General features: G+C 52.0%; 2 protein-coding genes across 7 annotated transcripts; both read right to left on the bottom strand.

The window, feature by feature from the left end:
• Positions 1–19,821: 19,821 nt before the first annotated feature.
• Positions 19,822–27,992, bottom strand: PI16 (peptidase inhibitor 16). 2 transcript variants are annotated; one of them, XM_051639173.1, is made up of 6 exons: positions 27,250–27,992; positions 24,750–24,968; positions 23,712–23,821; positions 22,851–22,939; positions 20,482–22,416; positions 19,822–20,130 (listed from the first exon to the last, which is right to left on the bottom strand). In XM_051639173.1, the coding sequence occupies exons 1-6, from the start codon at positions 27,400–27,402 to the stop codon at positions 19,988–19,990; spliced, it is 2,649 nt and encodes an 882-aa protein (XP_051495133.1). In that variant the 5' UTR covers positions 27,403–27,992; the 3' UTR covers positions 19,822–19,987. The 2 variants fall into 2 exon arrangements, with proteins under 2 accessions (XP_051495133.1, XP_051495134.1); XM_051639174.1 differs by having other exon boundaries at positions 19,822–20,127.
• A 4,510-nt stretch (positions 27,993–32,502) lies between these two features.
• C23H6orf89 (chromosome 23 C6orf89 homolog) lies at positions 32,503–55,436 on the bottom strand. 5 transcript variants are annotated; one of them, XM_051639267.1, is made up of 8 exons: positions 55,411–55,436; positions 50,146–50,353; positions 48,462–48,627; positions 37,735–37,889; positions 37,329–37,450; positions 35,683–35,809; positions 34,638–34,761; positions 32,503–34,273 (listed from the first exon to the last, which is right to left on the bottom strand). In XM_051639267.1, exons 1-8 carry the CDS (start codon positions 55,419–55,421, stop codon positions 34,188–34,190), a joined length of 999 nt encoding a protein of 332 aa, XP_051495227.1. In that variant the 5' UTR covers positions 55,422–55,436; the 3' UTR covers positions 32,503–34,187. The 5 variants fall into 5 exon arrangements, with proteins under 5 accessions (XP_051495227.1, XP_051495229.1, XP_051495226.1 ...); XM_051639269.1 differs by lacking the exon at positions 55,411–55,436 and adding an exon at positions 53,443–53,497; XM_051639266.1 differs by lacking the exon at positions 55,411–55,436 and adding an exon at positions 52,347–52,919.
• Positions 55,437–55,857: the final 421 nt, after the last annotated feature.

The following is a 55,857-nucleotide window of genomic DNA, read 5'->3' as shown; positions in this document are numbered from 1 at the left end:
CTGAAGAGAGCTGGGATGGACCCAGAGGAACATGGATAAAGGGATCTAGGAGGGTTTTGCTCCTTTCTCCAAGCTGGCACTGCAGAAGAGTTCAGCAGGTGATAAAACCCAACACTCCCAGGAATAGGAATACAGATAAGGTCTCCAACATTGCCTCCCAGTCCAGCCTGGCCAGTTGTCCCACAGCCTGCTGGGAACATGCCTCTGCTGCTTTAAATCTGCAAAAGCTCATTCACTTCCCAGCTCCACCAGCCTCCTGCTGTTCAACACCCACTGGACGCAGCCCAGAAGCAGCTGCATCTCAGCAGAGAGGTGGAGACACACGACGTGTCGAACCCCAACGCAGTCTTTGTTGCACAACTTGCTCTTGTTAGTCCTGAAATCTTCCCAGCCCTTCAGAGAGGCAGCAGCAAAAGAAGAGTCCAGCAATGAGCTCCCAAAGTTGGGAAACGTGAGGCAGTGGAGTCCAAGGAGGAGCTGGTGTGTGGATCAAGGCATTTTTTGTAGCTCAGTGGCTCAAGCTTGCACGGTCCTTTAGGGTTTTCTGAAAGGTCAAGCGTGGTGACAGAGGCAGGACAAAAATCTCCTGGCTGTGCTGGAGGACAAGGGCCCTGACTTGGGGCTGGATCCAGCCATGCCTGAGCGCTGTGGGAATTCCCATCTGGATCTCAGCTTTGCAGTCGGGGCTCTCCCAGGCCCAGGGGATTAGCAGAGATGTTGGTTCCCAGGGTGGGGGAAGGGGCTAATGACCAGAGCCAGGATAACAAAGCAGGTAAAGGGCTTCCTGTCCTTTAGGGCTCAGGAGGAAATCCTGCAGCTGGTGAATCTGGATACGATTAGTGTCCATTTCTCCCTGTGTAATCAACCCATCTGTTCACCCTTGTGCATCAGCAGCACATGCAGTAGCTGCCTCCTGGGCACTGGTTTTACCCCAGTCTGCCACGGCCACTCCAGGCAGGCTGAGCACAAACCTTGCTGAGCTCTGGATGCCTCTCCCTGCCAGGTTCAGCAGCCTGGGCCAGGCCAGAGGGAGCACCTGGAGAGCTGCAGCCAACAAACCTGCTCCAAACAGCAGGACCAAGCCCAGGAAAAGCTTCTTCCAAAGGGCTTTGAACACAAGTTCAAAGGGATCTTTGTAACCTACTGATAAGCTCAGCTTTCCAGACTGCTCATCTGAGCTCGGCTTTCCCACAAGCAGGTCAAGGTGGATTGTTTTGGTTTCCAGGCTTGTAAAGTCTTGTTCATCACGTGGAATTCCCAGTTACACGGTCCCACGTGGCTGTGGAAGGCACTGGGATTTCTGGAGGAATGCTGCTTAAAGTCCAGAGATGCTGGTGCAGGTTCCTGAGGATTCATTCCACCTTCTTTTCCTTGGCAATCTCATCCAACTATGCAAAAAGCAGGAGGTAGCCCTGCCTTGGCTTGCAGATGCCAGGCCAACGTGTCAGCTCAGGCTGAAATGAAGTCCAAGGAGGAGCCAGTGTGTGGATCAAGGCTTTTTTTTTTTTTTTTTGCCATTCAGTGGCTCAAGCTCGCATGGTCCTTTAAGGCTTTCTGAAAGTCTTGGTGCCAGAGGTAGGACAAAATCTGAGTGTCTGAGAGGAAAATTAGCTCTATCCCAGCAGAAACCAGTACAAAGGGTTACAGTTCCCAGTCCTGTTGTCCTCCAAACTCAAACTGTGTAAACTTGCAGTTATATTAGCTCCTACTTCTGTCACATTTGGTCGTTGGAGTGTTTTGAGGGATCCCTTGGACTAAGTGCTGGCCTCAAGGGGAAGATAAAGACAGTTCCTACCTGGAGCAGCTTCTTACATGCTCAGCCCAGGTGTCTCCTGTGTGTAGTTTGAGGTGATCCAGGCACTTGAGCTTCTGCCCAGAGTGCCAGAACATCCCTGCCAGCCAGAAACTATTTGAGATATGCATCACAAATTAAACATTTCACTTGCTTCCAAGGGGTACTTACTGCTTAACTTCTAGATGCAACCTGTCTCCAGCCCCTGTCCTGTTGTTCTGGACTGCCCTTTGGGTCTTAAATCTTCTGATTTTTGTTGGGTTTGGAATGCACTGATTTACCAGTAAGGGATAAATGAAAAGTAAAAGCAAAACAGTTCTTGTTTACATAGGCCTGACATTGTTCTGTGTTCTGCTGCTACTGAAACAGAGGCAATAAATCCTACTCCCTGGACAGAGAGAGGTTTTTGGGTGGTGCAAACAAGGCCAGGGAAGATAAACAAGCAGAAAAACATTGGGTTTCAGAAATGACAGTTGAGGATGGCCAATCAAGCCATGGGTTGAAGCCAGCACACCACCACCAATTAGCAAAGACATATTGATATTATTTTTCCAAGGCATTTCTTCATCAAAGAGGGAAGAGAGAGATGGATCCATGTTATGGTATCTGTGGTCAAACTTGGCTGTCAGCAGGAATAGTTTCTGTGTTGGGGAAAAAAAAAAATAATAAAAAGGAGTTTTGTAAAGAAATCTGCCTGTAGAAAATATGGCCACAGTTCCAGGAGGGCTCAGCCAAAAGGGGCTGATGAAAATCTGTCTGTTGGTGTCATTGTCAGAAGTGCTGGAGGTGGGAAACATTTGCTAAGCTTGCTTGTTTTAAGGGCTGGTGTTCAGCAGGAATTGACTCCTGAAAATGCAGCTCTGAAAAAAATCAGCCCTTGAATCTCTAATACAATATGTGCCTCAGACTAGACTGGAAACAGGGATGCATTTTTCAGACTGTAGATTCTTGCCTGACTAATTATGTTCAGCTTCTAAAGATTAGGCCTTTGCATTGTGTGAATGTGACACAGAAGTGGCCGTGACATTGCCTTGTGTTTTCTTTTCCAGCTGGGGGGGAACCCAGCTCAACCTGCTGAGCTTCAGAGCTCACAAAACTGATGTGGAAGGAGAATTTGGTTTCACATTTGGAAAACAAACTCAGTCTCAGTTCCCTGAGCAAAACTGGCAGGATTTCTCTTCTGTCCAGCCCACACAGGACAGCCTGGGGACAGTGTCACTGTGAAGGGGGAACTTTTGGCACCCTGAGGGAGTGCAGGGCTGAGATGGATTGATGTATTGAGTAAGGCAAACAACCTCCCTCAGCTCTGGGGGTTACACCTTGCTTAGAACCTTTCAGAAGTAGGTTACAGCCTCCACTGTGGAGCTTGACTCACTCTTCAGTTATCTCCATAGACACAGAAGTTGCTTGAAGTGGCCTTGGGATGAGCTCAGGACTGGCCAAGTCTAAGATGTCTTGGCTTGTGGGATTCATTGCAGCTGCAGCTCCAAATCCAGTCTGGGATGGGTCCCAGTGATGTGGAAAGTGAAGCTGCCTCTCAGATGGTGGCAGAGAGCACTTTGCCTGCTGAAAAATCTGAAAAAGGGAGGAGGAACTGCCTTGGGTGTGTGCAGTCCTCCAGAGCAAGGTGGGATTTGGGTCCCAGATGGCTGGGCATACACCAGAAAGCCCAGCAACCTTGTCAAAAACCCCACTTTGGATTCCTCCATCTGGTCTGGAGCCCCAGAGCTGTGTCTGTGAGAAGAAAGTCAGCTGGATCTTCAGCCTTGGTGGGAGAAGCAGGCAGGAAAGAGCTTGGATGGACTCTGGCCATTTGTGCTTCAGAGGTGCTGTGGCAACAGTATAAATAATGCAGATAAGGTCAATTCTTTTCTCTCTGGCTGAGGGAAAGTTGTCCCAGCTGATAAGAACTTGGAGCCCAACCTTGTTCAAGCCAGTGTTAGACATAGACCTTCTAAGATCTACTGCCTCAAGCAATTCCATCACTCAAAGCACATTTGGTTAATTAGTATATGAGCTAATTAACATCCTCAGCATCCCAGGTGGGGAGGATCTGTCTCCCAAAGGAGGAAATAGAGGCAAAGTGACTGAGACCGGATGCAGGAGCTCAGCAAGGCAGCTGTTAAACCCAGATTTTCCTTCCCAAATGATTCTGCTGTGGTGGCTGCTGCCTTGTGCACACAGTTCCCCTGAGACAGGAACAGGAGTCCTAAAGACTCCTGAGGGAGTGCTGATGCCCAGTGAGGAAAGGTACTGCTGCACAAACCTGGAGAAGAATCCATCCAAAGACCCAGAAAGGGCCATTTGGTTCCCCCACATGCTCACGCCAACCGAGGAAAAGCAGCTAATACCATTTCTCCTGGCTCACAAGGAAAGATTTTTCTCACCAGCAAATCCATAACCCTCCTTTGTTTCTTACTTACATTTTCATCCACTCTTTGTTTAATGAACCAGCAGCAAAAAGGCCGGTGGGGAGAGGAGAGAGGGTGTGAGAGGTGATGGTGGGGCTGTGTTTGTCCAGGCTTGCTGAAATGTGAAGAGATCAGGAGGATGAGACCCAAAGAGACTCCAGCACACGCCCAGAGGGGAAGCTTTGATGTTGAGGAAGACTGAACACATGATGATGATATGAGAGGGGGGAAAAAAAACCAACAGAGCTAAAGCACAAGGAGAGAGTTCTTTGGCTTGCAAGCCCCATGATGGCATCACAGCCCCTTTCTCACGAGTCCTGATCTCAAACAGAAACAGAGCCTTGTTCTCCTCACCCAGCTCTGACCTGAAGTCAGCACACTTTGCTACTCCTGCTACCCAACAACCCTTGTAGCAAAGACAGTGTGTAGAAGAATGAGAACCAGCTCCTGCATTCAGTGATTCATCCCTGAGGAAAGGAATCTCCTGGGACTTAAGTAGGGGCCCACGTGCCTTACCAGTCCTTTGCTCCTGGCTTTCAACTGGCTTTCTTCCCAGGCAGTGAGCCCTTCCCACCACTGGAAGCTGGGGCAGCAATGCCAAGGGTGTGCCTTGAATCAGAGCTCTGGTGAGGCCACAGCAGCATCTGAAAGCAGAAAGCAGCAAGAACAAGTGGCCTGTCCTGTAGAAGGGACTCCTTTCACAACCACATCCTAACCTGCCACCCATCAACTCTGCCCACAACAGCCCAGATTAGAGGCTGCAAAAACATGCCCCTGCTCAGCAGCTCCTCCCTTGTCCTTTGTAAAGCCCCAGCATTTTCACTGTGCTCACACCTCCCTCTCCTGACACAAACCTTCCCAGCTCTCAGGCCCACAAAACCTGTCCATTTGTGACCTCCTTCCCTTACCCAGCAGACACCTTCTCCTCCATGCTAACAACCCTCCCTGGTGCACACACCCTCTTCTTTACTCCACATTCTTTTTCCCATCTGCAAACACCCCCCTGAGATACACTGAATAAGCAACTAGTGCTGAGGGGATATATACAATCTGCTGTGGGCTATTAATGCCTTCTGAGATCCCAGGTCCTTAATTTCTTCCCTCCATCTCAGGACCCACCAGGAAACTGCTGCCCAGATGATCTAGGGGCCCCATTATCTGCCTTATAAATGGATCTTACCCTGCCCAGAAGTTTTCACTTAAAATAAGGATAAAAACATTTAAGTTCCTCAGGGTTTCAGGGTTTTCTAGAAGAAAGCACTGGTGCCAGTGCAGCAGGAATTGTTTCTTACCCTGAGCTTCCAACTGCCATGCTGCATGTGGCCATTTCTTGATCTATTGCTAGAGACATCTAGAACCTTTTGGTCTTCATTCTTTCTCCTGGAAGAGCATTGCACAAGAAATGCAATGTTCTGTCAGCACCAGGGTTTTAAAGGGAGCCTCCCCTTCCCAAATCCTATGAAAACAGGCCTGAGTTTTCTCAAATACCTTCAAAATTCCCCAACCACGAGGTTAACATAAATGCACAAACACACCTCTGAGGCAGCACGGCTGCCCACAAGAGAGAGGTGAGGATGGGCAGGCACTTGATAAGAGTTTGCTCCAGGTGATGCTGATGTTCAGGGACATTCTAATGAGATTAATCAATCACAGCAAATGACCAGGCAATAAATCCGTAACAACTTTCACCTGGAAATTTTCATCTTAGGCTGCTTTGCAGGAAGTTGTTGAGGACCAGAGAGCAAGGACTAGTGAAGAAAAAAAAAAAAAAATCTTAAGATTTTAGGTTTCTTCACAGGATCATTCAAAGTGTTGGCATTATGTTTCTGCTCTGAATTACTCTGCAAAGAACTTGTCCTCCCCACTGACCAGATACAGCTCAGCAGGTCCAGCCTCCGGAGCTTAAATTTATCCTGCATCAATATGACTTCTCCAGTTAGCAACCTTCATGACAGGATTTCCCTACAAGATCTGTCAGAGCTTCAAAACCAAGCTAGGTTTTGGCATTTCCAGTTCCCTGCATCCTTAGGGGGTAACTAGGAACTCTTACACATCCTAAAGCCTGGGAATGGCAGCGATTCTTACTGCTCGTCTCGCCTACAGAAGCAGAAGGGCCAGGAGGTGTTTGCTTGGTGTGCTCTGAAGGGTCTTCCCACACTGGTTACTCTCCCCTAAGGTTGTGAGGTGCTTGCCCTGCTCTAACAACCCCTTGTCTGGTTTCTTGAAGGCACTTCACCTTTGTGGTGGAGCGTGGGCTTCATCTAAGCGCCTTGTTGGCTTTTCCCGGTGAGGCTGCTAACCAGGAGCTCTGCCCTGTGCCTTAGGGAGGAAAAGGCTGAGGAGGTTTCACTCTGGTCTTCTCTGGTCCCTCAAGCCGTGGGCTGGGTGGGCAGTTTGGTGTGTGGAAGGGCAGAGAGGCAGGTCGATGCCGTGGAGCTCGAGGTGTGAGGCAGGCAGGGCTGCCTGTGCCAGGTGCAGCTCGGAGGGACGTGGCCAGCCCTGCACCCCTGGCCCAGGGAGCTGCCCACGCTGTCCCCTGGGTGCTCGGGAACGGGCAGACGTCGTGTCAGGCTGCCCGGACCCCGCGTGGACCTTGGCCGCGCTCCTCCATCCCTGAGGCAGGCTGTCCTGGCATGGCTCCTCCCCGGGGGCCATGCTGAGCCGCCCTCCCCGAGGCCTCCTCGCCTGCTCCGGGTTCCTCTCCCTTCCCCGCGGGTGTTATTGACGCCGTTTCCTGCCCGGGGAAGTTGAGGAGTTTGACGTTCGGGGCTGGTTTCCGCTCTCCCGCCTGGCTCCCACCGGGAGCTCTGGCACGGCCGCGGTGCCGGCAGGGCCAGCGGGCAGGACGGAGGTGCCAGCCAGGCCTGGGGAAGGAAACATCAGCCCTGTCAGGCCGGGCAGCTGGAGCTCAACCAGCCCGGGAGGGCTGGAAAACCAACCCCACGTCTGTCCCGGACGGGGCCGCTCAGCCCTGGTGGGAGGAAGGGAGGACGAGGCATCGCTGCCGAGCTTTTGGGTTCCTGCTGTGCTGCCTCCCTCCCCTCTCCCCCCCTCCATCCTTCCCTCCTGGCCTGCGTCTCCCCTCCCTTCCCTTCTCCCTCCCATCCCGCAGCAAACAAAATGGCTGCTGCATGGCCATTTTGTTTTCCGTCTGGAAGGGGGAAGCCAGGACGCTGGGACTTGGCTCTTTCTTTGGAGGCTGCGGCCACGTCCGAGCCCAACTCTCCCGTCTCTACGTGGCACCGGCTGTAGGGAGAGAGAGAGAGCAAAGAGAGGGGAAAAAAAAAGAAAAAAAAAAAAGGACCTTTTGGAACGAGACCAAAGTCAGAGAGTGGGTAGTTTTGGCGTATGTTGAACACTGAAAATGCCTGGAATTGCCAAACTGAGCTTTTGTGTTAGCAGCGTCAGGCTACTTGGGGCACGCAGAGGCGCGGGGCTGCTCGGTGTGGCTGGACAGAAAGGTTTGTTGGCTACGTTCAATAAACCAGCCCTCCTTTCTTCTGCATTTGTAAAGTACCAGAGAGCACTGTTGTCTAATTTGTTTTTTTGGACGGGTTTTACACATCGGCTTGGTACGGTTAGAGCCGGTCATTGCTGGACGGTAGCATTTTAACCTGTTGTGTGTCCTCTTGTTTTTGGTGACTATGAGATCCGACCTTCCCACGGTGCCTGGATTTCTGATGTGATCCGGAGGAGCTCATTTTTCTATCTTTTGGGGTTTTTTTTAGGGATTTTTTTCGGTTGTTGTTGTTTATTGCCTCCTTGCCTTGAAAAGTTTTCATCTCGGGACTACAAAAATCTTCATTTCAACATTCAAAGAACTGTCCCTGGGCTTTTTAAGCCTGGGATTTTCTCATGAGGATGGAGAGCTGTGAGAACAAGCTGTTTACTGCAGCAAATCCTGCACCCGTCAAGGTGTGATACGTGACAGAGACACCATCAACAATAACACGCCTTGAAAGTTTAAGGGAACTTGGTGGTGCTACCATATGATTTTGCGCAGGAGCACGGCAAAAAGACCAGAACATGCGCCAAATAAAGGCAATATTTTTTTTATTATTTATTTTTTTTTTAAGTGCTTCTGCATTTCCTTCAGTAGCCTGGATGTCTTGGAGTTAGTAGTCACGTCTCTTCGTTCACGGCCGATCGCAGGAACAGATCTTTGTCCAGTGATATGAGGGGGGTGATCAGGCTTTCGTTAAGGCTTCGGTGTTGGGGTGATCCTCCTACCTTTCCTTGAGGGGCTGCTTGGACATCTGGAAAAACGGAGACGCTTCCAGAGAGGAGCTGGGAAGGAGAGGAGAAAGAGGGGAAATCGTTGTTCTTGCAAAGAAAGGTATTTGCCTCCATATCTGCTTGACTTGCTTACAAACAGATCATGTAGGGAACTGCACGGGCAATGGTGGTCCTGGAGCTGGGGCTGCGTGTGTGGGCACTGGGCGGCTGCAAATTTGCTCTGTCAATTAAATGTTTTGGTCCAAATCTACGTTACCTGCACAGCTTTTGTGAGCAGCTTCTGGACTGAACATCAAGAAGGAAAACAGTATTAATGGAAGAGCTTTAGAGAGTATTACAGGGAAGAATCTTCTTTCTTTACATTGGGTTAACCTATGGAATCAAGTGCGGAGCAGGTAACGATAAACCAAAAAGATTTTCGTTTTTCACTTCTCTCTCTTGATTTTTTTAGTCTTTTGGAGAAAATATGAAGTATCAATCGTGCCTGTTTCATGACTAAAATTCTGGGATATTTCTTTTTTTTTTTCCCCTTCAGGATGGTTGTGAATTCTATGCTAATTTACAGGGAAAACACGTGAACATTTAGGAAAAGCCGTTACCTTTTGTGCCTACCTTGAATAACGGGTTTATGGGGTGTTCATAAAAGAGAATTCTTGTAACAAACAGGTTATAAATGCATCTATAACGTACATATAATAGATATACATGTCATAAGATACCAAATTAATGAACAGTGATCCAGATGTTCATAAACATCTAAAAGGACTCGAGACAACCCCTGACAGACGAGTAGCTCTTTATTAAGATACCTGCCAACTGATCAATAATAAATGCTACAACAACACTGATATGAAAGAGCATGGAGAACAGCATTGCTGAGACACGGGGGCTGTTGCAGGCATCAACTTTTAACTATTTTGACTTCCATTTCCCTTTCCCCATTTGCAGCACCTTTAATTAAACTCTTTCAAAGCGTGATATTTTAATAGCGACTCCAGGACGGGGTGTCTGGGCAGACGATCGGCCTTGCTTGTCCGAGAGGTTCGCCCGGCTTGTGAGAGGTTAAAAACAACTTGTCCTTGCGGCTAGTTTGGCAAATATCTTTATTTTTTTTTTTTGCTTTCCGAAGGAACAGGATGGGTGGAAGATGGGTTTTTTTTTGGGGCTGTCTGCTGCTTTTTGAGCTCCTCGCTGCCGGTCGGTGGAGTCGCGCGGCTCGGGCCGGCGCCGCGCGCGGCTGCGCCTCTCATCCGACATTGGGAGGTGTTGGAAACCTCCCTCACCTCGTCTGGGTTTCACTCATTTGGGGCTGGCTTCTTGTTTTTGGTGCCCGTTGGCTTTTCCCTTTGCCCTCTCCAGCCGCGCGGCGAGGAGGCGAAGGCGCCGGCGACAAAATGGCCGCCGTCAGCCATTTCGTGCCGAGGCCGCCTGGTCACGGCGCTCGGGGCCGGTTCCTTTCTCCAGGAGGCTGAAAAGCCCCTCGGAGACGTAGGGTCTTGGTTTCCCACTGAGAAACCCTGCCCGTCCCCGGCACGTTTTGGCACCGACCGGCGGGACCGCGGCCGCACAAAGGCTGAAAGCAGCGCCTGCTTCTAAAGGAGAGACTTTGTTGTTTTATGGCTTCCTCCCTCCTCCTTCTCCTCCCCCCTCGTCCATTTCATTCAGTGCTTCTTAATAAACCAGATCAGCTCCTCAAAGCTTCGGAGCTTTTCCAGCTACTCTCAATGCCTCCCCATTTTAAAGGCAAAGACTTGGCCGTGCTTGGGCATCTTTGGTCTGTGAATGCTTTGAAATCTGGGGGGGCATCACCTGGGGTTGTCAGCTGGGGGTCCAACTGGTCATCATGAGCCCTCTTACCTGGAGAGCAGTTGTAGGTCACTTCAACTCTAGAAGCTGGGCTGGAAGTGCCAGGTTTGTGGGTTTTTTTTTTACCAGGCTGGAGGATCTTGCAGTGAAAACAACAATAAAATCCGTTACCTGCCAGTTTCCCTCACCCCTGCAGGCACCTCCAGCCAGCAGGATGGTGCTGGGGAACACTCTGAGCACAGGGACCTTCCTGCAAAAAGCTCCTGCCCAAGCCTTTTGGACAAAAAAAATCAAATTTGGCTGATTTTGAAGCATTCATATCAATCTGGAAGGGGAAGATTGCAGTGCCACCAACTTAAGGACCGCACAGAAAATGATGTTTTTCAAAGACGTCCAAGTCCTTAGCAGTCAGGTATCCAAAAAATCTTCAAAAACTGGGTTTAAACAACTTCCAAGGCAGTGAGAGGCTTGGGGGGTTCCTGACTCCTGCAGGCCCTGTTGGCTGTTTCATCCAGAATTTTTCAAGGCAAGATCACATTGAGGCACTTGGAAATCTAGTCTTTCAGCAACGACATGCTAGGAGGGAAGGCATGATGTCTGGAAAGCAGGGCAGAGCTGGAACACACCTCACTTTGGTGATTGCCCTGGGATTTTAGCTGAAAATCTCCGTAGATGTGGAGTTTAGAGCAAGCTCATGGCTGGGTGCATCTCTGAATAACTCCTAAAGCCTCTGTGGGAAACCCCTGCAGGGTTTTACCATCGAGCTGTGACCCAGTGTGCCTGGGATCTTCTCTCTCCCAGGATCTAGGATTCTTCTGCAAATATTCATGAGTCCCAGACTGGTTTGGGTTGGAAGGGACCTTCAGGATCATCCAGTCCCAACCCCCAGCATGGGCAGGGACACCTCCCACCAGCCCAGGCTGCTCCAAGCCCCATCCAACCTGCCCTTCAACACTGCCAGGGATGGGGCAGCCACAGCTTCCCTGGGCAACCTGGGCCAGGCTCTCACCACCCTCACACCAAAGAATTTCTTCCTAATATCCCCTCCAAATCTCCTTCTTCGTTTTAATCCCTTCCCCCTCATCCCATCCCTCCCTGCCCTTGTCCCAAGCCCCTCCCCAGCTTTCCTGGAGCCCCTTCAGGCACTGGAAGGTGCTCTAAGGTCTCCCTGGAGCCTTCTCTTCTCCAGGCTGAACACCTCAACTCTCCCAGCCTGGCTCCAGAGCAGAGCTGCTCCAGCCCTCCCATCATCTCCATGGAACATCACTTTTCCCCCCCTCTCTATCAAGGACAGGGGGACATTGTCCTGTCCTAACCTTAGCCTGGCCCAGGGAGGCTGTTGCCCTGGCAGTGTGACCAGAGCAGGCTGGTTCCAACTTCACCATGGACTTGCTGTGTGATCTTTGGCAAATCTGGCCACCTCTCTGCTTCTCCTTCTTTCCCCATCCTGATGGTTTAGACCACAAGTCAGCCAGGAGAGGAGCTTGCTGCCTGTGAAACACCTTCCACAAACAACATGTGACAGTGTTCCCGAGGACAGGGTGGTCCTGGTGATCCCTACCAGCATTTCCCAGTCCTCCTGTTTGCCTCCATTCTTCACCCAGCCTGGCAAGACCAGGATTGCAGAGTCAGCAGCTGGGTATTCCCAAAACCTACAGTCATTAAGACAATTATAATAATTAAATTTCCTGTTTTCAGGATTACTTATATAGAAGTCAGAAGGGACTTTTTTTTCCTCCTCTCTCTCTCTCTCCATGTATAATTAGATCTAATCTGAACTAGGAGTTCTTTAATGCAGTTTCCCCACCCACAGTTTGGGATGGGCCCCCACCACGTGTTCCCTGCGACGCTACCAGGAATGACCTTTTAAATGCCTGGCCTGTACATCTGGCTGAGATGCTTAAAAATAAAACCAGCCACCAGACTGGGAATCAGGGAAGACTGTTCCTCCAGGTCCGTGTCTCTTTGGAGAAGATGCCATCCTGATGAGATCATCTGGGCCACCCACCTCCCCAGTCCTCTCCCTGTGCTGCAGCTTCTGGCTTTCCTGCCCTCATCATCCCTTCTGCTTGATGCCTGTGGAACAAGCTTCATCTCTGGGAAGCTGGAACACTTCATTCCAAACCACCACTTCTGTCCCTGAGGGGGCAGAGTGGCCAGGGACAGCCTGATGGTCACCTTGAAGCTCTTGCACGTGCTCAGGAGGGATGTGTGACCCCTGTGCCTCATTTTCTGTGCCAATAAAAGAGCCTTCTGATGGGAAATGTTCTTCTTCCCCTTTGGGATGCAAGGTGCTTGGCACTGAGAGCAGGCTGGGAGCTTTCATGCTCTAGGAACCAGGCCTGTAAGGCTGATTTTTTTTGACATTGTCACACCAGGCCTAGGCCAGATGGTTTGGCACCAGGAGTCATCCCCTGTGGGGACTGAGTTTATCAAAGGAAATTAAGAGAATTACCTGGAGTGTGTACAGGTTGCCCAGGGAAGCTGTGGCTGCCCCATCCCTGGCAGTGTTGAAGGGCAGGTTGGATGGGGCTTGGAGCAACCTGGGCTGGTGGGAAGTGTCCCTGCCCATGCAGGGGGTTGGGACTGGATGATCTTTAAGGTCCCTTCCAACCCAAACCATTCCTTCATTCTATGAATGGGCTCTGCAAAGGAACAGGGGCACTTCCCAAACCTCACTGCAAAGAATTCCATGCAGTCCATCCTAAACTTTCACCTGGTTCCAGCTCCAGTAGCTCACCAGACTTTCAGGAATCTCCCACCTTCAAGCTGCTGCCTGTCAGCTGTGGAAGCTCAAAGCCCCCCTGGGGACTTCTGCCTTAGCCCCTGCCCACCCCAGCAGATGTTTGGGGAGGCTGGGGACCCCTCATGGGGAGTCCTCCTTTGGGTCTCTGCTCTGCTGCTGGTGGCTCCCTGCTCCTTAGGGATTTCTTTAATCTCCAAGGGGGATCCTTTCTCATTGCAAAAGAACCTCACAGGTTGCTTTTTAACTGCCACCTTTGTACCTTGCACCTGAATTTGGGTGTGCAGGGAATGAGGGAGTCTCAGCAGGAGAGCCAAGGGCTGGGGGGAAGCCAGTCTGGCTCAGATCCACGCTGGTGCTGCCTGGCTGTGCTGGGGCACTGAGGGGACACCAGGGCTGCCTGTTGCACTCGTGTGTCTGGGAACTGACCTGCCTGGACCTTCTTGGTACCATCACATTTGCAGCCTAAAATCCCTTGTGCTCAGGGATTTCTGATCTGCTCCATTCCCTGGAGGGCCCAGCAGCTGGATGGATGGATTCTCTTATCTGGGCTGGCAGGGTTTGTTCTAGATAGGCTGGTGTGCCCTGGTGTGCCCGGGAGCTGAGGTCAGCCTGGCTGGATGTCTCCTGCTGCTGCTGTTGCAGGAGGGACGTGAGCTCTGCAGGCACAGCCCGGGGTCCCAAGGGGTGGGAGCTGCTCTTTCCCAAGCCCTCGGGTGCAGGAGGTTTCCAGGCTGAGATTTGCTGAGGATAAAGCCTGGTTCAAGTGGACTGGAGGAGGTTTAAAGAAGGAAAGGGCAGCTCCAGGACAAGGCTGGGTAGAGACTCCTTTTCCCTACCGTTGTGAAGGCTGATGGAATTTTTATGCCCTTCTCTTCACAGGAGCTGCAGAGCAGCCAGTGCCTGGATGAGGATCCTCTTGTCACCTCAGGCTGCCACAGTCCCAAAGCTGTCCTTGAGGCTGAGGTAGTAGATTGAATAGTTGTGGAGTCCTATCCTCCCTTTGAGCTAACTATACAATCTACTGTCTTTCCTAAGGAGACAGTCAGGTCTTCAGTTCTCCTCAGCTACTTCTCCTCCGGGCAGGGAGGCAAGTGAACCAGGCAAGACCTCTGCACTGCTCTGTGGAGGTGAGGTAGTAGGTTGTATAGTTTGGTGGGAGGGATTTGATCCCATTTCAGGTGATAACTATACAGTCTATTGCCTTCCTTAAAGAGCAGCAAAACCCCTGGAGGACTGGCTCAGCCACAGAGCTCCCAAGGCATCACTTCTTTCTGTCCAGCATCCCAAAGCTTTGCTGGACAACTCAGTGGGGCTTCTCTTACAGCACCAATGCTCCCTGCCTCTACTTCATGAACATAAGAGCCACCAGCTCACAGAAAAATCTCTTTCTCTGTTTAATGGGTGCAAGAGAATCAGTGAAAGGAGTTGATGCATCAGTCCTGGTGGTCCCTTCTTGTTTTTGCAGGAGATGGGCCCAAGTTGTCAAGGGTTTAAGTAACCTGTTGTTTTCTGACCTGTCCTCAAGCCTGGAGGGGTGTGGATCCTTTGAGCCTGTGATTTAAGTTTGTTGCATCCAGTTCTGAAGTTTGGATTAAGAACTAGATCCGAGAGGAAGCTGAGCCCGGGGGCTCAAAGCCCTGGGAGCTGATCAGACTTGGCAGGTTTGGCCCCTGCTCAGGAAGTGCATTCTGGTTTGGACAAGTTCCCAGCTCGAGTTAAAGGGTGGTTCTTTCTGAGCTGATAACCATATCAGCCTAACTCATACACAAACCCTGGTGAGGAGATTAGGGCTCCTTTGTATTTACACAGAATAAGCCACCAATCCAGACTAACACCCTGTCCTAGAGCAGGGACAGGTGAGGAGGAGCTGGGAGTCAGAGGCAGCAAGTCCTGATCCTTCTGGGATCTCCCAGGCAGGTCCTCTGACAGCAGCCACGAGAAGACAACGTGCTCCAGAGCTCTAGCACTAACAAGGGTCAGGGAATTGTTATTTCCCCTCTGTTTTAGAAGCAGGTGGGACTCTCCCCCTGCCATATTTCAAATTAGGATCAAGACTGGGAGTGGAGCTGTAAGATGATCAGGGCTGCATCAGCTCTTCAGGACATCTCAGGCCATTATCATCCCTGCCATCTCACTGCCAGGGAAAACTGAGACCTGAGACATCAGGGAGGGAGGGCAAGCAGAGGACACCTTGGGTGAAGTGGGAGGAAGAGAACTGCAGAGAGAAATGCTCAAATTTCACCCTGAGCAAACACACAGGGAGCCCAAGACCTGCCTGCTTGGGCCATGGGACTCACCAGAAGGAAGCAGGTTCTTGAAGGCTCCTCTGCTTCTTGGGTTGGGGTGTAGCTGCAGCAAGGACATGACTTGCCCAGGCTGGGCAGCAGCTGGTGGGTGGGGATGTCACAGCATCCAGCAGTGAAGGAGTGCAGTCCTGTCTCCATAAATCCAGCTCTTCAGCAGTCCTGGCCACCTGCTGTGTCACAACTACAGCTTGGTCCTCTTAGCTGCATTACCCCCTTCTAGCTGCTTGCTGAGGGGCAGGGCTCCTGGCCACAGGTGGCTTGGAAGGTACCAAAATAGCACCACATCATGGGAACAGAGCTGCATATCCACTCGGGACTGAGGAGGTGTCCCCCAGCTAAGAACTCATCCTGCATGTCCCAAATGGCTCCAGTTCAGTCCCTCTCCATGATGCTAATGCAGAGAATCTCAAGCAGTGAAAGGATGTGAAAAGCCATGAATAAAATATTACTGGAGAGATCCTCTTGGGAAAATAAACTCGTTTTGACTTGTAAAAAACCAAACCCCACAGAGTCTTTTTACTGCCTTGAAACAACCTTGGCTGGTGAGTGGGGGTGGCCAGTGCTCCTGTGTCACTGAGCAAGTCCTCCCCTTGACCAAAACCCTGAGCATGGAAGGGAAGCCAGGCCAGGAGGAGGATGTGGGGCAGACTGGGCTGGCCCAGCTCAGACTGCCTTGACTGTCAGAAGTTCATTTTCTGGGCCAACCTGAATCCCCAACCTGCTTCCTCAGCCTTGCTCTGCTCAAGGGCTGCAGGTTGGGTTCCTCTCTGCCTGGGGAACTCCTTGAAACAAGCATGTTTGCAGCTCTGGTACCACAGGAGAACACAGGGACTTCCAAGCTCCACTAACCCATGATCTTATCTCCAATAAATCACAACTAGAGCTCAGACACCAACCAAACCATTTGCTCCCTCCAAAGCCTCCTGATGTGTGGGAGGAGCAGCCTCTGCCCAGCAGGAGGGTCAGCAGGATGTCCAAGCTTACACCCATGGACATCTGGGACACCAGGTGACTTTCTGGCCAGGATGCCCAGGCACATCTCAGGGGGGGCAGCCACACTTCATTTAAACAAAAAGCAGCCAGGAAGGAAGAGGGAGAAAAGTGGGTCCCCATTGGCTCCCCAGGACACTGCAGGGTGAGGGCACTTTGAGCCCAAATCCTCAGAGGGAATATTGGGCAGCTGGCTGGACCTACCAGCATGGGAACCCCACCTGCAGACCCCCTGATGGTGAACATGCTCCCCCCAACCCTTCAGACTCACCATTTTCTGGGGAGCTTCAGGAGCTGGAGCCAAGCAACCTCCTGTCTCTCAACTTCCAACCAGCACATCCCTCTCCCTGCTAGGAAAGAGACCCCAGGGCTTTGAGGAACCAAGGAGGTGGGGCTGATGCAGCAACCAGGCCTTATAAACACCCCAAATCCCAGGATTTTACCCTAACTGAGCACAGCTGATGGTGAAATGCCTCCTCCTCCTCCCACCACACCTGGTCAAGGGGCTGCATCAGGACCCAGCAGCATCTTTCCCAGGCTCTTGGCTCCTTTCCCTTCAGGAATCAGATCAGAGCATCCTTCCTGCCAACCCCAGAAAGGAAGTGGAAATGATGCAAGAGTCTCCCCTGGATGTTGTGTGTCCTCCCCTGTGCATCATACCCTGCCATGTGGACACCTTCCCTCCTTCCTTAACCCCCCTCAAATCCCAAATTTAGGATTAATCCAAACACCCCCACCCAATGCAGGTGCTGGCAGGGGCTCAGCCCTGCTCTCCCAGGGCACAAGGGGGAGAGGGAAGGGGATTTCCCCTCTGGTTTGGAATTTTCTGTCACAAGGAACTCTATAAATAGGCACAGCTGCCTCTCGACAGAAGCCCAAACCTTCAGGAAAACACAACTCGACACGTTTTACAAGGATCACAAGCCCAAAATCCTGAGAAAATATTTCAATCCTAGAATGAGTTGGATGAGCTTCTGCTGAGGCTGTTCCCAGCAGCCCCAGTTGCTCCTGGTGGTTCTCAGCAGGGTGGGGGGATCTAGCACTGCAAAAAAAAGCAACATCAGGTGTCAACCAAATGCCCTGATTTTGCTGGGAGAAGAGATGTTTTTCTCCTCTTTGTGTTGTTTATGAGGACTTGATGCTACCTTCTCCTTCGCCCAAGTGGGAAACCAGTCATGGACCTGAAATGCCTTCCCAGCTCCATCCCTGCCTCAACCCTCACAGCTGGCAAAGGGCAGCCACTCCAGCTACATTTCTGTCACCTACCAGAGAAGGGTTTGGGTTGGAAGGGACCTTCAAGATCATCCAGATCCATCCACGTGGGCAGGGACACCTCCCACCAGCCCAGGTTGCTCCAAGCCCCATCCAACCTGCCCTTCAACACTGCCAGGGATGGGGCAGCCACAGCTTCCCTGGGCAACCTGGGCCAGGCTCTCACCACCCTCACACCCAAGAATTCCCTCCTCATCTCCAACCTCCATCTCCCTCTCCCACTTTTACTCCGTTCCACCACTATCCTTAACCCAAGGCTGGATATTCCCAACCCCCCCAAAAGCAGCAGGAGCTCAACCTGCACCTTCAGCAGCCGCATCACCCGGGTAGGAGGTTATTTTTTAAGCTGATTCTTGACTACATCGGAGCTTTGTGATGAGGAATAAAGCCCCGAGCTGTTCCGGGAGGTTCTGCTGCTCAGCCCAGCCGGGTCGGTCCCATCGCCATCTGCTGGTCACCCTGACTGTGACCTCAGATCACCCCGCGGGCTCCTGCTTTCCTGCTGGGGCAGGATTGCAGGGAGAAGGGAAATGCCCCAGCAGGGAAAAGGGAGGGGGGGGGGTGTGTGGGGAGAGGAGGACAGAAAAAGGATGGGAAAGAGGGAAAAGCAAAACTCTGAGCCCAGCATCGCTCCCGTGCTGCTCATTTTACTCCTCCTGAGACCTTTTCCTGACGTTCTGCAGGGAAAACGCTGCAGAAAACACAGGGTCTGGGGACAAACACTTGTGTTTCACTGGGGGTTTTTTTGGCTGCAAAGATGAAGAATTGTGTGTCTGGGGGCAGGAAGGGGCTGGTTGCTGGGCCTCTCCAGCAGGGACCCAGAAATGCTCCAGCATTTTGATCTTTCATCTTTTATTTTTGGCTCTGGGTTCTCACCCCCTCGCTTGCCTTGCTCCCCAAAATGTTCCTGGTGGGGCCCCAGGTTTTTTTTGCTGGGTGCTCAGGGAATATTCCCCACATCATCCTCAACCTCCTGCTGCTGCTTTTCCATGGCCTTAAAAACATCCAGTTGCAACCTGGCAAAAACCAGCACTTGGATCAAGCCAAAAAAACCCCAACAACCCCTTGAAGGACCCCAGGAGCCACGATGTCTTTTAGCTGTTCAACCTGAGCAGAAGATCAGGAGCATTTGAGGGATATTGAGCAGGTTCCCAGTGGTTCCCAGTCTCCAGACCCCCCAGTCAGACACTGCACACCCCACAGGAGGCTTTCAGAACAGGATTTATTCAGTGCATGCTCTGGGGATGCACAGGACACAGAGGGGAGGAGGCAAATATTGACCTTCAGGTCATTCCCCACCTCATCTGCTTGAGACGCAACACCCAGAGGAAGGGGCTGTATCTCCTAGTCCTTCCCACCAGCCTGCAAAGCTTGTCACTTATTTAACACACCTTCCTGGGAATCCTCATGTGAAGGGAGCAGAGACCCAGGGGAATAAAACACACAGTGTCCCAGACAACAAAAGCTGTTCTCCAACAAGTCCTGGAACCACCAGGAACATGGTTCTCCTGGCTCTCCGGAGCTCAAGTTGTCCCACCCCACGGGATGACTTGTTTCTCCTGGCCCAGGTTCCACCACACACACAAGAGGTGTCAGCTGGGATCTGTACTGAAATCCAATGACACTGAAGTTACAGCGAGGAGGAAGCCATGCAGGGGGGAAGCTGAGGGGGAGGAGCTGGGAACCCCTCTTTGGGGTGAAGGTTTTTCTTCTGTGCGTGCAGAGGGGTCAGGCACAGGCGTTGAGTGAAGTGGTGGCAAAGGACTAACTGAGGGAGCAGGGAGGGGACAAGGGCTGCAGAGGGGTGAGCAGGAGGAAGGGGTAGTTCTGGCTGTAGCTACACCTGAACCAGGAGGGAAACAGAAATACTCTCTGGGGGGGTGAGGGGGGAAATACAAACCACAGTTTCTGGGCAAGAAGACGAAACTTGTCAAAATGGAGACAGACACGTCAGGAGGGGAGAGAGAGCACTTGTGTTGGAAACCTGTCCTGCCCAAGACCAACCCAACCACATCTCCTCTACAGACAAACCCCAGACCATGGCTCGTTGCCCCTCGGGTTTCCAGGTGATTCTGCTTTCCCTGGGGACACGGTGTGGCAGGACCCGCCAGCCACACGGCGGGGTGGGGTAGCTCACCCCTTCCAGTTTGGAAACAGACCAGAAGTCCAGGCTGCCTGGGAAGAAAGGAGAAGCATCCAAGGTCACCAGCATTCTGGCAGACACCTTCCTGCCCTTGGGTCTCCTCAGGAAGGGGACCAGGTTCCCATGGGACTGCCAGCTGCCCTTGGCTCCTCAGGGCTGGAGCAGAAGAAGAGAGTGTGACAACCTGAATTGTCCGTGGTGTCTCCCAAGCCTACCAGGGTTGTGGAACAACCAGTGTTGAAGGAAGTCTTGGTGACTGGTGCAGGGACAGCTGAGAAAGACCATTCAAAGTAGAAGACCCACCAGGATGACACTGGGCAGGAGGAAGAGTGAAAGCCCCAAGCAGGTACAGGGGGCTCCAGCCACGGGCTGATCCATGCTTGTCTGGGCTGAGTTTGTCTCCAGTTCTTCAGTGTCCAGGGCACCTGCTGGGAGAAGATGGAGTTAGAGGAGAAATCTGGGCAAAAGAGGAACTCCCACTCATGCAGGTCCATCAGGGATGGGCAGCAAAGCACGGAGAGGTGCAGGGGAGCTGTGCAGGGACCAGTGAAGGTGGTGGCTGGTGGGTTAGTGAGGAGCAGGCTGCAGGCAGGACATGCTTCAGACATCTCACCTGGCTGAGTTAGAGGGAGGAGTGAGGAGCAGGGCTGGTGCCACACACCAGAGGAGGATCCAGAGGACCAGTCTGATACTGGTTCCTCCCAAGCACTCCCCGTGCTGCTTGGGGATCACAGAATGTCCCAGTGTCCATGCCAGGACAGCATCCACAACCAGCTTACCTGAGAGGGAGGTCTGGAAAGCAGGACTCTGCCCTTTCCTTTCTTTGGAGGACGATGTTAAGCGCAAGAAGGTGGGTTCTTCAGGGCTGAAGACCACTGACTTGGAGGGGGTCATGAGCTCAGCTTTATTGAAACCTAACTTGATCTCTGGAACATTTTGGCTGAGGGATGGGGATGGGCTGGAAAGGGCTGATGTCTCTTTCCCATCCTCTTTGACACCTCTAATGGTCTCTGGGGCTGACCTGGGGCTGAAGGCCATGGCCATGCTCTCTGCTAAGGTGGGATCCTCTGTAGTTAAGGGGCTAAGAGGCTCTCCAGTGTCTACTTCTGGAGATGCTGTATAATCCAGGTCTAATGTGGGCTCCAAGGAAAGAGTCAGCCCAGTTGCCTCAGTAGGACTGGGTGGTGCTGGTTCAGTGGGCTCTGGCTTCGTGGTTGTGGCAGGTTTTGGTTGTGTCTTTGCTGTTGTGGTAGGTGCTGGTGGTGTCGTGGTGGGTTTTGGCTTTGCTGATGTAGCAGCAGGTGTTGGCTTGGCTGTAGTGGTGGTAGGTGCTGGTGTGGTGGGTGTTGGCTTGGCTGTACCTATGGCAGGCTTTGGCTTAGCCACAGTTGTGGGGTTTGGTGTGGTGGGTGTTGGTTTGGCTGTTGTGGTGGGTTTTGGTGTGGTGGGTGTTGCTTTGGCTGTTGTGGTTGTGGTGGGGTTTGGTGTGGAGGGTGTTGGTTTGGCTGTTGTGGTGGGTTTTGGTGTGGTGGGTGTTGGTTGGGCTGTTGTGGTTGTGGTGGGGTTTGGTGTGGAGGGTGTTGGTTTGGCTGTTGTGGTGGGTTTTGGTGTGGTGGGTGTTGGTTGGGCTGTTGTTGTGGTGGGTTTTGGTGTGGTAGGTGTTGGTTTGGCTGTTGTGGTTGTGGTGGGGTTTGGTGTAGAGGGTGTTGGTTTGGCTGTTGTGGTGGGTTTTGGTGTGGAGGGTGTTGGTTTGGCTGTTGTGGCAGGTTTTGGCTTAGCCACAGTTGTGGGTTTTGGTGTGGTGGGTGTTGGCTTGGTGGTAGTGGTGGTTGTGATGGGTTTTGATGGGATGGATGTTGGTTTGGCCATAGGGGTGGTGGGTTTTGGTGTGGTGGGTGTTGGTTTGGCTGTTGTTGTGGTGGGCTTTGGTGTGGTGGGTGTTGGTTTGGCTGTAGTGGTGGTTGTGATGGGTTTTGATGGGATGGATGTTGGTTTGGCCATAGTGGTGGTGGGTTTTGGTGTGGTGGGTGTTGGCTTGGCTGTAGTGGTGGTTGTGGTGGGTTTTGGTGTGGTGGCTGTGGTGGGCTTTGGTGCAGTGGGTGTTGGCTTAGTGGCAGCAGTTGCTGTGGTGGGTTTTGGTGTGGTGGTTGCCAGCATGGTGGGCTTTGGCTTGGCCATGGCTGGGGTGGCTGCTGGTGTGGTGGGTTTTGGCTTGGCTGTGGTGGGCACCATAGTTGTGAGTGGTGGCTTGGCTGTAGTTGGGAATGTGGTTGGGGTTCTTGTCTTGGTTGTGGTGGGTTCTGGTGTTGAGGGTTCTGGTTTGGCTGGGGTTGTGGTGGGCACTGGCTTGGCTGTGGTGGGCACTGGCTTGGCTGTGGTGGGCTCTGGTTTGGCTGTGGTGGGCTCTGGTTTGGCTGTGGTGGGCTCTGGCTTGGCTGTGGTGGGTTCTGGCTTGGCTGTGGTGGGTTCTGGCTTGGCTGTGGTGGGCTCTGGCTTGGCTGTGGTGGGCACTGGTTTGGCTGTGGTGGGTTCTGGCTTGGCTGTGGTGGGCTCTGGTTTGGCTGTGGTGGGCTCTGGTTTGGCTGTGGTGGGCTCTGGTTTGGCTGTGGTGGGCTCTGGTTTGGCTGTGGTGGGTTCTGGTTTGGCTGTGGTTGGGGTGGATGGGCTTGCCTTTGCTGTCACAGAGGCTGGAGTGGTCTCTTCTACAAGGGGTTCTGGTAAGAGATGAAAAGTGCCATGGGTTAGAGCTGGGGTCAGCTCACCTCAAGGGATCCCCTGCCAGCAGAGATCAGTGGGGGGGCCTGAAACAGCAGCAAACCCCTTTGAGGTACCTCCCCAATCTAGAGACATCTCATCTCCCTCACACCACCTCAGGCCCCTCAAGGAGCATCCTCATGGGGCAACAATTGCTGGCTAAGGGGGTACAAGGTCTTGGTCTGATCCTCCTCAGCTGGAGGCAGCTGACCTGTCCTTAGGGACTGCCACCACACCTGATGCCATGGACATGGGTTTTGGACATGGGTATGGACGTGGACACCATGGTCCAGCCCTGGAACTGCTTCCTGGTAGCTCCAGGAGGGTGATTCAGAGCTTGGCCCCCAACCCAGGGATCTGAGTCCCTGTCAAGGGACAACTTTGCTTCACTTACCACACAAGGAGTTGACACAGACTCTGTCCTCAGGGCACTGAGAGCATGAAGGTCCCTCCTTGTAGGGCTTTCGGCCCTTCATGTTGCCCCTGGAACAGAAGATGCCAAGAAGAAGAAAGCATGAGGAGAAGGAGGAACCCCCATCCCAAAGAGGGGGCTGCTTCAACTGGAATATCCCAGCCAGGACAGAACTCAGGATCAATGTGAAAAACAGGTCCTGGTCTCCTGGCACAGGCCACCAGTGCCATCTACTCAACAGTCTGACCCCAAGGCTGCTAAAGCCAGAGGAGACAAGCCCATGGACCAGGTCCTTCCCCACCCTGCAGAGCAGTCAATGGGCATTTGGGCAGGTAAGCTCATCTCCCTTCAGTTCAAGACCCCAGAGAAGGTCTGCAGTGACCAGCTGCTATTGCTGGTCTCAGCAGCTCCAAGCAAGTGGTCCCCAAGGGGAGTCCCAGGGCTTTGGAAGTGGGCACCTGCCTCTCCTCCCACGTCCAACCCTTCCTGCTGGGACAAATGGACTTCTCCATCCCAGGTGGGGAAGAACCAGGCACAGAGCAGGGACCTGCTGGTTGTGCCCTCAGCTTCTGCAGCACCAGCCTTGGGCACATCTTGGTGGCTGGAATTCCCTGCCCAGGCCCTGCCACCAGCTGAACCAGACCCCAGGGATCACACTCAGGGGGGAGGATCACCAGACACCCCTTCCTTCCTTTGTGACCAGCCCAAGAGAACAAAGACCTTCTCTGGCTTTTCTTTGTGACCAAGGCCAGATCCTGCTCTGCTGTGGGGGCTGAAGGAAGGACATTTCCAGCACAGAAGCCCCACCCAGAAGCACCAAACCACGTCAGATGTGGGACTTACGGGGGGTAATAGTTGCAGACAAGCAGGTACATGTCCTCTGTGTCCAGCCCATCAATCTTCTCACAGAACTTGGACCCACAGCCAATCTGATGTGTGCTTGCCCAGACCACCTAAGGCAAAGACCAGGGAGTGGTGACTGGGGGTCTGCAGATGCCCTGATGTCTCCTGGCCTTGAAGGCTGCTCTGGCATCACACCAGTGTCCCCCTCATCTCTTGGTGTGTCCCCCAGATCCCACAACCCCACTTGGCTTTAGAATTCATAGAATCCCAGAGTGGTTTGGGTTGGAAGGGACCTTCAAGATCACCCAGTCCCACCCCCCTACATGGGCAGGGACACCTCCCACCAGCCCAGGCTGCTCCAAGCCTCATCCAACCTGCCCTTCAACACTGCCAGGGATGGGGCAGCCACAGCTTCCCTGGGCAACCTGGGCCAGGGTCTCACCACCCTCACACCAAAGAATTTCCTCCTCATGTCCAACCTCAATCTGTCTCTTCCAGTTTTACTCCATTCCCCCTTGTCCTCTCACCACAAGCCCTTATCCCAAGTCCCTCCCCAGCTTTCCTGTAGGTCGCCTTCTATTCATGCCCCTTGTCCATCTCTGGACCACCTTCCCATCCACATATCCACATGCTGCAGCTTTCCTAGTCCACCCAAGAAGAGCATCACCATCTGCTTTGCTCCTGGAACCCCCTATCCCTCCCTCCCTCCCTCCATCCATCCATCCATCCATCCATCCATCCATCCATCCATCCATCCATCCTCATATTTACCCACCACCATCTCTGCTCCTCCTCACTCCCACCCAAGCTTGTACCTCTACCCAAGGCAAGCTGGCACCCCCCCAAAATGGGCTGCAGAGCTTGTTTAAAAAGAAAAGGTCTTCTCCAAAAGGCTGGTCATGGCTGGCACCATGCCCAGGTCTCCCTGTGTCACTGTAATCCCCACCTGGTTCCCCATCCCTTTGGAAGGACTCTGGGAGGAGCTGGGGCTCTGGTACAGCTCCTTTCCCACCAACCCCAGCCCTCCACCCCTGGTACCTGGGTGTAGTGGCCACACATCTGCCCAGGGACACAGGTGGAAGTTGACAGGTTGTAGTATTTCTCCTCAGCATTCCAATCTTCCACAGCAAACTCCAGGTCCAGGGTTGGAGCCATTGCAAAGAGGTTTTCCCCCCGTCGGCCCCTCTCCTTGTTGTGGTCCCAGATGCACTTCTCTGCATAGGCTTGGGCAAAGGCCTCCAGCTCCACGTCCCAGGTCTGGAAGGAGCTCAGTGTCAGCACCCAGGGAGGGACACCGGGCTCTCCAACAGGCACAAGGACACGTGTCATGGACCCCTGGGCTCTCTGGCCACATTTCCCAGTTCAAATCCCTACCCAACATGGTCCTCAGGAGAGGGAAACTCCTCAGTCCCAGCACAACCCAAACCTCAGATCAAACAGGAGAAGGCTGGTGGGTCAGCAGGACTTTCACAGCCTTGGCTGGTGCATCTCCAACATCATCATGGACCATCCTCACCTCAGCGTGGAGAACCCAGGGAGTTAGATGGAGGAAGGGAGGAGACTCACCTGGGTCCCACAGGAGGGGGGCCTGGGGACACCCCTCTTTGAGCAGGAGACATCTCCCCCAGCAGCTGCACAGAGCTGGGGAGCACACGTGCTCCTGGGAAACATCACCTCTGTGCCTGGATCCCAGATGTGGCCAGATGGCTCCTGCTGAGAGCTCCTTCTGGAGAGACAGTGGCCCCTTGGCCAGCTGAGCACACCAGCTGTGGTCCCTGCTGGTCCCTCACCTTGGTGTGCAGGGGGAGAGGTTCTCTCACAGGGAGGCACACGTGGAACCCTACACACTACAGCTCTTTTGGACCATCCTTGCACCATTTGGTGGAGGCAGCAGCTTTGCTTCTGCTGGAAGGCAGCCCAGCTAATGGAGAGTCCTAAGGGGAGGACCTTCCCCACCAGAGCCAGGGCTGGATCCAAAGGGGGACAGGGCACAGCCCTCCTGCAGGACACATCACCACTGGGCTGTAGAGGGGATGTGGCTGGAGCCCTGAGCAGCAGTGCTGAAGGACCAAAGGGAAGGAAACACCAAAATATCCATGATGGGGGCACAGAAGGTTGGGTGACCTCCCAACCACAGCTCCAAGAGCAACGGCTGGAAAGCCCATATTGGGGATCACAGCCCCTGCTGGCATGGGGCTGGGCTCCAGGAGCAGGGACTGGCACCTGCAGGACTTGGCTCCATTGAAAAAGAGAAGTGGCTTCAGGCCACGTGTCCTCACCTCCTCAACTATTTCCACAGCAACCAGACCCAACCAGCAGCACGGGGTGACCTCAGCCAGGCACGGTGAACGGAGGAGAAGACACAGCCCGTGGAAAAAACTCTCCCAAGAGATTGTCAGGGCTGCTGCAAGCTAAACATTGGTTGTTCTTAAATCTATCTATCTATCTCTATACAATAAAATCATGCCTTTGGCTCCAGGTGTTGTGTGTTGAAGCAGGAACCATCCCTGCTGTGAGGGGAGCACCTCAAAGCACAGGAGCTGCCATCAGAGCTTCATGCAGGAGCAGCAGCCACTGGTTCAGAACTGCTGCTGGCTTAAGGACCTTGAGAAACTGTTTCCCTCAGGTGTTTTTTTTTGACTCCAAAGCCCTAATTCTCTCAGTTTTCTGTGCCTTGAGTGGGTGTCCATAGGATCATGGTGCTTATGGTTCTGGCTCTGTCCCCTTCGGGTTTGAAGTCACCTCCTCTGCCTGAAGATGGTGGGTTTTTTGCTTCATTTGCTCAGTCACCTCCCATTTACCAGCCCACAAAGGTTTAAAATTCAGCCTGGGCAACTTTTGGGCCAGAGGGGTCTCCTCCAAGCCCACCATGACCCAAAGACCCTCCAGCTGTCCTTGAGAAACAGTTCTCCTCCTCCACAAGTGGAGCAAACAGTGAGAAAACATCACGTGTGGTGCAAGGGAAAACCTGACAGCCACATTTTAATCAAGGGTCTGAGCAAAACAAAAAGCAGCACCAGCTCAAAAGCTTGGGTTTTGTACCCACTGCAGCCAGATGTGGTGGTGGACACCTGACTCAGTTTCCCCAAGCAAAATGGGAGATCCCCCAACCATGCATAGGTTGTGGTGGGGATCAGGAGAGTGAAGGAAAGCCCAGATAACTGGATGACCAATAACTGGAGCCCACTCCCCTGCAAATGCCCCACACAGCAGGATTCCCCACAGCCTGGGACAGTGTCTCTCCTGCTTTTCCTCCCCAAGTTGCTCCAGAAGGGACTCCTGGGAGCAAGAGCTGCACGGCACCCACGCAGGGCATCAGGGCACTCAGATCACACTCAGGAACTTCCAAAACCAATCAAAACCAACTCAATAGGTGAAAAGAAACTCATTTCTTTAGAGGCAATTTAGAAAACCCCTCCATTTTCCAACCCTTTTGCTCTGCCTCCCCTAAGAAAACCCTGATCCCTCCTGGCATGAAGATCAAGGCTCCCGTTACACAAACACCCTCCAAAATTCCCCTGCAATAAAATCCACTTACCATCCTCAGCATATCCACAGCAGGAGGAGAGACCTGGGAACGGTATTTATTATGCTCATCCAAGATGATTTTCTTCTCTTCATCACTCAGGGACCAGCTCAGCTCCAGTGCTGTGAGCAAGAGGAGCACAGAAGGAAGACCTGAGCTCAGCATCGTGCAGCCCCAGCTTCTGCTCTTAGCAGCCCACGGCTCTGGCAGGAGGATTTAAAGCACCTCCCAAAAAGCAAGGAACACCCAACAGCTTGAAAATTGGGGAGGAAGTGTATTTATTAGAGTTTGGGAGCCACGAGGTACACACCCAGCTCACATACTGGCCCTGATGGGGGAGCAGCAGTGGGGCTGGTGCCAGAGAGTGTGCAGGGTCCACCCCCCAAGTCAGCCCCTCTCTCCCTGATTCATAATCCCTGGGTTGGCACTTTCATCCCAGATTCTGCTGCTCCAAACCTCAGACATCCCCTCAGCCCCCAGTTACGGGTCCTCTCTCCCACCTCCTCTCCCTGTTCTCTCCCAGCAACCAGCAGAGCCCTGTTTTACACCAGGATCCTGCCCTGTCCCTGGAACCAGCTGTGTCTGGGAATGAAGGCAACAAGATGTAACTGCTGAGAACAGCTCATGGTGCAGGAACTCCCCAGCTGGGAGCCAGAGCCCACCCCATCCTGCCCAGTGCTGGGGGGGGAAGCAGCTGGGAACACCCTCCTGGGGCTTCCCCAGCCTGCTGGGAATGGGGTTTGCCAGAGGGTTGATGCCCCCCTTCCCTGTGCCATCAGGACAAGGGTGGGCAGGAGAGGAAGAACAAGATAGAAAGCTGAAATGGTCCCCCCCAAAATAAGGGAGCTGAGATCCTCCAGCTGCCTTCAGGGCTGGCTGGAACACCCTGCCCCGTGCTCTGCTTGGACAGCCTCTGCTCCCTGCCCTGCCAGGCACCTGGAGGACTCAACATCAGGTGTCCTGAGTGGCCTGGCCATGGAGAGGGGCTGGCAGAGCCCCCCCCAGCCTGCCTGCAGCCTCTTCCTCCCCATCTGTGATTGTGCAACCAGCCTGGCTCTGCTCCAGGAGCTGCCTTTGGGGACCACAGGCTGTTGGGAAGGAGCAGGGTGGGCAGCTCTGGCCAGCAGAGCCAAGTTACTCACATGCTGTTGGCTCTGCCTCCCCTCCCAGCTCCCCAGGGAATGCTTTCCTGTAATTCCTTCAGCTTTGGACCACAATGATCACCTCTCAAGAGCTCTCCTACTGCCCCCCAAATCTCTTACCTCTGCATATTAACCCTCTCCTTCATCAGGTCCAGGATCTACCGTGCTCTTGATTTCTGCAAGCAGGCTCTGAGGCCAACATCTCACCACGTTATCCTCAACTCAAACCAGAGGTTCTCATTTATTGCTAAGGTGACCTGCAGGCCTGGAATCTGGGTGAAGGCAAACCTGTCTCCATCACGAGACACCTCAGCAGCTCTAGAGAAACATCTAGAAAGGATCAACTCTGGCTCCAGCTCCTGGAGGCAGTTCCCTGTGGCCTCCTTGCACTGAGAAGACCCCCAGGCACCTCCTGGTCTCTGCAAACGTGATGGGGAGATGAAGAGCCAAGCTCCATGGAGCCCCCTGGCACTACAGCACCCTGACTAAGCCTGGCAGGAGATAGCACAGCACCAGGGATTAAGGAAAATGGGACACAGGAGGAGAAGAGTCCTGGAGGAGTCCCAGCCAGGGCACGTGGCTCCTGGGGAACCACGAGGAACAGCCCCTGCGCTGGGCAAAGTCAGGAGTGGCTGCTGGCCAGGGCTGCTGGGCCAGTTCTCAACTCCCCAACCTGCCCCGACAGCTCTTTCTGGAGCCAACATCTGAACCCTGGAGATGAGCAGCACGAGCTCCAGACCCCACCCTGGAGCTGCTGGTGTCCAGCAGCATGAGGTAAGCGCGGAGGAATGTGGCTGTTCCCTCTGCTGGCTCCAGCCCCTCCACCCTGGGGAACCACAGACCTCTCTGCAGGAGCCAGGAGCTGCATGGTGGACACCTGATGGGACACCCCAGACCCAGCTCAAGGCTGGTGGCCTCCAGAAAGGCACAACTTCCCACAGCAGAGCCAAGGAAACCTGGGTTTCTACTGACTCACGTCTTGAGGGTCTTCAAGCAGGGTTTCTAACAAGCCACGCTGTCCTGGGATCTTTCTCTCCTCTACTTGCCTGTTTTTATGACCTCTGGAGGACCTCATTGTCTTCTACCCCTCACAGCTTGGCTGAAATCAGCTGAATTATAAAGGAAGGACAGAGATTATTGGGAAGAAGGGAGGGACAGGCAGAGCTGCTGCATCAACTTTGTTGAGGGAACCAGGATAAAACCGACAACGTTTTGCCAAAGTGTTTCTTTTCACATTTCCCAAACAAAACTCTCCTGACTTCTCACTTGAAATGACATTTCCACTTAGAAAAAGGGCCCTAAGAAGGGTTAAATAACCCCTCAATGGCCCAACATGCAACACCAAAAAGGAAACCAATCAGGAAAGGAGCAAAGCTGCATTAACACTTGTCTTTAATTGCAAAAAAGTAGAAACTTCTTTTTTTTTAATTCTTCTTACATACAAATCTCATTTATTTACACACTTTACAGGCTTTTCCCAAGTATTTACAAAGTTTGCAATATATTAAATTATGACCCTCCATAAAATTCTGCTTCAAGTGCATATTTACATTCTTTTTTTTTTTCCTTTTAAATCCACCACTGAACTGATATTGAAACAGTCTTTTAGGCAAATATAGCTTCACTTCCCAGCACCCCTGAGCCTTTAGAATGTGCCTCCCCTCCCTGTAGACAAAGAGAAAATGCTAAAAATAAATCACCTGTCATTTGTCTGAATCTCCAAAGCAAAGGGGAAGTCCAGCATCTCCCTTGTTTCACTCAGCAGGACAGTAAATCCATCCTTTAAAGGAGGAGTTTCCTGAAGAGGAGAATACAGAATTCCACATAAAAAATGTACAAAGGGGATGAAAGTTTGGTTTGCAGGAAGGAAAAGCTCTCTGTGCACCCACTGAAATGGCCTCAGCCTGGAAAGCTCTTGGTTCCCTTGGAGGCCATGGGGTTAAACGTGGATCACTGAGCCTGGGATTGGGCAAATCCTGGAAGTTTCAATCCCTGGAGCAGCATCACTGATGTGAACACAGGGGGGGTCTTCAAAGCAGGGGGATGACTTTGGAGAGGCTGGAGTTTGTGGGGCTCCATCTCTAGTAGGGGGACACTCTCCTGCTTCCTCTTGCTCAGGGTGTTCCCATGCCTCTGAGTGGGATTTGCTGCTAGAAAGCTGGGAAGGTCAGCCCAGAGGGAAGGGAGGTGCTTTGATCCAGCCAAACCAGCTCCTCTGCCAGACCATTACAGCAAGAAGCCTTAGCAGGGGAAGGTAAAGGCTCCAAACTCCCAGGAAAACAAACCCTAGAAAGCTCTCCAGGGAGTTGCCAAGGGAGGTTGAGGCTGGGATCTGTAGAGCCACCTCGGGGGAATTTGTGTTTGTAATGCCAGTGGGGAGGGAGAAAACCCAAAAAAAACCCAAGAAGTCACTAGAAACTGGCAGCTTGGCTCCCATAGGGGATGCTGATTTCCTGGTACTGAAACAGGGGATAATACTCCCTTCTCCTTTTCAGCTACCCTGAGTTCAGGACTGATTGAGAGCAGTGGTTAACAACCCCTGCTTTTGGAACCCAGCTTTAAACCATGACCCTCGTGCCCAGCTGAGGGGTGACAGCCCAGCTTTCCAGGAGGGAAATGACCCCTCTGCATCTCTGCCCCCTGAGCCCTCAGGTAGCACCAAGAGCACCTGGTTGGTGTGATTTCAGAGCAGCTTTACAGCCCCTGGGATGTTGGGTGAGCAGGAGTCCCTGTCCCAGCTCACAGGCAAAGTGCTCTGAAACACACAGGTAGGTTTTAAAAGCTGGGACATGGTCTGACTGGGCAGGGTGGGGAGTGGGGGGATTGTCCCAACCAGCACATTCACTGGGTACACTCAAGTGCTGAAGGGAAGCTAGAGGGAGACCTTGGTGGGACACACACCCTCTGTGACTCATCTGAGCACATCTGCCACCACCATGCCTGAGGAAATAGCCACATTTCCCCCCCAGTTCAGCCTCAGGAGCCACCAGGCTCCCTAGGGAAGTCTCAGCCTCCTGCAGCCACTGCAAAGGCTCCATAAAGCTGGGGCCTGGGGTGAGGAAGACAACCAGGGCTCACTTCCAGCCATCTGGCCAAGGTGTCACCACCTCCTTTTGGCCATCCTAGTTTTGCCACTTTGGCCCCTCACCTCCAAGTCTTCCATCCCAGCTCCTTGCCTCCAGAAGGCCTCAGCACTACTTCTCTGGCAGCAGAAGAGAGGAGCTGCAGACTGGGGGCTCCACACTCAACAGCAGCTTGGGCCAAAACTGGCTCTTTATCAGCAGGAGAACTGCCCTCCTGTTTTAGTTTAGCAGCTAATTCCTTACAGCTTTTGGATGAGGGAGAGAAAATATACTGGAAGTTTAAAAACAAATGATGTAAACTCCAAAGGGAGCAAGGTTGGGACATATGCAATGTATTGCCTAGACACAGCTCTGGAAACTTATGCAGAGACCATAAAGTGCACTTGGAAAGCTGATCTGCAAACAGTCCAGATTCACCACCTTCTGTCCAACCAGCTGCAACTCTTTGCAGAGGGGAGAAGCAAAATGTGAGAGCACTTTTGCTAAAGAGGCACAAACCTGCCCTAGAGCCACCCCTCTTTTCCCCCCCCAAGTCTAAACAACCACCATAAATAGATCCATTTCCTTGGCCTCTTCTCAAAGGAGCCACCAGGGCTTAAAGCAGGACTCACAAAACAGGCATTTCAGACACTTTGAGGATTGTCTTTGCAGCTCTTTAACAAGTGACAGTCAAGGACACTCAGAAATCCCAGCATCACCAAAACCACCTGCAATCCCAGTGATAATGGGTCCAGAGGGCTTTCCCCTCCCTGTGCATCTCTCCCCAAAATGCTTCACAGCAATGGGTCAGGTACACAAGCAGCACGAGGTGCAATAAACCTTGTCAGCCTTGGAATTTGACTTGAGAAGCTGCCCCAGTGTAAATAGCAACAGTCACTAACGAGGCCCTAATTCTGCCATCACCAAACTCCTGAATTTCCATTCACTAAGAGCCAGGCTGTAAGAGGAGGAAGAGGGCTGGTGTGTGGGTCTTGGCATGCACAAGGTTCCATGTAGTGTCAAAGTGTAAAACATACCCCAGGCATTCACAATACTAAGTCTTATTAATCCAATTCCCTTTAATATCTTGCTACAAATCAAATTAGTCCTTTTCTGTCCTGAGAGAGTCACTCTCCCCCTTTGGTTCTACAAGCTCTGGTGTGTGTTGGGTCAGTGTTGAGGGCCAGGAACACAGACTGACATGGGTGCTGGGACTGTTCTTATTTGTTTACAGGAGGAAAAAAGAAAGGATTATGCATAGAAATGTTTGTAGTGTCAAGGCCTCCGACTAAATTCTTTGGAGAGGGAACTGTCTTCTGCCTTTTCCTTGGCTAGGAGCCAGACCTGGTCATCCCACTTGGCAGCCTTTGTCAGATCTAGCAAGATCAGTACAATGTTTGCTCCCAATTCTCCTGGCCTTGCTCAAAAACAAAGGCTGGGCAGACATTTTTTTCCACTCCGTAATTTTACGCAGACCTAAAACATTTACAGAGGAAAAAGGATTCTCGCTCCTGAGAACAGAGTTAACTCACTTTCAAACCAAACCCCTCCCAATTCCATATTAACAAGTGTGAGAGTATGTCCTGAAGCCCAGCCCTGGCTTGTGAGTTCAGCCTGAGACATCTGCAAATGATCTTCAACAGCAGGATGAGATCCAAAGGATCAGACTTGGAAGGGAACGGCAGCATCCGCAGCCTGCGAAGCCCGAGCCTCTCTCGGGGCATTGGGCAGAGCAGAGCTCCAGCAGCAGGAAACATGTGAAGGCAGCTTGGAAAGGACTCAGGAAAAACCAACGTTCATTCTGAAGGCAAAAGTTTCAGGTCTGGAAGGAGCTGATGCAAAGAAAATGCCAGGGATGAGGAAGGTTTCGGGTACCGCCTGGGCTGGGAAGGCGAGCGAGGAGCATGAAAACGGTGGAGCAGCCTGGGGGGCTCAGGTGCACCAGGAGAAGGTGGAAGTTGCACAGAGCAGCTCTGCATCAAGCCCCATCTCCATCCAGAACTGCTGAGCTCTCAGCACCAGCACCACTAACACTTGCATCAGTATTTTTTGTAGGAAAGGAGGTGAGGAGGAAAAAAAAAACCAACGGCACAGTTGCTGTTTGACTCACTCACAACCCGCTGGGAGAGAAACAGCAGAGGAGTGATCCCAAGACACACAGAAGAGATTGTTTTGGTACAAGAAGGATGCAGTGGGTGAGGGTCTGCAAGGCTCCTCCACGGAGCACAGAGCAGAGATTGGCTTTGCAGGGCACACTACTGAGGCACACAGCTACGGAGGTGGTGGAGAGATGGGGTGGAGTTGGGTCCCATCACCAGCTCCTTCCCTTGGCAGAGCTGGCCTGACACACCAGGCTCAAAGCCTCCTCCTCAGGAGGAATGTACAGGAACTGTCACATGCCCTCTCCACTCCCAAACCCCCTTAGGGAAGTTCCAGAAGTGCCATAATTCACAAAGGACACAAGGTGAATCTCATCCTGAGAAATCCCTCTGCTACTCCTGGATTAAAAAAACCCCCAACACAACAAACCCTTTTGCTGCGAAGCCAGGGCTTACCTGAGGGGACAGGGAAGGTCAGGAACAGCTTGAGCTTCTCCCAAAATACATTGAGGAAAGGCAAAGAATTACCTCAGGAAAACAGTCATTTTTAAACACTGTAAACATGCAGGGTGGCAAAGCTGCCTGCCCTAGTTGCCCCAGCTCTATTGTTTAGAAGATGTTGCCTTGTCTTGGTGACTTCCCAGCCCTTATCTAGCAGCTCCGTCACAAACCACTGCTGGCTCTGTCCCTTTGGCCATGAAGGTCATTGCCCAGTGATCCGTGCTGGCATAACCTGTGGGAGATGCAATCAAGAGGCTGTGTTAGGTGAAGTCATGCTGACTGACTTGCTCACATTTCCCACCAAGAGTTGTGGACATGCAGAAGTTCTTCGGAAGGAGAGCGAGTTGAGACGCTGGGTGTGGAACACCTGGCAGAGCTTTGTGCCTCATCCTCAGTTTTCACAGGATATCCCAGTTTGTGTTCCTGGCCACAAACTCCCAGTCCAGAATGATCCCAGATCTGTACAGCAGCAAGCTGGTACACACCAGCCTGGAGGTGGCAATGGTCCACACCATCTACCCAAGAGTCAGAAAAGAGCCAGTGTCCTCATTCCAAGGGATCTCCCAGACCCTGCACGTTACAGCACCAGTACTCACCCAGATCTCCAGCTTCCAGCTCCACCTTGAACATCTCACAGTGTCCTCTGCACTTGTCCAGAGGTACAACAGTCAGGGTGAGTTGTCCACTTCCAACAGCAAAGAGGCTGTGCAAACTGTAGCTCTAGGAGGAGAGCAGATTTCAAAAGCCTCATTAGCTTCTCTTGGGTCTGTCTGATCATAGAATCATGGAATCACAGCTTCCCTGGGCAACCTGGGCCAGGCTCTCACCACCCTCACAGCAAAGAATTCCCTCCTCATGTCCAACCTCAATTTCCTTCTTCCACTTTTCATGCATCCCCCTCATCCCATCCCTCCCTGCCCTTGGCCAAAGCCCCTCCCCAGCTTTCCTGGAGCCCCTTCAGGCACTGGAAGGTGCTCTAAGGTCTCCCTGGAGCCTTCTCTTCTCCAGGCTGAACTCCCCAACCTGTCACCAGAGCAGAGCTGCTCCAGCTCTCCCATCATCTCTGTGGCCTTTGTTCTCATTTAAGTTTCATTTTAGGAGCACCAAGTCTCCCCTACTTCAAGACATCTGCCATGGAGACATTTTACTGAAGATAGTGACACTGCAGGCTTCTAGCATGATCTCCTCTGTTCTCCTGTGGGCTTTGTGGGGTGTGGAGGGGCTTGGGTTGGCTTGGGCAGAAGAGGGGAGGAGGACCCTTGTCTGCAGCTGTCCTCAGCTAGGATCTGCTGGTTGCTGGGGGGAGGAGACAAACCTGTCTGCAGGGCAGGGACTTGCCCACTTGCCCCCTCCCTGGAAGTGTTGAAGGGCAGGTTGGATGGGGCTTGGAGCAGCCTGGGCTGCTGGGAGGTGTCCCTGCCCATGCAGGGGGGTTGGGACTGGATGATCTTGAAGGTCCCTTCCAACCCAAACCATCCCAAGGTTCTATGAATACTACCCAACTGTGCACAAAAAGACCATCCCCTCACCCAGCTGGGATTCTATCAGCTGAGGATGTCCCTGCAAATCATCCAAAGACCTGGAGCTGCTGGAGGACAAGTCCCAGGCAGGGAGAGGATGTCTCTGGGCTGAATTTCTCACCTTGTTCCCCAAATGTGGTTGGCGGATGAGGAAGCAGCTCTCCAGAGAAACTGTCTTGGGGAAGGACAGCAAAGAGGAACTGGGGAAAAATTCCTGCAGAACCCGAGTTTTATTCACAGATTTGTTCCTTAACAAAAGAAAACAACCAGGATATTAAAAGAAAGATCATGCCATGATCATGCTTGTGCTTAAAAGGCTACCTTTAAGGATTAAAACTCCTCACAAATATTCATGCTTCACCAACAGCAGGACAGACTGGCCCCCAGGAGCATAATTTGACCTCTCAGCTTCTAAAGCTGGGCTCCTTCATATCTTCCTCTTGGCACCTGCAGCAGGGCCATGGAAACAGGGAACAAACACAGCACGATGGATCCCCAACCTCAATTTCCCTCCTCTCTTCCCTTAAAATGATCTGAGTCATTGATCTGATCCATCAGTTATAAAAGATGCAGAGGTGGCCTTGTAGGCAACCAGAGCTGCAACCACATGGAGAGATGGGGGGAATCCAAGTCTGTTCTCCTGGCCAGGGAATGGAACTGGAAAAGAGAGGGTGGGGCTTGTTATTTTTACATCTCTGTCTAGAGGCTTGAGATGATTAATTCTTCTGTACCCTGATCATCCACCCACCAGTGCTGTGGCTGAGAAGTGCAGCAAGAAGATCCTATCCAGGCATCAGCCAAAGCACAGGGTCCACCATGACCTTCTCCAGGTTTGCTTGGACACTGCTCCTTGGCTCCTAGAAAGGTGCCAGGGAACCTGCTCCACACCAGACTGCACCTTTCCACGTTCCCAAATGGGCTCAAGTTGCACCAGGGAAGGTTTAGACTGAATATTAGGAGAAACTTCTTCACTGGAAGGGTTATTGAGCATTGAGGCTGCCCAGGGAGGTGGCTGAATCCCCATCCCTGGAGGTGTTTAAATGTAGGTGTAGATGTGGTGCTGAGGGACATGGGTTAGCTCTGCTAGAGCTGGTTTAATGGTTGGACTGGATGATCTTAAAGGTCTTTTCTCACCAGAACAACCTTGTTATTTCTCACTCTTGTCCCTGTGAAAAGACCTGGCTGACACACTGGGCTGCTCTGCAACCTGAGAGGGCTGAGCTGTTCAGCTGTCCTGCAGCCACACAACAGGCTTGGGAAGAGCCAGCAGAGGGCCAGGAGCAGGGCTGACCACCACTCCTGTGAGCCCAGACACAAACTGCAGGATCCCTGAGTTTTCTGTTACTTCTCAGTGTTTTCCTCAAGCTCTGGCACCTCTTCGGAGCCAGCACTGATGCTGATGGTTTCCACTGACAGGACCAGGGTGATTAGAAATGTAAACCAGTTGCCTCAGGTGATCAGACCACAGCCCATATGAGTTATATATGGCCTGAAGAACGGGACTGAGCAGTCACTGGGATATTTTTGTCTTGTCAGGGGGGAAATACCTGAAATCCTAGCCACAACACTCCATTTCTAGTCTAGAAGTCTTCTCCTTGGGTCAAATTGCTGCCAGCAGGCAGGCAGAAGACTCTAACCCAGTCCTGTTCCTCTTCCCCCCAGTTAAAAAGCAACATGCAAGCTCCTGGTAGTTGACATTGGCCAAGAGCCTGGGCCCCCCTGCAGAAAAGATGTCCACATCTACCACATGTTTTGTCTTTGACCCACCAGGGAAAGAAAAATGGGCAGCTCCACAATTCAGCTGAGTTTTCTTCTATTATAACCTCCGCCAGTTCTGGATCCTGGGACTGAAAATGCTTCAGTTCCTCATAGGAGAGATGCTGCCCTGTCTTGAAAGACACAAAACAAGGATCAAAGCTGTGACCTTGAGGTTCTTCCCCTCTCCTACTTCCACCCCACCAAAGAACATCCAAGCATCCATCTAGATTGCAAAGTTTCCAACCACAGTGACAATCAGTCAGAGGAACAAGTTGCTAAGGATGCAGTGAGCTCCTCACCCCCTGACATCTTTAAATTGGGGCTAAATATCTTATTTTTATGTTATAGCTCAATCAGCAGTCTGAGCTTGTGGTTGTTTGGACTCATCATCCAGCCTTACAAGTTCATGCATTACCTTGATTAGAAAAGGCTGAGACCTCTGGAGCTTTTCTGATAGTTCTCCAAAGTCTGTCACTATCTGAAGGCTTTTCACAGCAGAACAGACTGTGCAGTTTGCAGGAAGTGTAGAAGTGTTCTGTCTGCAACCTGCTGCCCACCAGTCCTGGCATTCTTGGGAGGAAACAAGAGGAACATGTTTAATAAGACCAAAAAATGAAATTGAAAATGAAACAGACTCTCTGATAACTTCATTATCCCTCATGTGAAATGCTGAGATTTCTTCTACCTTCCAATGCTCCTCCAAAAGAGCAAACTCCAGCAGGGCAGGGAACTCATCACAGAAAGTTTCAAGCACTAGATGAAGAATCTGGGGATGCAGCCCAGGGTTGTGAGAAATGGGAAAGCTTTATGGAAATGCCACTTCTCTGTATTTATGAGGCTGAGTTACCTTTTGTCATCCACAGAAGGATGGCAGCCACCATCACAGTGCAATTAAATTGAGAGAAGCTTGCAAGCAAAAGCAATCCCAGCTTGTTAACCAGGAGACACCCAGAAGACAGAGAGGATGCAGGTTGAAAAGAATAACTCTAGTGTCCTTAGCACTGATACCATGAATCCTGTCAAGACATTCCTGAAATCACTGCCCTCCACTTCAACTCTGTGTTAACTAAGACTCTGTCCCAGGCAAAGTTGGCCCAGTTTCTGAAGCTGCTGGGAATGTGGGATTTCACCAGGATGTGCTGCTGCTGTTTTAATTCATCCCATGTATTGACTTGAAGATGAAATGGGGGGAGAAGTCCCAGCATGAGGAACTCCTGGACCACAATAATGCTGAACAGCCCAGGTATTTCCATGCTAAAGGATCTGGAGCTGCCACACTAGAAGGACACGGCTCTTAATTCCATGGCAGTGACAGCCCTGGGTCTGCAGCTTTAATCCAACTGGGAGATGGGGCAGCAGCAAACCCACCCAGATGCCTGATCTGGCAATGGGCCAGGAAAAACCCAAGGCTCAGGACACACCTGCCATGAGATGTCCAGAGATCTGTACTCAGGACAGGCCCACCCACCCCACTCAGTGCCATCACATGTTGGGACAGCTCATGTCTCCTGGCCATGGCTGCAGAACTTCCCAAGGGAAGGGGTGGATTCCTCCACATGGGGCAGTTCTAGGTCTCAGCTGGACAGGGTGCTGAGCCACCTCATATCAACTAGAGGAGCACCTAGAAAGGTTGGATCAGATCCTTGAGGTCCCTTCCAACCTGGCATTCTAGGATTCTATGACACCCACTGGGGAAACAAAGGGGGGTGGGAAAGGGGAGAAGAAAGAGACAGTGAAACCTGTTTGAAAAAGGAAGTTGGGAAATAAGGATGCACAGCAGCTTTCCAGGGAGGGGGGAAAGCCTGTCACTGGTTCCCAGCCACACTCACACTCCTGCACACGGGTTGTGATGGATGAACAGCACTTAATAGGAAAGCTCTTGTTTTAATTTTCCCTCTGACATCTGCAACAGACAATGAGGAATGTTAGAGAGGATTTAAGTTCATTGGGATGTCACAACGAGGGATTCGTTTTGCTTTTTCTCCCTCTCTAAATATCTCCAGTCAACTTCCAAATGCTGCATTTCCCACCCTACTGCTGGGATATGAACTGAAAGGGAACAGGATAGAATTCCTAGCCTTACTGGAAGAAGTGTCTACCCTGCCTTCAGGGAAAGGGGTAAAAAAGGCAAAACAAAGTGTAAAAATCCTTATTGCAAGCAGAAGTCCCACTCCCATGAGAAACTGCTCCAACCTACTTTCCCTCCCTGCTCACAAGAGAAAAAAGAAAATCTTTGTTCTGCTGCCTGTAGAAAGCTTGGATTTTACTACAACAACAACAACAAAAACCTTCATCTCACACACAAAAAAAAAACCCCTCAACTCACAAAAACCAGCTGGTCAGCGACAGGAAACAAAAGGCTGACAGATCTCAGCAGAGGAAGGGCAGTTGCCATGAAGAGAACAAGAGAACTTATGGTCTCTCATCATACAGGGAGGGGCAAGATTGTCATTTCTCTCTGGGCAAAACTCAGAAACCTCATCCCGAAGCATGAAAGCTGAGTTGTCCCCCCAAAAAAATCATCTCCCCAGGCTCAGAGGCAGCATCCCACATAATGGGGTGCTAATCAGCTTGACAGTTTAGAGCTTGATTCCTTTTTTGAGCCAGGCTGGGATATTTGCATTCTCAATTGCTCGATTCAGGAGGTGATTTCTTTGCCCCATGAATAAGCCAAGCACGGGGGAGACTCATTTCAAATGCTGCAAGTGGGGTTGGGGGATCTTTTTCTTTTTTTGGTAATTAATCTTTTAGATTTATTGTTGAGGGTGTTAAGTCTGTGCACCAGCACACATGTGACTGGCATGACAAGTACAGGATGCCAGGGAGGGAGGGAGAAGAGACCATGTGCAGAGGAGAGGGCAGGCAAAGACACACTGGGGAGCAGAGCAGGAGATTCAGATGCTTATTCTCTCTTTCAATTACCCTCCCCACATTCCTTTTACATCATCACCCTGCCCAGACACCCTGGGGGATTATTCTGGTGGAAGCAGAGCTGCTGGCTGTGCGCAGGCAGGGTCTGCTGGAGGTGGAACAGCAAGATGTGCTCCTCAGATGTGCTCCTCGTCCCAGCACAGCACCATGTGCAGCTGTCACACCAGGGTCCCAACCACTCCAGTTCCAGCCCTGAGGTGCTGGGTGTGTGCCACGATCCCTGTGAGGCTGAAGTGCAAGGGAAGCAGCTGCAGCACTGACATGTACAGCTAGCTGTGACAGGGCCAGTCCCAGCTAAGCTCTTCTCCAGGCTTGTGCTTTCTCACCCCTCCTTGAGGAGCTGCCTTCTCTTTGTTCAGCAGAATCACAGAAACATGAAACAGGCTGGGTTGGGAAGGACCTTAAAGATCATCCAGACCCATCTCCCTGCATGGGCAGGGACACCTCCCACCAGCCCAGGCTGCTCCAAGCCCCATCCAACCTGCCCTTCAACACTGCCAGGGATGGGGCAGCCACAGCTTCCCTGGGCAACCTGGGCCAGGCTCTCACCACCCTCACAGCCAAGAATTTCCTCCTCATGTCCAGCCTCAATCTCCTTCTTCCAGTTTCAATCCATTCCCCCTTGTCCTCTCACTACAAGCCCTAGTACTCCCTAGTACTGGGAGAAGCCCAGCTCCCCACCAGTCATACCAACCTACCCTTTACTTTTATGTTTTCTTAGCTTCCCCAGAACCAGAGCTGCCTCCTCTCCTGTGTCACATAACTCCTAGCAGAGCCAGGGGCTGGTGACTTCCAGCTGCTAACACAGCACAGACAAAAGAGATAACAACTTTCCTTAAAACACATCTGTGAAGGAGTTTATGACTTTACTTTCCACCATGCAGAAAAAAACCCCATTTGCAACCCATTTCACAAGGAGCACTCCGCCCTTCTTGGCCATTTTCACTGAGGATCTCCCAAAGTTTTTTGGCTGTCCCCAGAACTCTGGAGGGGTGTGTGTGCACAGCCCCAGAGATGCTGGGTGGGGATGATCAGATTGGAAGCTGAGAGGTTGCTGAGAAGACCTTGGCCCTGCTCCTACCCGTTGTAATGAAACAATAAGTCTTCTGGAAGTTTGCCCACATAGATCTGAGAGCAGGAGCTCAGCAACAGCCCTGGTCTCTTTAGGGACCATATGGAAGGCGAAGTATCAGCCTGGCACTGCAGCAGGTTCCCAGGGAAGCCCTGCAGCCCTTTGCTCCAGCAAAGACACACAGAGCCAAAGGCTGCTCCAGACCTTAATGAAGTGTTGAAAATGTTAAACCTCCTGCATGGAGAACTGCAGGTGTCCAGGCAGTCTGCTGGCTCCCCAAGCTGGTTTGCTCCCCAGCACTCAGGACTGAGAGGCTGAGTAATCTCCAGCAGGCAAATGGCAGCTGGGTCTGCACTCAGGTCTATCTGGGGAGCCACCCAGGACTTCAGAGTCCACCCTAGGTCTCCTGTCCTTACAGCTTGTCACTGCCAGCACCCAGGATAACTAGAAGCTCCCCAGAGCCCAAGGAACTAAGCAGCTCCACAGTCTGCAAAGGGTTGGTTCCAAATCCCCAATTCCTCCTTCCTGAGGATGATACTATTCCTCAGTCCCACCACACACCTCACCAGGGACCAAGTGCTAGAAGTAGTCATGGAATCATAGGAATATTTGGGTTGGAAAAGACCTTTAAGATCGTCAAGTCCAACTGTTAACCCAGCACTGCCAAGGCCACCAGTAACCTATGTCCCTCAGCACCACATCTACATGTCTAGGACTCAAGAAAGCCTGGGCTGTGCACTGAATATTCACAAGACATTTCTCTGTCCTTTCCTGTGTGTCCAAGCCTGGCTGCAGATGGTCACTAACACCCACGACACTTCTGGGCTGCCCCTCACAGGCTCCAAGATTCCATCGAGAACTACAAAGCCCATCAAAGTTGGGCTAAACTGAGGGGTTCTTGAATAAGTCAGACAGGAAACATAAGGAATGCTTATTAATTACAGTGTGGAAGTCCTGATTAAGGAATGCAGCACAGTTGGGGTTTAAAGATGTGCTACAAAGAGGGTCTCTGTTCAGCACAAGACCCTCACCCCATTTTCACACTGAACTTTTTTTGTAACTCTGAATATCTCTGTTTCTTCCAGGAGAAGTAAGTATCTCCCAGTTTGGTTCATGGCACGTTTAGGAACAGCTAACAACAAAATAACAGCTACAAATAAACCCATCAAGAAACCTTAGGTTTTGTTCTGGGTAAAATGTCAGCAGCTCCAAGAACCAGTCATTCATTTCACTAATGGGTAACGGCTGCTCAAACAACTGCAGGATGATTAGTCAATCTCCAGCAAAGCACAAAAATGATTTTGATCCAATGAGACATTGTGAAATCAAGTCTGCTCAGCCTAGCTCAAGAGGAATTCAGTGTCCACTGGGGCAAAAGAGCATTATTTCCAGGAGAAAGCTGAACCTGCCAATCTAGAAAACTGAAGGCAGGGCCCAAGCTGTCAGGAAAGCCCCCAAAGTCCACTCCAGCCTGCACCTCTGGTTGGGTGCCCTAGGAGACAGCTTGTGCTGCTCTGGCAGGGTCTGCAGGACCAGTCTGGCTTGGAGGAACAGCACAATTTTGGAACAATTCCCTCCCAGCTGTTGCCACTTGCTGGATGGTGGTTCCAGTCTGCAGAAGGTGTGATGTGTCTGTGTCACTACTGCCAACAGAAGTGACACTAAATCATCTCCAGAGGTCCCTTCCAACCCCTGCCATTCTGTGATTCTGTGAAACAGGGCTCTCCTGGGCTGCTAAATGCCTCTGCACACTCTCTCCCCAGGGAAGGAAATCCAAAGGGAGAATTCACTTGATCTGCAAATGAGGAAAACAAGACATTCTGGAGGTGTCAAAAGAGAGAAGCAAAAGGAAGAGTTTTTCATGTTCTGGATTACCACAATGATTTGGGGTGAGTTTACTGTCAGCAAAGCCAAATAAACAGTCCACTGGCTGAACAGAGGCCAAAATAAAGCAGTGTATGAAGACAGCTTGGCACCACCCTGCACTGAGGAGTCAGCCTGTTTTGTTTCATTTTTCCCTTTGAACAAGCCAACACACGTGTCTGTTGGTCACTCTCAGGTTATATTATAAAAGGGTTGTTTACACATCCAATAAAAAAAATAATCAGATAAACTTGCAGCTGTGCAGGGTTGGGAGGGAGCCCTGCAACCACATCATGCTCACACACACCTCAAAATGCTCCAGCCCCCAGAGCAGGCACGTGAGAATATGCACAGACACAGAAGCAAAGCAGCTTAATTTTGCTTAAGAAAATCAAAACAAAACAGTTAAGACCCAGTGCAAGAGGCTGTGCTGAAGGCAGCAAGAAGTTAGAACTCAGAGCACAGAGCTGTGCCAAGGAGAAACACACTTCAGGGCTGCAGTAAGAAGGGAGAACAGAGGGTGTGAGAGGCAGAGAGAAATGAGGCTGTGGGGGCTGCCTGCAAAGGGTTAAAAGCTCAGGGAGAAGCCAGGACCTGGCTGGTAGCCAAGACAAGCCCCCCAGCTACCCTGAAGGTGGCCAGGAGGCAGAGGCTGCTGTCCTCTGCCAGTCACCCAGCCTGCTGTGACCCGGCCTCAGGACGTGACAGTGACAGGCCATTGATGAGGTGCGGCTTAAACACTGCCCCTCCAGCAAGGTTCCTTCCTCTAAAATAAATTACATATAAAACCCAGAAACATGTTTTTCAGCCCTTCTGGTCAATGCAACAAGGAGTATTTAACACAAGGAGCCTCCTCCAAGCTGGGGGGAACTTGCACAGGATCCCATTTCCAAGGCTGAGCTACGTGTGAGCTTGTGCCTGATGCCAGGGGTGCTGAGCAGCCACTGATCCAGCTGACTTTGACCTGGGCTGGATGTTTAAGGGCAGGACCAGGTCCCATTATTAGAAACAAAGTTAGATTTTCTTCAGGGTCATTAAAAACTCCTGCTAACAGTACAAGGTGCAATTTGTCACGTTGCTGGACCAGAGCCTTTTCCCCACTGACTGACTCGCCCTTGCTAGAGCAGGATCTCCTGGAGCAGATCCCACAGGAACACATCCAGGTGGGTTTGGAAGGTCTCCAGGGATGGAGACTCCACCACCTCCCTGGGCAGCCTGTCCCAGGACTCTGTCACCCTTAGAGTATAGAAATATTTCCTTATATTCAGGTTAAACCTCCCGTGCTCCAGTTTGTGCCCAGTGCCCCTTGGGGTGGCTGGCAGGGAACAGTCACCAACCAGCTGCCAACATGACAGGAAAACTTCACATTTAGATAGGAATAAAGCTCCAAGGATGTCCTGCAGCTGTGAAGGGAAGAACCACTAATAAACAGAGTGACCACCACTATGGTTTTAAAACTTCTGCTGAAGACAGAGAAAAACCCCTGTCATTTGGCTCCTAATGCTTGAAGGGGAGAGGGAAGGATTTGCACCCCTCATTTGCAAGAGAAATGTAACACAGAGGGAGTGACTTGTCCATCCCAGCCTGCCAGGGAAAAGAAACAAACCCAGGTTACACAGGCCCTGCTTCCTCCTTGGAACCACACTACAAAGCCTTGAATGAACCCCAAATCCACTGTGTTCCTCACAGCAGGTAGAGCCTCGAGGTGTGCAAACCCACCAGCTCCTTGGGGGCTACATGAAGTGCTGATCTACCTGGCCAACAGCTGCAGGGGTGAGAGGTGCTTCCCCCAGCCTGGAGCAGGGAGCCTGACCCAGCCCTGGGGCTTTCACAAACTCTGTGTAAACACAAGGTCAGGAAGAGCAAAATGCAAACCATATTTCCACAAAACTTCTCCTCAACTGAAGGGACTTTGGTTCCTAGCCCTGGGAAAACAGCTGAAAAAGAGGCACAGGTGCCCAACTCAAGGGTCTAAGAGTCAGCTTTGAAGAAACAAAGGGTGGGAACATGAATTCCTTAGTTTTAAGATGGGAATTGATCCGGGGGAGAAAGCAGGCAAGCAACACAGCACAGAGGCAGGCAAAAGGAAATTTACTTTGGACCTAATCCTACAAACTTAACGCAAGAGAGAGCTTTGTGGACACTGCTCCCCACCTCGGCTGCTCAGAGGTCCACCCACAGCCACCGACAGACAGGCAGCTCTTGTCAGCCCCAGCTCCTGGGTGGAAGGGACTGGGATGAAGGTGAGGGTGAAGGCAGGTCACCCAGAGCTGGAGAGAGAGGGGAGCAGTGTCCTGCACCTCCCAAAAGCCCCACCACCACTCCAAGGTGGAGCTCTGGCACTTGAGGGGACCTGAACTCTTCTTGTTCTGCAACACAAACCTGGCTGCTCAGCCCACACCTCCCAGGGGAACGGGCTCCAACCTGCAATCCTGGAGACAGGAAAGCTGCCCCAAACCCACTAATCCCCAAGCAGCCTCAGGAAGGACAACACAGTCCCAGATTGCAACCCCACACAGGCAGCCTGCCCCTGCCTGCCCAGGCTTGCAGGAAGCCAACCTGACCACCCACGGCTGGGCTTTGTCCCCAGCAGGCCAGGGGACAGTTGCCAGCACTGCTGGTGGGCCAGGGCAGCCTCCAAACCACTAACAGGTGGCTTGCAACAGGAACAGCCTGAGCTGGGTTTGAACTGGTGCCCAAGCACAGAAAGCTTCAAGTTTCATCCTCAGCCCCCTCAAAAAATTAATCTACCAGGATCTACACAAGAAAAAAATAGGAAGCAGACTCTGTACGTTGTGTCCCTTGGTTTGTGTTTTTCTCTGCTGCTCAGGCTTCCTGCACAGTGTCTTCTCCTGGAGAAGATGCACTGCAGAACACTCCACCTGCTTGTAAAACCTCTTGGCCTTATGCTCACATCAACAAATAAGATGACAAGGTGCAGCTTGATCCCTTCCCTCCAGCAGACAAGGTCAACACTCAGGGCAAAATGTTGCCTGGTGCAGCAGACAGGGCTGGGAGACTCAGGAGAACATGGAGCCCCACGCCATGAAACTTCCTGATCCCTGCTGGGTGGCTTCAGCATGGTCCAGCCAGCAGCAAGCTGTGAAGTTGACACCAGTGCTGCTGGGACAGCCCCAGAGGCCACAGCCACCCGCTGGGAAGCCAGGACATGAGGGATTGCCAGAGGAACCCAGCCAGGATTCAGCCTGGGTGCTGCACTGTCCCAGTCAAACAGCCAGGGTCTAGTCCAGTTCCCTTTGCCCAGGCAGGATCCAAGTTATCCCAGCAAATTGGTTCACTGGGACATGTTGTGGTTTCCACCACAACCCAATATTTTGGAAAAACAGAGTGGGAACTGCCTCATCCCCTCTGTAACTCCCCTCCTCTCCCTAAAGCTGGCTTGCTGCCCCCCTTATTGCTCATCACTTCCAAAGATTTCCAGGACCCACAGAGGCATGAAGGATTTTACACGCATTTCCACAACAACCTTGCATCCTTCCTCTCCATCCATCCTTCCCTCTTCCCTGTTCCTTTGGGTGTTTCCCAATCTCCTCCCCATTCAGCTGGTTTTCCCATCAGTAGCCCAGATCTGCTCCTGCTCTTGCTTATCCTCACACTCATGATTTCAGGCAGCCCTTGTCCTAGAAACCTTTGGCTGTCCTGAGGAACCTCCCTGGGCTCTCCTCATCCAAGGGGGTCCTGGGGCATCTGCAAGAAGAACCTGTGAAGGTTCTGAACAAAACTTCACTGCTCAGACACAAATATTAAAGTTCCCATTGGTCTCTTTCTCCAGACAGAAGCCAAGGGGTGTGCAGAGACTCGTGTCCACCCTGAAATGCAGGAGATAAGCAGGAGAGCCATGCCAAGTGGCTATCAGAGCCACCTCTTTGCCTTTTGCTGCCCTTCAAGATTCCTGTCTTTGAGGAAGGAGACAAACAATGGGGGATACCCTGTCCCACCCACCCAATCCCCAACCAACAGAAAGCCCACAGGATGAAAGGGAGACAGGGAAAAGGGCACTGGCATTTCAGGGAACCCCTTTTAACTCCAGCAGGAAGGTCAGAGCCAGAACAGACAACTCCACCACAATGAGCTGCCCAAGCTAAATGGAGGGCATGGCTACAGGAGGTGGTCTGTACAGTGAGCTGAGAGCCCATCAACATGGTGTCACATCCCTGCTGACCATAACTCACAGCTTTGCCAGGCCTTGTGTTTTATCAGAGAGGCAGAGCCCCTTTGCCACCCTAAGGCAGTGGAAATTATTAACTGATAATGAGGAAATACTCCAACTTTTCCACTTCTATTAAGCCAGTCTAGGAAAATTTGTTACATTCCTCCCCCCCCCGTGATGGGACCACCTCGTTAGGGAGCCACTTACCCACCTTCCTCTCACTCACACTTCACCCTTAATGTCACATAAATGCCATGAACAGCAGAGCTCTCCAGCCCCCACAGCCCTTTCCCAACACACCACTTGGCAAAAACTACTTTTCCTGAAACCCAGGTCACATGTTGAGGTTTCTACACTTTGCTCACAGATACCAAGATTTGGTTCACAAACTGTTTTTACCAGCTTATTCAGAAAACTAAATTCTGAAGTGACATTTAGCCAGCATAGTTATCTTGGTACGATTCTTGGGACTGAGGAGACTTTTTTTAGAGGAAAGGGAACTCTTGTGGGAGGTAAAAAGCAGGTGTTAGAATAATAGAATGGTTTGGGTTAGAGGGACCTTCAAGATCATCCAGTCCCAACCCCCTGCATGGGCAGGGACACCTCCCACCAGCCCAGGTTGCTCCAAGCCCCATCCAACCTGCCCTTCAACACTGCCAGGGATGGGGCAGCCACAGCTTCCCTGGGCAACCTGGGCCAGGGTCTCACCCCCCTCACACCAAAGAATTTCCTCCTCATCTCCAACCTTAATCTCCCTCTTCCAGTTTTAATCCATTCCCCCTTCTTCCATCACTAGAAGCCCTTGTCAGAAGTCCCTCCCCAGCTTTCCTGGAGCCCCTTCAAGCAAGGAAAAGAGAAGGAGCAAGAACACAATGATGAAGTTAAGAGATAATCTGTGCTTCAGCCAGAAGAGAAAGGAAGGGAAAGAGCCCTAGCTAGAATTCAGGATGCTATTTTTAAGTACAGAAAAGAGACAGCCATGGTGCCATGCCAGGAACATTTGTTGTTTGGTGCCCAAGGAGACACTGGGATGACTCGCATGGCTGGTATTTAACTTGGTATTTCTTGCTGGGCTTCTGTTACAGCAGAGAAATCATTTCCTTACTCTCAAGCATGTACTTCTTGGCAATAGGCAGAGAGAGCAGCCGGATGTGGCCAACGAGGGAGCCCCAGGCATGGGCTCTGGAGAGTGGAGCTTCAGGAGGCAGAGGGTTGTAGGGCTGGATCAGGAAGTACACGGTCAGCAGGACCAGCCCCAGCGTGAGCAGACCCTGCAGAGAGGAAACAGGCAGGGAATTAACCACACTGCAGTCAGCTGGTGTGCCCTCAGAACAGGACACACCTTCTGGTAGCTATCAAAGGGTTGTGGCTGGAAGGTGAACGCTCAGATTTTTGCTGTGGGTCCTCGTTCAGCTGCAGTGGTATTTAATAAACCTGAGTGACAGCTCTGCACACACACTAGGACTGCCCAAGGATGAAATTAAACCTGAGCTACTCAACTCTGACTTTTTACCAGGGTGTGGAGTGATAGGATGAGGGGTAACGGGTTTGAGCTGGAAGAGGGAGATTGAAGTTGGACATGAGGAGGGAACTCTTTGCTGTGAGGGTGGTGAGACCCTGGCCCAGGTTGCCCAGGGAAGCTGTGGCTGCCCCATCCCTGGCAGTGTTGAAGGGCAGGCTGGATGGGGCTTGGAGCAGCCTGGGCTGGTGGGAGGTGTCCCTGCCCATGCAGGGGGTTGGAAGTGCGTGGTCTTTAAGGTCCCTTCCAACACAAACTGTTCCATGGTTCTACCTTGGCAGAGCAAATAATCCAGCACCACAGCAATAAGGATTATCTCCAGACAGTTCCGATTACTCCCACCAAACCAAACAACAACCTGCACTCCTGCCCTTCCTCTTACACAAGGTTTTCAAGGCTTTTTGCAAACATCCGTCGAGCCCTGAACACTTTGGCAGAGTTGGCACCAGCTCCCTCCTCCATACCAGGATCTCAAAAGTAAAAACAAACAACAAAGCCCTGATGACATGATGTGATGCATTTCTCCCCCTGGTCAAAGCCCAACAGAATCACCAGCAAAAACAAGAAAAGAAGCTGAAAGTTCAAACTTCCAGTTTCCTGTTCTCCTGCCTAATTTTACAGCTTTTTATAGGATGGGAGGAAGAAAGCTTGAACTTTTTTTTTTTCCCTAAATAGAAACTATTGTGATGATTTTTGGAAAGATGATGCTAAAATATTTCTGAATATTATACCAGCAGGAAGTTTATCATCCTTGTAGCAAACATCTCCAGCCTGTCTAACAACATCATCCTTTCACCCATTCTTTACAGCATCTTTTAGTCAAGGGTCTCAAAACATTTATCTAGCATCATGGCAGCAAGTTTATTTTATAGACTAGAAGATGAATAAATACAGGTAGAAGCTTGTGACAGGGGCAGAAACAAAATCTGGATCATTATTCAATCCCCATCTTTCCTCACATTTCCACCAAGGGTGCTGACACTGGGAATCTCTGCCTGAAGAATCAAATTCAAGTCTCATTCTTGAATAATTTCAGGAGAGGAAGGTGTTGACATGTTAACATTTCAACACACATGAATTATTTCAAATCTTGGTTAATTGCCTTCTGTTTTCAAACCAGCTCGTGGGACAGGGGAAGGAAGCTACACCTCACAGCTCTTAAAATAAAGAACTCAGAAAAGTTCATCTAGAAAATGCAGTGGGGAATAAAAGGCAGAAGGAGAACTTCTGACTCTCAAATGGTCTGTGCATGCACATAAAGACACCTTACCTTGTAGAGAGCCACTAGGAGGGGGTACCGTGGAGGTCCCCTTTGGGGTTCATTTCTTTCCAAAAGCTGCTTGATGAATTTCTCAATGGCTTTTTCTGACATCCCACACTGGTGGCCAGTCTGCCTCACCAGGTCAATCGTCTCTGACAGCTTGTCATAAATGCTGAGCTCACTGGCTGAAAGCTCCATGGCCTCTGATGAAAAATCCCTGTGGAGAGATTCAGCAGGTTAAGACAAAACACACTCCGGATGTACAGCTCAGCACCAGCACGTGCAGGGAGATCTCAGGAACATCAAAACATCCAGGCAAGAAGGAAGACTTCTCAGGAGCAAACCTGTGTGCAGCCAGAGGCACAACATTTATCTGCAGTCCTAATAGCCTCTGCTGGTTCAGGGGACTGAGAGAAGCTGGGAGATGTTCTGACAAGAGAAGACCCGGCCGAGATTCACAGCTTATGTAAATGAACAAAGCTCCCCAGAAATCAATGAAACTCCGTTTATTCCTCTATTCCAAATGAATCTGACCCATAAAGGGATTCCTCACCAAGTACAAGAGCCAGCAAGACAAAGCTGATCATCCCACACAGCAGCCAAGCCAAACTCTCTCCTGCACCACAATCCCAGCCTCTTGTTTTAACGTGGATTTGTTTTCATCAAATCCCCTTGTCAGCAACAGCAACAGGCCAGAGAAACAAGCCGAATGTCTGTGTATGGGGGTGGGTGGGGAGGGGGGGCAAAGTTCAACAGTCTACAATTTGTTTAAATTTTCGTAACCTAATGTCCAGGCCAACTGATTATTGAGTAACAGTAACGAGATAGCAGCTCTGCAGGCAACGAAAGCTCCCGCCTCCCTCTGGAAGTTTTGCCTGCAGGTCACTCTTGTGCAGAAAGGCCACACAACTAAACACCCCAGCCCGAACTGTGAGGGCCTGGCAGAGACAAAAATGGCAATTCATTCTCTCCCCACCGTGACATTTCAATAGGGAAGCTTGGAAGAACACACCTAGCAACACGAAGGTGCCAAAACCAAAGAAACCCACTCCCCTTTGTCTGCCACAAAGGCAGAGCCTCAGCATGGGGAGGGGAGCAGATGGGCTGAAGAAAAGATGCAAAGAAATTGCTGGAGGAGTTAACAGCCACCAACGTGAGAGTCCCATTGTTAGAGAGACATTTATCCTCAGAAAAACACTGCTGGGGGAAAGGGAGCATCTGTGAGGTCTCTGCTTCTTGTTTCTGAGCTGGGAAAACTCTAACCTGGATGAAACTGGGGCAGAACTGAACCTGTTTCTGGAGAGACCCAGTTTGGCAATTCCCTGAGAGCACAGTGAGGACCATCAGGTCACCACAAAAAGCACGACCAGCAACCAGGCTTGAAAGATCATTTGCTTTGAAAGAACTAGCAGCCAGCTCTCCCTCTGAAAACTGTGGGCTTCTACAACAAGTCAGAACTCCAGTGATGGCATTTTTAGTATCTTCTTTTCTGTAAAGCTAAGGTGTAGCTTCAGAAAACAAACAAACACCAACAAAACCCACTTGAAAAGAAGGGCTTCCAGCTTCAGCAACTGCTCCTCTTCCCCCAAGATCAACTTGCTCGTTTATCTATGTGGTCACATGGTGAATCAGATCAGGAAAAAATCATCTGGCTGAAAAATAACCCCTATTTGTTTGGGCAGCAGCTGCCTAAGCACCCAACTCAGCTAATGTCAGATGTCACATTAACATGAGTGTCAAATTTCAAGCCTCAGAAACACCAAAAGAGCAAAATGCCAAATTAAAGCCTAACCCCAAGCACGCAATGAGAACACACTGCACTACATTGCCAGGTTAATTAGCTCCTGGCCCTGTTCTACTGCCATTCCTTGCATTCCAGGCAAATATTTGCCCCAGATCTTACCACCTGAGCAGCCCCATGGGCTGGCAAAGCTGCCCCAGAGCAGGTTTGATCAATAATTGCTCATTATAGATCTTAAGCTCTCCAAGGCATCTCTCTTCTCACCTATTAAGCACCTGGCATGCACTTGGCCCTATAAAAACAATACACTGCTTTACTAGCTCTTTCCTTTATGTAATACCCTGGTTCATGTAACATCTGCAGGATATTTAAGGCCTCTCTCAGCCAACCCCCCCTTCCCAGCTTTTATGATTGCTCTAGTTGCCTTTAAGCTGGCAACTGGCATGTGCTAAATGATCTGAAAGGTTACCTAGCTTCCTCTGGCTCCTGTGTGCCAAAGCTTTTGCCTGGGAAGCAATCCCGTGCTGAACTCCTGCAGATCCAGCAAGCTCGCAGCATCTGCCTGGAACCACTTAAACCACTTATGCCTCCAGAAACAGGGTCAAACGTGGCGATTCCCCCCCTTTTCCAAACAGCAAAAGCATCCTACTATGATAAAATGAGAAGATAAATCCTCCTTCCACCCTCCCCATGTGTATTTAAACACATGTGGGGACAAGCCCCGCGAGTCACAGCCACTCAGCCCTCCTTGACAAACCCAACTCTCCTCAGAAATCAGGCACGGACGCCCCCACCTTGTTTTGAGAGCAGGCGAAGCTTTGAAAAAACCCAAATAACCACCCATTATTCCCCTTCCTATCATCACCACACACCCGACGAAGGGCTAACAACAGAATATACGCTGCGCCCGCTTTGCCCTCACACGCAGGAACTGGACAAGCCTTGTCCCTCAGCAGCCTCTCACCGAGCAGGCCTTTTAAAATGAAGGATGGTAGATGTTATTAGTGCTGGTTTTCTTTGGCTGAGCCGCAGGGAGGGGCAGCTCTCCCCTCAGACACAAGCAGCCCCTCGGCCCTACCCACCCAGCCCCTCAGGCCCTACCCACCCACCCTACCCACCACCTCGGCAAGCTCAGCGTTTTGGGAGAGAAAGAGGCTGCTCGGAGGAGCCTTTTCAAGAGGCCGGTGAAGCTGGAACCGGCGACGCCAACAGCAGACACCCCGTTTCTCGGCCTCCCTCCCTCCCTCAGGCCGCAGGGGAGGGCCCTGCTCCCCGCCGCCGGGCATCGCCCTCACACACCCCCCGAGCAGCCCCAGCCACGACCCTGCTGGTTGTTTTGGTCAAGAAATACAACCCAAAGCGAGACACGGAAGCGGGAACCGGCCCCCCTCGACCCCGGGGTAGAGCCCCAGGCCCAACCGGAGAGGCCCAGGCCCGGGCCCGGCCCCGCTGCCGGTTCCTCCCGGTTCCCTCCGGTTCCTCCCGGTTCCCCCGGCCCCGTTCCCGGTTCCCCCCGGTTTCCCCGTCCCCCCCCCCCGTCCCCCCAGCCCCGCTCCCGGCCTCACCCGGCCCCGCCGCCCGCTCCGGGCTCCTCCCGCCCGCGGTGGAGGCGGGACCCGGGCCCGGGGGCCGGGCCGGGGGGACGGGCCGGGGGGACGGAGCCGCCGCTTCCTGCTCCCGCCCCGGCCCGGCCCCGGGAACCCGCCTGCTTCCCCCCGGGAGTCCTCCCGGCTTCCCCAGAACTCCTCGGAGATCCATCCGGTGGTCCTGAGACCCCCAGCGATCAGAGCATCCCCCGCTGTCCTCAAGACCCCACCTCCTGGTGGTCCTAAGATCCCCCCAGCATCCAAAACATCCCCCAGTGTCTCCAAGATTCCCTTCCAGGTGGTCCTAAGACCCTCCCAGCACTCACAACATCCCCCAGTGTCCTCAAAAGTCCTCGGAGATCCATCTGAGATCCCCATCCCAGCATCCAGAGCATCCCCCGCTGTCCTCAAGACCCCACCTCCTGGTGGTCCTAAGATCCCCCCCAGCACATAAAATAACCCCTCGTGTCCCCAAGATTCCCTTCCAGGTGGTCCTACAATCCCCCCAGCACCCAAAACATCCCCCAGTGTCCCCAAAACTCCTCAGAGATCCGTCCGGTGGTCCTGAGACCCCCAGTGATCAGAGCATCCCCCGCTGTCCTCAAGACCCCACCTCCTGGTGGTACTAAGATCCCCCCAGCATCCAAAACATCCCCCCAGACCCCCAGGATTCCCTTCCAGGTGGTCCTACGATCCTCCCAGCACCCAAAACATCCCCCAGTGTCTCCAAGATTCCTTTCCAGGTGGTCCTAAGACCCTCCCAGCACTCACAACATCCCCCGGTGTCCTCAAAACTCCTCGGAGATCCATCTGAGATCCCCATCCCAGCATCCAGAGCATCCCCCCTCTGTCCTCAAGACCCCACCTCCTGGTGGTCCTAAGATCCCCCCTAGCACACAAAACATCCCCCCATGTCCCCAGGATTCCCTTCCAGGTGGTCCTACAATCCCCCCAGCACCCAAAACATCCCTCAGTGTCCCCAAAACTCCTCGGAGATCCGGCCGGTGGTCCTGAGACCCCCAGCGATCAGAGCATCCCCCGCTGTCCTCAAGACCCCACCTCCTGGTGGTACTAAGATCCCCCCCAGCACACAAAACATCCCCCCATGTCCCCAGGATTCCCTTCCAGGTGGTCCTACGATCCTCCCAGCACCCAAAACATCCCCCAGTGTCCCCAAGATTCCCTTCCAGGTGGTCCTAAGACCCTCCCAGCACTCACAACATCCCCCGGTGTCCTCAAAACTCCTCGGAGATCCATCTGAGATCCCCATCCCAGCATCCAGAGCATCCCCCCTCTGTCCTCAAGACCCCACCTCCTGGTGGTACTAAGATCCCCCCCAGCACACAAAACATCCCCCCATGTCCCCAGGATTCCCTTCCAGGTGGTCCTACGATCCTCCCAGCACCCAAAACATCCCCCAGTGTCCCCAAGATTCCCTTCCAGGTGGTCCTAAGACCCTCCCAGCACTCACAACATCCCCCGGTGTCCTCAAAACTCCTCGGAGATCCATCTGAGATCCCCATCCCAGCATCCAGAGCATCCCCCCTCTGTCCTCAAGACCCCACCTCCTGGTGGTCCTAAGATCCCCCCCAGCACACAAAACATCCCCCCATGTCCCCAGGATTCCCTTCCAGGTGGTCCTACAATCCCCCCAGCACCCAAAACACCCCTCAGTGTCCCTAAAACTCCTCGGAGATCTGTCCGGTGGTCCTGAGACCCCCAGCGATCAGAGCATCCCCCGCTGTCCTCAAGACCCCACCTCCTGGTGGTCCTAAGATCCCCCCAGCACCCAAAACACCCCCCAGTGTCCCTAACTCCCCACCCCAGCACCCCCTAAGTCCCTGGCTTATCCCCAGCATCCCCCCCAAAAAAAACACAACCCAGACCCATTTACCTCCCCCAGCCCCTCTGAGCTGCATTTGTGTCCCCCCCCCGAACCCCACTTACCCCAGCCCCATGGGGACAGCTGTTCCCCCATCTCAGGTGACAGGCAGTGATCACATATGGGGTGTTAACCCCTAAGAAGTTTGGAAAAAAGCCCTAAAACGTGTGGAAAAGGCTTCCAGGAGCTCCTAGGGTGATGGAGCAAGTGGAGCCACCACCCCCTCCCCTGAACGAACAACTCAGCAGGAGCAAGAGGTCTCAGCTCACCCAGCTCTTAGTCCTTAATTGCAATTAGATGCCTTTTCAGAGTCAGCTGCTGGTCAGGGCTGTGAGGGGTGTTTTTTTGGTATCTCAGCCGTGTTGAAGTTCTTGACCTCAACAACTTCCTGCAGCAATGAGTTCTGCAGTTGAATTAAACACTGCAAGGGAAGAAAAAAAAGGACTTCCCCTCATCAGCTTTGAATTTCCTGCCCTGTCAATCCCAGCACAGGGAGCTGGGACTGTCTGCTG

The sequence above is a fragment of the Apus apus genome, chromosome 23 (assembly GCF_020740795.1).
Source record: "Apus apus isolate bApuApu2 chromosome 23, bApuApu2.pri.cur, whole genome shotgun sequence".
Lineage (NCBI taxonomy): Eukaryota > Metazoa > Chordata > Aves > Apodiformes > Apodidae > Apus > Apus apus.
This window is presented reverse-complemented; position numbering and strand designations above follow the sequence as displayed.

Excerpts from the sequence above, each read along its gene's own strand:
- PI16 (XM_051639173.1), bottom strand. The coding sequence starts at position 27,402 with ATGCTGAGCTCAGGTCTTCCTTCTGTGCTCCTCTTGCTCACAGCACTG. Across the intron at positions 22,940-23,711 it reads GTCTGCAACTATTACCCCCC|GGGCAACATGAAGGGCCGAA; the intron begins GTAAGTCCCACA and ends CTTCTGTTCCAG. Across the intron at positions 22,417-22,850 it reads CTGTGTCAACTCCTTGTGTG|AACCCCTTGTAGAAGAGACC; the intron begins GTAAGTGAAGCA and ends ATCTCTTACCAG.
- C23H6orf89 (XM_051639266.1), bottom strand. The coding sequence starts at position 52,435 with ATGCTGCGAGCTTGCTGGATCTGCAGGAGTTCAGCACGGGATTGCTTC. Across the intron at positions 37,451-37,734 it reads CTCAGCCTTTTCTAATCAAG|ACAGGGCAGCATCTCTCCTA; the intron begins GTAATGCATGAA and ends GTGTCTTTCAAG. Across the intron at positions 35,810-37,328 it reads TGCCCATTTTTCTTTCCCTG|GAACAAATCTGTGAATAAAA; the intron begins GTGGGTCAAAGA and ends TCTTTTGTTAAG.